The sequence below is a fragment of the Parasteatoda tepidariorum genome, unplaced genomic scaffold (assembly GCF_982258835.1).
Source record: "Parasteatoda tepidariorum strain Cologne lab strain unplaced genomic scaffold, Ptep-v5.0 scaffold_125, whole genome shotgun sequence".
Taxonomy (NCBI): domain Eukaryota; kingdom Metazoa; phylum Arthropoda; class Arachnida; order Araneae; family Theridiidae; genus Parasteatoda; species Parasteatoda tepidariorum.
The window spans coordinates 2,425-74,513 of NW_028257484.1; the positions used below are offsets into that span (position 1 = coordinate 2,425).

A 72,089-nucleotide genomic window follows, 5' to 3' on the forward strand; every position below is an offset into this window, starting at 1 on the left:
TCTCTTATGAGACACATTCTATATTCTTACAAAAAGATTATTTCTCACAGATTTCAATTATTTCACTATCTCTTACTTAACACAAAGACAGGCAGGAAGCCATGTCATACTAGTAGACAAAAACAAACTAATTATGCAAAGAAGTTGCAGGTACACTGAAACAAAAATTAATCACTGTTTCAATAAAATACAAAAATAAATAATAAATCTAAGTTAAATAAAAGACGTAGACGTGAAAACTTTACATTTCAACGAATTCGATGTAGTAGCTGTATTTAACTAATTTCACGTTAATGGATATCCCAACTTATGTATAGAAATTTTGCTCAAATTTAACACGCCATTTTGATTATAAACGATCAGCTGGAGCATCTGTGGGTATCCGTGGTATTTTTCTTCTTGATGTGCAAGTACCCAACTGTCCACTCAATTTTACAAGGAAATTCTGCTTCGTTCCCGAAACTAATTCACTAGCTACAAATAAATATTAAGACCACTATATAACTTAGGTAAATAAGAATTTTTTGTGCATGTATAAAAGTTTTTTGGATAATTCAGACTGAAGTCTTTCAAATTACTGATTTCAAAGCATTGATTCGAAAAAAAGCGCATATAAACTTCAGAAAAGATATATTGACAATCATCGTACACCGTGCAAAATAAAATTAATTTTAATAACTATTTATTTTTTATTCTTTTATTTAATGGAAGTAAAAAAAATAATTATAAACATTTTACATCAATCTAAAAAATTCATTTTTAAAACGTAAAGTAAAAAAATTGATGAAATTGGTCAAATAGTTTTTAAGAAACCTAATTTTAAACACGCACTTTTAAAAAAAAAGATAAGCAAAAACTATTGAATAGATAACACTCACTTTTTATATTTTGCTATTTAAAATTACATTCATAAAAAATTGAATACAAAAATTTTTATAACTTATAAATTCAAATTTTTCCACTCTTATTAAGTTAAATAAAAAGTAGTAGATGAGTATGAAAAATTATCAGAAATTATATTGAATTATTCTTAGATAAATAAATTTAATAATTATGAACAAAAATGTTTCAATTCGTTTAAAAATCTTTTGACATAAAGCGAAATATGCAATAATGTTAACACTTAAACTATTCGGACCATATTTTTCAAACATAGTCATCACTTTTCATCACTTCATAATTTGAGGATCAAAAATCCATATAATTCATTTTTTATCAATAGCAAAGTAATTAATAAAAATTATTTCATTCGTCTAAATTCTCCATGGAATTACATATTTATCCTTGGGACGTGGGCTTATAACTTCTTGTGAAAGAATTATTGTCGTTTAACTAAGCATGACGAGAAACGTGACACATTTGAAAAACATTAGAGTAGCAAATTTTTGATCGGTTATAAATGTTAAACTATAAGGGCAAGCTTTTCGAAAATGTTTATCCCCCACCAAAATTTGGGGGAGATAAATTAAAATTTGATAAAGAAAAAAGCATGCTTCCCCAGAAAAAGTGCGTTTTTTTGGTATAAATAACCATATTCGGATACGATAGCATGTAACTTGTTTCACTTATTTTAAAAGATTTTCTTGAGATCCTTGAGCTTTAAAAGATTTATCCAAAAGATTTTACCAAAGCACTTTAAAGAGTGAAATTCTGTACAACCACTTTGAAAATCATAAGTTTTTTTTTTTTTTTTTTTTTTTTTTTTTTTTTTTTTTTTTTTCTGATGGTACAGTGCGCAAAAAGAAGAACGGGCCACTCTGAATATCTTTTGATCTAATGATCGGATGATATATCGAGAATTGGTAAAGCGAATTAAAGCATTTTTACACTCAGTTTAAATTTCGTTCATCCAAAGATAAGTTGAAAATTTAATTTTTAATTTTTGGCCAAAGATCATGGTCTTCTGCTCAGAGTGCTCAGGTATGCCTCCCAGGCTATCAACAATACATTTGTGCTTCGTAAATAAAGTACTCTTATTACTTTGCAAATAAGCTGAATAGAAAAATAGTAATAATTTTTCTTAATTATATGTATTGCTTCCGAATTTTCTGGAGTCTATTTATTTGTTAGAGGATTTGATTGTCTTGTAGCTATAAAGCAAAAACAGAAAGTTTCTTAATCTGAATTAACTCAATATTTTCATTCGTTACTATGTCGATTAAAAGAGAAAACATGGATGAAGCTCATAAAATACAATTTTTAATACATAGTTTATACATTTTTTGTGCATCAAATGAAAATAGCGTGTGCTATTTTAATAATTACGTGTGCATAATTTTACAGTTCAAAGGGAATAATCATTAGAAAAGCATTTTTTTACAATTAGATATGAAAAAAATAAAATTCACAATCACTAATAAGTATAGCTTTCATTTCGATAATAATAAATTTTCAGGAAGAACATAGCTTGAATCAATATTAAAGTTGTTTTTGTTTTTCAAAGTAAATTTCAAGCTTTATAAGTAATTCCACATAAATGACAATTCATTTTTTACTAATTTTATAGAACTCCATTAATTTTATGTCAAGCATCTGAACATTATCATATATAATTATTTAAGCAATAAATTTTGCAAAAACTTTGTTTATAAGCAAATTCGGTACAATACTTGTAAAAAAAACTTATAGAATTGTAGAAAAAAATATTTCAAGTTAATTCATTAAAATTACTCTGCTAATTAATAGATTACGACAGAGTAACAATTACTTTGTACCAATAAACGTGAGAAGTTATGTTGCATGATTTTGGTAAAATTTGTTTTTAAATCTTCAAATGATTGACATTTTATAAACTCGAATTTTCAGAATGATACAAAAAGATTTTGTAGTCGAATTTGTTATTAAAGAAATCTGACTTTTTATTGATTTTTCTTTAATTCTGTATTTTTTTAAGTGCTTTAGTGCTTCTTTTTCTCAATTTACCGATATGTATCAGGATATTTCTCTTCTCTTTCTAAGTAGTCGTTTTCCGTCACACAAACTCCAGCACTCTAAAAGGGAACTATAACATGAAATACTTAGAAATGTAAGAACAAAATGCAATCCGATATTTTCAATAGAAAAGGTTGATTATGAAATTGTAAAATATGTTAAGTAAATTATACATTTTAAAATATGCATCTTAAATCATTGTTGATATTTCAAGTGAAATGACTAAATATTTTTCGTCTGTCTCTTATCATACATTAGCAAAAATTACTGCCAAAACATGAATGTTAGGATATTTTTTTTATTTTGCTTCATTCATTTAGTATAAGTAACCCTCTGCTTGCTATCGCTTACCAACCAGTATTACGGTAATTAGAGCCGTTTTTAATAGGTGGCAAATATTCTAACAAAGGTGCTACTCAAGGCATTATGATAATGTTTTTTTACAAAGTAGCAAAAGGGAATAAGTATGTGAGAAAGTAGATTGATTACAGGTAATTTCAACCACCCTGAGCAGGTCTCAAACAACAACATCGTGTGGAATCAATATACTTATGTTTAGTTTTTAATAATAAAGCACACTTCTAAAAAAGTCTTATGCTTAGTCTCATGATGTAAAGTCACTGGGAAGATAAATAAATAAATAAAAATATTTTAGCTTTCTTTAATTTTGTATGACTTTCATGTTCACATCAAATTTTATGGTATTGATCAGAACTGTGGAGTCAGTAGTTGAAATGTTCGAATCCAACTCCGGTCTTTCAACTTTAGCTTCGACTTCAGTAAATACTCAATTAAAACTTTAATTGCTGCGATATCATCTTTCTTTCAGTTTTTTTGTCACGCTAGTTAGTTTATTTGCTAATTTAGTAACTCAGCTAATACTAAAATACCTCAATTTTTAGTTATCTACTCTACTAATAACAGGAAAGAAAATTAGATTTGTATAACTTTTCCCCCGGTTATTCGCAATGCAAATAGATTAAAACTGAATGAAAAAAAATAAAACGTGATTTTTTAAAGATTTAATGCATGTTGAACAATAAAGTATGAAATTAAATATTTTTTAAAAAAATCATGAAACAGCAATGTTTTATGGCTTTGCACGATGATCGAGTTTATTATTTTCTAGATACATTTTACATTAAGTTTATATCAAAAAGTCTGGAAAGACTCTCTAATACAATTTTTAAGGAAAACACACGAAAAATCAGCTATTTCTTAAATAACCAGAATGACATAAAACAAACTGCTGAATTTTCATCTGCTTTCTTCAAATATGTATATATGTATATCAAATATATCAATTCAAAATGTAGAGAAAGCAAGGGAAAAATTACAGAACAATGAAAAAAAGGGGGGGAGAAGAAAAATAATAATTAAAATAACAAGAAACCAAAAAAAAAAATTTGGAAAAAAATTACAAAAAGTTTTTAAAAAATCCCAAAAATGAAAGACATAATCTTTTCATCAGCTCACACAATTATATCCACAAAAAAGAGTGCTTTCTAATATTGTATCAATATTGCCAAAGCAAAATATGTATAAGTGCAGATAGTTTATGAACTAAAAGGCATGTTTTGATTAAATGCCCTAAACGGATATTTCAGATAGATATTTTCAATTATTTATTCTTTCTATCATAATTTTCACGTGAGGAAAGGTACATTCAACATAGTACTTACCCGAAAGAATGCCAACCACGATATGAGAATTATGCCCAAGAAATTCATTTTTATGGTAACCTTTAATAATGAGTTAGACGTCTGTAATGGTACGTTATACATATTCTGCAATTGTTTCCCTTCTATGTGCCTCCGTTGAAATGTAATAATAAATATGACCTTTTTACTTATCGTCTTGTATTCCTCCATTGAAATTTTCGTAATCTTTTAGTAACGCCAAGAATAATACGCAAATAAAGTGAATATATAGTTAAGATTATGCATTCAGATAAAAAGCTAAAAGTCATGAAGTTTTCCTAAGATCTCTAAAGACCTTGGCCGGTAAATGATTTTATTAAACTTTTTGTTTCAGCTGCAGTTAGGTAACGGTCAAAAATGAATTTCATTTTTTAATCCAAATAACTAGTAATTATATGGAAGTAAGAACACGAAAAAAAGGAATTTGCACGCATTTATTAAATCACCCTGATTAAATTTGATGAGAAAATGGTTAGAGTAAATTTAATCGTAATGATTAACATTTATAGGGCAATGAAGGTTGATCCAAACAACAAATTCAGATTCTAAATCCTCGTTGGACAATTTCGAATTTTGGAATTCGGATTCTAAATCTTCAAAATATTTGGTATGTGAAAAATATGGTCACAATAGTTTATTCAGGTGAACGTTAGGATACCCTAATGTTAATTTTATTTTTAGCCTATTTCGTCGCATCACGAGAGCTTTTTTAACGATTTGAAAAATGTTTCATAGAGTGATAAAATTCATTTATTCAAAGATAATTCAACTCGAAAAATAGTTTTATTAAATATTTATAATTTTTGCGCAATTTTTCATAATTATGAACAAAAATATTTCGATTCGCTTAACAATCTTTTGACTTAAAGCGAAATATGCAATATAGTTAATTAAGTCTAAGAATCGGACTGTTTTCCTGCTTAAACTATTCGGACCATATTTTCCAGACATCAATTTCACTTTGTAATTTGAGGATCAAAAATATAAACCCATGCAATTCATTTTTTATCATTAGCAAAGTAATTAATAAAAATTAATTAATTCGTTTAAATTCTCCATGGAATTACATTTTTATCCATGGGCCGTGGGCTTGCAACTTCTTGTGAAAGAATTGTTGTCGTTTAACTAAGCATGACGAGAAGCGTGACACATTTAAATAACCTTAGAGTAGAAATTTTTTGATCGGTTATAAGGGTTAAAATATGAAGGCAAAATTTTCGAAAATTTGTATCCCCCACCGAATTTTGGAAGAGATAAATTAAAATTTGATAAAAACAAAAGCATACTTCCCCAGAAAAAGTGAGTTTTTTGGTTTTGATCTAATGATCGGATGATGTCTCGAGAATTAGTTAAGCGAATTAGGACATTTTTTCACTCAATTTAAAATTCGTTTATCCAAAGATAAGTGAATGCAAAAAATATCTTTTAGTCAATATTTATTATTTTTTCTTATTTTATTTCAGAATAGTCGAAAAATTTTGAATTGTAAGTTATACAATTTTTGCATCATTTTAAAGTATGTAATTTTGCCATGTAAAATTACATTCCTTAAAATGATACAAAAAATTGTACACCTTACGAGTCAAAATTTTTTCGACCATTCTTAAATAAATGTTAGCTCTTTTATGTTAGCGCTAAAAGTGATACTAAAAGCGCCAGCTGTGGTAATACTAACTCATCTGTATGAGAACAATAAATGCTGTGTAATCTAGACATTAATATTTGATAAATGAAATGGCCGTTACTACAGAAACAAGCACGGCAAACATATAAAAGAAAAAACTTTTTTTGAAGCTGTGTTAGATATATAGGTTGCTATCAGATAAAAACTTTTTCAGGAAATGCATCTCATTTGCTGATTCCTCACTTTTATACATAAAAAACGTAAAAATAAATAAATAAAATAACATACTCACTTGCTGAGATTGATTGTTTTAATAAAAAACATTTAGGAAAATATTAAGTAAATGAAAGAAGCCTTTTCGAGATTTGTTTTGAAAAATAAAATTCTTTTAACCCATTCCGTTGCAATGAGAAAGCTTTCAAAATTAGATAATGAACAACGCAAAAAAAAAAATAAACGGGCTACCCAAAATAACTTTTGATCTAATGATCAGATCTTCACTTTCAAGAACTTAATCGTAAGGATTTAAGAGGCTGACCTCAAAGTGCAGACGAAAAAAATAAGTGTAAGAAAGTCATACTTTTAAATTTTGACTTCTCAGGAACTATTTAACCGATTTCGTTCAAATTTTGAGATTTTCCATCTAAATTTACATTCTTTAAAATAATTTAAGAATTTTTATACCTTATAATTCCCATTTTTTGACTATTATTAAATAAAATAATCAAAAATAATTTTTTTTAATATTTTTTGCAATATTTATTTATTATTTTTATCTTTGGATAAATGAATTTGATAATTTGGTGTAAAAATTTTCTAATTTGCTTAAAAATATTTCAAGTTATAGAGAAACACAAAAATTAAAATTAACATTAAGGGATCCGAACTTCAAACCCTTCTCCATAGCCTAATTACATAAAGGACTTTAATAATTTTTCCCACTCATCAGGTTTATATGCAATTTTAAAAAAAAAAAATTTGGGGGGGGGGGATCTTGTTAATTTTATTATTACCATTTAGGACTTTTTATTTGCAAAATAAACTTTACTCAATACTTAGCCTCTTTTCTCTCAAAGGAAACTAATTACATTTATTATTCACACACTTATTACTTAGAATCATTTTTAAAAAATTCGCATTTGAGAAGCAAAGTATGCTATGTAATTTGAAATATGACCACAGAAAGGAAATGATTATCCAGGAAAATTTAAATGGTATGTCTTCGAATCATTCTTTTTTTTCTATACCCACCTGTGTAAAATATTTTGTTTATCACGTATTGCAGATATCGTCCACTCTTTTAGGAGCGCCCATATTAAGGGGGTCAATCTTGCTCCCACAGTAAAGACAGACAACATCGAGAAAGATGACCCGATGCAAGTCCAGTTCCCTGACTCCTACTGAGTCCGGTCGGCGACGGATCAGCCCTATACGGATGTTTTTCATATAGACGTCAATAACTCTAGGTTGACGAAAATAAACTACTGTTACTTTACTACTCATTTGAAAAGAAAAAATAATGGACAATGATGGATATAAAATAATAGATATAGTTACTCACCACCATGTCAGTTATTAAAAAAAACATTTTTTAAATATATTTTTTACTAATCTCTTTATACATCAACTGAAAATCCGTAAAAATTATAAGTCATATAAATAATTCCTTATAAACGACCATCTTCTTTATTTACTAATTGTAAAGATCTATTTCAAGTAAAGCAACTAAACAACTTCATATATAGTTATATAAGCTATACATTATTTCTGTACATTCAGAAACAAATTCAATGCAATATTTAAGAGAAATTTACTTGCTGAAATGCAATACAAAATACAAATATGCTTGTAGAAAAAATTTGATTTTAAATGAATCCATTAAAATTACTCTGCTTAATAATAGTTAACGACAAAATAATAATTATTTTGAGCCTTTATATTTTATAAATTATGTTGTATGATTTAGATAAAATCAATGCTTATAAATCTTCGAAAGCTCGAAATGTTTGCAACTTCAGTTTGTTTCAGAGTAATACAGAAAGATTTCGGTGCTTAACTTGCTATAAAAAATTAGATTCTCGATTTATTTTTCTTTTTTTAAGATGTCTTTTGTGAAGTGCTGTAGAGCTCTTTTTTTAAAATTCACTGAGACAGATGTTACTTCATCTCTGGTTTTCTACAAGTTCCACGACCCTGAAACATGAAAAAATAGTACTATTTAGAAACAAATATAATACCAGCATTCATTTAGTTCTTCAAAAAGAAATTATTTTAATACTGACTTTGTAACTTTTGCATCTCAAAAAGTAATGGGATTTTCAAGTGAAATCAAAACATTTTTTTTATTAGTCAGCAAAAAGTTCTTCAAGCAGAAATGTTAAGACTTTTTTTGTATTTTGCTTCATTCAATTAATATAAATAACATGTTTTATAAGATCCTTAAATCCTAGACATTATTTAAAATGTATTATGCGAAGTTTTTCTGAAAAAGATTCTAATTATGCATGAACTAACATAATAATATAAATTAAAACAGCAGATTGGTTATTTCATATTTTTTTTATTTTATAACCGCCGTTGAACAGTGAACCCAATTTAGGGTTTACGACTGCTAATGTTCAATCCGTAGCCTTTAATTTTGAACTTAATCCAGAAGACAAAGGAACTCCTGGATCAGGTATTGAGAGAAATTGGCCATCTTGGAGGAACTAACCCACATTTGTGTTACATCTAGAGGAAAACTGGTATCCTATGCTATTTAATGCAATTCATTTTGGTTTGCTACATTTTCAACTAAATCCTGCTATATTTCCGACAAACTTGCTAAACATTTTAAATAACCTGGTATGGAAAATCTGTTTAATTAATGACAACCTCAATTGGAATCTGATTAAGCTATCAAAGACGAAGAATTAAGATTTGATAAGTAAAGTTTATTTTCCTTAGTGTTTGTTACATAATTCATTGCACCTACAACTACAGTCCAATGTTGGTAATTAGAGCATATCGAGAATTGAGACATAATAAGCAATTATCTAAAACAGTAAAATTTCTTACCAGTGAAAATACATCAGAAAACTCTATACCATTTTGTTGCTTAAAACCTTGTGCTACTTATCTAGCTTTGTATTCTTAACCCTTATTTTGTTCAACTCTTTTTACTGGGTAAATTTACTGGTTTTCTGCTGCTTTAGCATTTTTTGGTTTATCTACTATTTCCCCTACCTTTCTTTCTTTTGTAATATTTTACTTTCGGTAGTGTTTGTGCATAGAAAATGTTACTCTGTACTTCTATATTACATACTTCACCTTCAAATATAACACTTATCTGATTATTTACAACATAATTAGATGGCAAATCCTCAATTTCACTATCAGTGTCACTAGGGGAATCAGGAGTCAAATTCTGGATTTTATTGCTAGATTTCCAACAAACCTGCTGAGCATTTTAAGTTACCTGAAGTATAAAATCTGTTTAAAAAAGGATAACCCCAATTAGTGCTTAAATAAAATATCAAAGAAGAATTAGTAATAAAGTTTATGTCCTTATTTATAACATGCTAAAAATATAATATAGTATTATAACATACTATAGTATTTATAATATACTAAATATATAGTATTTATAATATACTAAATATATAGTATTTATAATATACTAAATATATAGTATTTATAATATACTAAATATATAGTATTTATAACATACTAAAACTCATTACTACTGATAAGATATATGCAGCTCTCCCAACTGAACTTACAGGACTTTAACCTAAGACATACATGTGTACAGTTTTAGTCATTATGCCATAATTTATTTTAAAACTACCTCCAGTAGATTTTGTTCTTTTACCAAGCATTACATAAATCAAATTAATTATACAAATCATCTAAACAATTTAAAACATTGTTTATGTCTCTTATGAGTAAACATTGCAGTATTTAAGTGACAAAATTTTCTATGAACTAATGAACCAAATTTAACTTCTGTCTGCAAGTAACGTAATGTGAGTATCTCGATATTGATTGGTTGCTTACGTTAGCAACTATTATTTCCATTCTATTTCGAGTAAGCCAAGCCCGTCAAGTAGCATTTCTCTTAAGTGACACATTCTATATTCTTACACGAAGATTCTTATATAAAGATTCTTTCACAAAGATTCGTTCATAAGGATTGCTATTCTTTCACTATACACAAAGACAGGCATTCTTACTTAACACAAAGAAAGACATGAAGTCATATAGAACATACGAGAATTAATTATGCATCGAAGTTTCCAGGTACACAAAACAATAATGTATCATGGTTACAATAAAATATATAAACAAAAAATATATAAATAAAAAAATTATTGAAAAATGCATCTTTACTTCCATTGATCTATATATTGAAAAATATAATAGCACTTACGTCATCATTAGGATCGCAAACCAAACCTTCGACGCAACCACAATATTTGTTGCAAGTATTACCTTAAAAGAATAAATAAAATGCATAAAACTAATAATTGGAGTTATTATGCTGCTTAAATTCGAACAGCTATACATGTTTTCATAGTTCAAGGAAAATCACACACCCACACATCACTAGGGTCATTTTTAAATTTAATTGCTAAATATTTATTTCTATCACTGTATGAATTAAATTCACACTGTTTTGAACAATAAGAATTTCTTTCGATATTAAAAACTCATAGGTACAGGAGTATTTTTCAAAATTCCTATATCTCAATCTTATATCTTCAATTTCAGGCTCTTTTTTTTACGATTTTTTCTCACTGAATTTCTTTAAAAACTTTAAGTCTTAAGTTTAAAACTATGGCCAATTGTAGAGAAATATACTGGAAGTGCGACGGAGTAAAACAATTACCATTCCATGCTTAGTTCAAAAAATTTTTTAACAGTCTAACTTAGTAAAAAAGAACATAAAAGTCAGTCTACTACCCGGCTAAAATACAACTACGGTGTCAAAATTTAACATGCTTCATTTTATAACTTGGAGCAAGCTTCTTTTCTTTAACGTTTTTTTTTTTTTTTTTTTTTTTTTTTTTTTAAATTCATAACCGGACGTATAAAACCCTTCGATAGAAATTATCATCAAATAAGGAAAAAAAATTAGTTACACGAATATATATAAAATATAAAATTTTTATTTTATAAATTATAACACTTACCTGCTTTATAAATCCGGAGAATTCCAAAATGATATGTTCTTCATTTGAAAACTTTATTCTCAAATATTAAATACACAGATTATTCCTTCTTTACTTTAAGATGACATACCACGCAGTAAAATTTTATAATTGCAAGATCTCGATATGAATTTCAATATGTAACTTAAAAACAGAATAGCTGAATTCGTGGTATTTACGTACTAACACCACCGCAGCAGAAGTTGCTCTAATGAGGCCAATAAAGAGCAATCCTGCTGTTCGCACACAGTTATCTTTTGGATTCCTTGTTGCCTTGTTGTTTGCTGATTTTTGACGCCACTTTTTAGTGCTTCCTAAATGCGTCTTTGAGATTTTCCCAAAACAGACATATTGCTAAACGTACGTTTTGGAAATGTTGTTTCATTTGGAATCTTATTTACTAGAGTTCATATGTCGATAGCATCATGTGAAAGAAAAAACAGATTGTTTTGAATATATGTTAAACTCTATATTGGCCCATTTTCCACAGAAATCCGATTGACTACTTTGATTTTAAATAAAGTGTTTTATTTTATGATTGGCGGCACTTAAAAACCGCCAAATCTATAACTGCTGGGGCGATAACATTTATGCACCGAATTTTTATTCCATACTTTTCTGAATCATAATATTATTTCAAACATTAGGATATGCAAGAAGTACACATAAATACATAATGCTATACCAGTTAATTTGACGACAATTTTTATCAAAAAATTATAAATTAAAAAACTCAAAATAAAGAATTCTTAGGATAAAAAAACGATTTTAAAAATTCCTCATATTGAAATAAAAAACTTTCATATTGTCTCTTTTTTCTATTCTTATAGTTCTTAATCAGACGCAAAAAACCATTCTGTAGAGAACTATCATCAAAAAAGAAAAAGAAAATTTACAAGCAATTTTTTTATTACAAAAATCATAACACTCACCTGCTTCATAAATCCGGAGAATTCCAAATGAAATGTTCTTCGTTTGAAAATTTTATTTTCAAGTAATACATATATGCATAGATTATCCCTTCATTACTTTTAGATAGCAAATTACACAGCAAAATTTTATAATTGTAAGATCTCGATATGAAGTTTAATATGTAGCTTAAAAACAGAATAGCTGAATTCTAGTTGAAATTATTCTTCCAAAACTAAAAAACACTTACCAAGAAAACGATAAAAATTTATTAATAATCAGCACAAATGATACTGTTTCAAGTAATTCAGATAATTCCTTATTGTTGTTTTCCGAATTATATAGATACATAAATATATACTATTCTATAAAGAAGAAGAATATTCTGTAACTTTTACAGTTCTGTACGTTCTAAATTCACATTTATTCATTGGAATGAAGAAAGCAATGTTGACTTCTCTTTAATTTGTAATGAATTCAAGACAGAAAAAAAAATTACCGTAATACACACATTTGTAACGGTATGCGATCCCGAAATAGGAAGTTATCAGTTACAAGTTTGTTGATAATAGAAGTTAAAAATTATTGAGGAATTTTTCTTCAGATGTTTGGCGTGTTATGTTTCTGTAAGAATTACCAATGTTCTGGAGAGTTATTTCAAGTTCTTCAGCCTTTTCCTTAGGGAAATTTTGCTTCTTATTTACTCTGCTTTGAAAATGGGGTCTGACTCTGCCAGTGATTCTGATGGAAGTAAATTAAACTTAATAAATAAATGCCTGATACTTTCAGGCTCCCGCTAGAGGGCGTACTCAAGCGTAGCGATCGCGAATTCACTTTTATATTTTCGTATTGAGTTACGAAATCTAAATTCCTTTGATAATGTTTTTTTTTTTTCTAGAACAAATGAATATTTTTTAAATCCGCGTAATCGTTCATTTCGTTAGGATTAACAAATTGACGAAATTTTCATACATAAAACTTCAGTATTTGAATATGTTATTAATAAAGTGTTCTTTGCTTATGCTGTGGAAATAACTAGCTTTCAGAAAGAAAGAAAAAAATGATGAATGACAAATATTCATGGAGGTTTGTGGGTGAAACGAGTAGGGGGAGGAGCCTCCTGGTCCATTTATAAATTTAGATATTTTCCACGTATTTGAACGCTGCAGAAATTCTGCGCATCCTTTATTTTTGGTTTTATCTGACTGAGAAATTTGATTCATCTTAAATTCAGAGCGTAGCTGGGAATCAAAACAGCTTATTGAACTTCAGAAATAACGCTTTGCAGAGTAGGGCCAAGTGAAACATGTCCGGTGCCGCTTAGTTTCTTATTTTTTAACAAACCATTAAAATCCAAATATAAAGAGGATGATTTTGCTATCATTGTTATTTGTTTAAGTGTTTCGTCTTACAAATTTTCCTCAGAAGCGTTTATATGCACCTATCAAAAACAAAGCTAAGAAAGTTATAGAGAAATACTAAAATTTTACTCCTACAGCAAAACACCCTAAACTTTTTGTTAACATTTTCTGTAAATTTTTTCAGATATTGCTTTATAAATATGTATTTGCTGCCCATAAGTCATACAAAGTTCAGCTGAAATAGATATACACCGAAGAACCATTAAATTATGACCACCCTCCATCTATAACAATAGGCTCGCCCAGGTTTTCATGGTTTCTCGCCCAGGAACAATGTTTTCATGGGGCACATTAGGACCCCTAATCCTCATAGAACAATCCCTGACGTCTGTAAGCTACTTGAACATAGTTGCAAACCAGGTTCACCCATTCATGGCAGCAGTTTTTCCTGTGGTGGATGGTGTTTACCAACAGGATAATGCACCATGTCATAAGGGTCGAATTGTCATGGATTAGTTCGAGGAACATTCCAGTGACTTTCAAGCCACGTCTTGGCTCTTCATGACTTGGTAATAGCTCTTCGGTTAATATGTTACAGTATATTTACCTCAAGATAGATAATGTCTCATGCGAGTCTTTCTATATTAAATCATAAGCCTAAAATAGATTTCCCCTAATAATTTTAAGAAGTAGAAATCGCTCCTTCACAAAGAGCCATAAAAGTTCAAGATTCCAATTAAAAGATCATTTTCTGAAGTTAATAGGTAATAATTCTTAGAAAAATACTCATTATAAAAATCCCAAAAATTCCATATAGTTTGAATGGCATCTTATTTTGGAACATGTCAAAATCTCTAAATTTTCCCATTTGAATGACGTTTGATTAAGTAAAGGATATTCTTGAAACCTTTCAGATTCTCTTGTGAAACAGCAAAGAGCCATCGAAAATGCGTGGCTTTCCTTCATATTTTCATGCCAAATCCCTACATTCCAGCTATGGGAAACAATCATTTTCATCCATGGAAAAATCCAATGTAAGATGTTAAATAAGCTTAATATAAATTAATAAGAAGCCTATTTAGTTGAATTAACCAAAGCCTCAATGGTTATCCAGGTTTTAAAGACATTTTGTTATAAGCCGGTTGTAGAAAGTAAATTTGTTTGAGAATTTTTGACCACACAAAAAGACACTTTTACAAAAGAAAAAACTTTATTGTAATGACTCTAAAATCAGTTTAGAGATGAAAAAAAGTAAAACGTACTTATATGTTCACTGCAGCGAAAAAAGGTCTGGAGAAAAATAATTAAATCATCCTTCAAAGAGAAACCAGAGAAAGGAGACAACAACCAAAGAAAGGAATAAGTTTTACATCCAGAAAAAAATTAATTGCATCTTTTCTCTTTTGAAATTACGCTTCCTTCCTCGTCTAAGTATTGATAGATCAACGAACACTTTTGACAAATTTATGTGATGCAGCAGAAAAATGAATGATGCATCGCAGGAAAGTGAATGATTTGTTCCTGGAAGCGCTTTACGCCTCTTTCTAATTGAATTGACTGTTGACGAAATTTAGAGTTCTTCGCTCCTTGAAAAAGAAACATCTAAGATTTTTTGAAGCAGTGGGAAAGGAAAAAGTGAATAAAAATGAGAAGAAATGAACTCAAAAAACTTTGCTATAGTAATAATGATTAGATGTTTGCGATTCTTTTTTAATTTATTTATTTTTTATTTCATTTTTTTTACTTTTGGATTATTCAACAAAAACATGCAGAGTGGTAAGTCCATTACAGTATATTATTCTTGGAGATAAAGCTCCTAACAGGTTTATTAATCAAAAAATGTTTAAATGTAAATAATTCTTCCCTTTCTTTTTTTTTTCTTTATATAACAGTGCTTGATTCTGTTTTACTATAAAAAATCACAATGTCATTAAGAACATTGGAGCCGTGACCAAAATTATTTTAAAAAATTTATTCAGGAATATAATTTAACTCCCCACTCGTTACGAAATTTCCATCGTGATATTTATTAAATGACATAGTTCCATTTGAAATTCCTTTAACAGAAAATATTTATCCTCGAATCGAAGAAGCTGGGAAAATAGCTAGAAAATACGATTTAAGATTAGTAGATATAAATTTTTCACCAGTTGAAACAGTCATATATGAAGAGTTTAAATATCCTAACACTAGAAAACTTTCCCGAACTTTTAGTGGTCCTTATAGCATCCTTCAAAAGATGTGAATTATTAAATAGATAAAAAGAATAGTTATACTAAAGAAAAAACATAAATTGTACATGTTTTCAAACTCAGAAAAGATTAAGAAACAGAAAAATTAAAGTTTAATCATCAATAAAATTTATTAATTTTTATTAAAAAAAATATTAAAGAGATAAGCAAATACGGGATTTGCTTTGTACTGTATAAATTTAATTACATGAAAATGTCATATGCATGGTTCTTTCGAACATGCTGCACCTTTTCAACCGAAGATCCGACCCCTCAAAATTTTTACATCGGTTTTGTTTACCCGTATTCATAACAGATATGAGGTGAAGTTTCTCTTATGGTCTAACCATAAACAATTCATATTTTTCTTTGCCATATACTTTGAGATAGGACCTTCCGAACCAATATTGCTGAGATACAAGACTGTTTTCCTCCTTTTGGGTACCACAGCGTTTTATTCAGTAACAAGCCCTTTACTATACTACAATTCTAAATTCTAGATTAATGACACACTTGTGTCCTTTTTACTCATTTTGAAAAGATATGTGGATAATGAATTTCTAGATATGTGCTTTCAACTTTATTATTTTTATTGTATTTTCTTTATTAACTTTAAAAAAGTCTTCACTTACAGCAGTTTGTGGTGTTACTACACAGAACTTCTCAGAAAAATACTGAATAATTATCGAGACTCTAATTCTTTTTGTATATTGTATTCATAAACTTTGATAAATTACTAATAGAAGATATATTGAAGTAAACATTACTTACTGTTACAGGTAATATGTATACATGTTTTTGTGTACACATCTTTTTCCTTGCATTTGTTACTTCTGTTTTGCTTAAAAGTTATCTATTTGATAATTTGATGTGTGTTTTGTTTTAATTTTTATAAAAAATTCTGGTGGAAAGGGTTCTAAGTAATTAACCACAATTTTCTTTCTAAGTTTAATAAAAAAAAAATTTCTGGGAGGGGAGATGTAATCTAGAGTGCCTAATATGAATCTTTCTGTATTAAATCATAAGCATAAAATAGATTTCTCTTATTAATTTTAAGGCGTAGAAATAACCCATTCACATAGAGTCATAAAAAGCCAAGATGCCAATTAAAAGATTACTTTCTGAAGTTAATGGGAAGTAATTCTAAGAGAAATACACATTAAGAAAACCCCATAAATTCCCGATTGTCAGAATGGCGCCATGTTTTGGTACATATCAAAATCTTTAAATTCTCCTATTTGAATTACGTTTGATTAAGTTAAGGATATTCTTGCAACCGATTCTCTTTCTGAATCTGTGGTTAAATAGCAGGAGTCATCGAAATGCGAGGATTGTTTTATATTTTCATGACTAGACTCCCAGCATTCTCGCTATGGGAAAATATCATTATCATCCATGAAAAAAATCCAATGCAATCTGTTAAATAAACTTATTATAATTTAATAAGATGCCTATTTATTTGTTGAATTAGCCAAAACCTCTTGGATTATCTGGCCATTGAAAGCATTTTATTATTTTTTTACCACGTTTATATAAACTTGCCTTCGTGTATGTCTGTCCGGGTGGAATTTTGTAATCGATTTTAAACTAACTTCCCGACTAGCTAGAAACTTCAAATTTAGCACACAGTTCAGAATTGGATGACAATGCATGAAAATGAAGAGAAAAAAGACATGCAAAGTAAAATAAAATTAAAATTTAAAAAAAAAATATTTTCGAGATTTTCTTTCGTTGTCGATTCCATTATTTCAAATTATTACGTGTCAGGTGAAAATATTTTCGTTGTCGGAGTATTTTTATTGGCTGAAAAATCACGTGGTAGGATCCAGTTTTTCCTCATTCATTTCCAGATTGTTTTGGTTGTCATCAGCATAAAACTAATGAAAGTCGTAAAGGTATTGTTTTTCTATAAAGATTTTTGCATCCGTAATTTAAAATAAAAGTTCTATTACTTTAGTAGTGGTCTTGTATTAGTTTTGACTACTCTTGACTAGGAAAAATAATCTAAATAAAAATATATATTTTTAAAAACCACGTTTTTTGTAGTGAAGAATAATAATTAAAAAATAATAATTTTTTAAAAATATAAAATAAAAATTAAAAATTAAAAAAATCATAGCTTAAAATAAAAAAATTCAAAATAAAAAAATTCGAAATAAAAAGTCATATTTTTAAAAACCACGTTTTAGTAGTGGAGAATAATAATTAAGAAAAAAATTGAAAAACGAAAAACGTGGGGCGCATGAAATACATAACAGTACATATACACATACATATACACATTTTCTTGCTCATACACATGCACAGTCACATACACATCCACATACATATGCATATACAAAAGCATATTCCACATCCACATTTAGATACAATTACAATTACCGATATACATACACATATTCTCAAGAGCACACATACACACACTAATATAACATTACTGTTATGTATTTCATGCGCCCCACGTTTTTCGTTTTTCAATTGTTTTCTTAATTATTATTCTCCACTACTAAAACGTGGTTTTTAAAAATATTACTTTTTATTTTGAATTTTTTTATTTCCTTATTTCCCTCGTTAATCTTTCATTTCTTTTATTCTTTTTATCATTGTTGTGTTATATATATATATATATATATAAACACGAAGAAAGTTAAAAAAAACAATAAGTTTCATTTATTGCGCATAAGCTGCAAGTAAGCAGAACTCATTAGATAAGCTCAAAATGAAGATAAAACAAAGGAAAATTATAGACATATGAAAAAAAAGGGGGGGAATAATAATGAAAAAATAACAAACAACTGATTTTAAAAAAAAACGATGAAATTATTGTATCAATATAGCTAAAGCAAAATATATCAATACAATAGTGTGAGGAGCACTCAAAAAAAAAAATTTTTTACAAAAATTGCAACAAATAAAATAGAACACAATAAGTAAAAATAACACGTAAAAACAGAAAACAAAATAAAAGAAAAAACACGATAAAATAAAATCTATAAAGCGAGTAGCGAAATCAGATGTACTTACATGAGCAGGAAATTTTTCAAGAATGATTTAAAAATATTTTCGCAACAAGATTGCCAGATTACAAAATTTGAAAACAAAAGCGCAAATTGAGTGTAACTAGAGGAATTTAAAGTGTCGTTCTTACTGCACTGCTGAAGTGATTTGTTATTCTGTTTAAACTGTTGTTTGTTATTTTTTTACTTATTATTTCCCCCTTTTTCATATGTTTTTAATTTTTCTTTGTTTTATTCTTCATTTCGAACTTATCTAATGGGTTCTGTTTATTTGCAGCTTAAGCGCAATAAATGAAACTTTTTGTTTTTCTTAACTTTCTTCGTATTTTCTTGTATTTATATATACAGTCAAACCCCGCTATAGTGAACCTTCAATGGACCGAAATTTAGGTTCACTATAACCGGGAGTTCATTATATCCGTTACGCAGGCAATTTCACTAATGTTTCCCAAACTCCTCCCTTTTAATACATTATATTCATATAAATGACTGAAAAATATTATGTAGTTGCAAAAAATGTGTTATTTTTCATCACTCTTCGTCTTGCGTACAAATAAAAATTAGCTGATGAGCAATCCTCAACATCAGATATGGAAACTCTTCCCGACTCTCAGATAATTTTTCCTAAATTTCTGTTATTCCGCTTTTTAAACCTGTCTAACCTGCCATTTGAACACATAAAAGTAGTTTCTATAGATGGTTTTAAGAATCGGTATATGTATTTATTTTGAAGCAGAAATTTCAAAATTATTACAAAGAAAATGGGCGGGAAGTCAGTCGAAGACAGAAAAAAGTTCATTATATCCGACTTCCTCTCTTTTTTGTTTCACTATATCCACTAAAAATAACATTATACGAGGGTTGCTATTTATATTTCTGGCCTAATAATGAAAAGAGAAACATGTAGGATTGAAATTGGTTTTATTGTTTTTCAAAATATTTTCCATGATGATCAATACAGTTTTAAATGCGTTTGAACCAATTTTCAAAACACTTTTACCAGTCCGATTGAGGTAACTCCAAAGCATGCGTTTTGAATGCATCAACCGCTTCTTCGGGGGTCGAAAATCGTTGTCCACGTAGTTCATTTTTGATGTGTGGGAATAAGAAGAAGTCATTGGGTGCCAAATCAGGGCTGTACGGCGGATGACCCATCAGTTCGGTCTTTCGCTCAGTCAGAAATGCCTTTGTTTGAGTCGATGCGTGAGAGCTCGCATTGTCATGATGAAGAATGATTCGCCTGTTCTTCTGCTTTTTTCGAATTTCTCCGATGACTTCTGGCAAACAAATGGTCGTGTACCATTCAGAATTGAACGTCCAGCGTTGCTCTAACGCCACTGTTGCCACATGATCGTTAATGCCGAAGAAACAGGCAATCACTTGTTTCGATGTGCTTCTTCCTCGAACAACTTTTGTTGGTCTTGCCGCGACTTGGAAGACCCATACAGTTGATTGCTGTTTTGTTTCCGGCTCATATGTATAGATCCATGATTCGTCACCTGTGTAGATGTTATACACAGCCTTTGATGTACCTTGAACGTATTTTTCCAACATTTCCTTGCACCAATCGACACGAGCCTTTTCTTTGAGCGCTTGTCAGATTATGCGGGATCCAACGCGAACACATTATTTTACGCTCAAATGTTCATGCAATATTTTATTGATGCTAGTCATACTAATGTCCAAAAACGCCTCTATCTCGCGGTATGTCACATGACGATCTTGCTTTATCAGTTCACGCACAGCATCGATCTTTTCTGGCACAACAACTTTGGACGACCTGCACGGGATTCGTCCTGGATCGAACATCGACCAAGATTAAATTATGTATACCAAATTTTTAACAGTGCTGTAGGATGGCGCTTTATCGCTGAATAAAGATTTAAGTTCATCGAAGCACTCTTGTCTTGACCATCCACGTCGAAAGTTATGAAAAATAATGGCACGAGCATTTCGTTCACTATATCCGGGAGTTCACTATACTATATATATATATATATATATATATATATATATATATATATATACATTGCTGAAGTGATTTGTTATGCTGGGCATTGATTTGTTAGTTACCAAGGACAGGCCCGAAATGGATGTGCGCAAGGTAATATTATACTGGATAATTTAAAAAGTTGACCATAAATAATTCTGGAAAATAAATATTTATTTAAGAAAAAATATAAAATAGAAAAGAGAAACATAAATTGCCTGTTTCACAAATAATTTTAGCCTTGCGAAAATGATTTATTCCTTGCGATAGAGAAACATAAATTGCCTGTTTTGCAAATAATTTTAGCCACGGATTTGCCCGGACAAATCCGTGGCTAAATTTAATTAAATCAATTTAAACTTTATAACTAAATATAATAAATTGGTCTATCAGCTTGGTTTTGCTTACATTTGATCTAAGTTGTAAACAAGTATTGGTTTTGGCACGTATTCATCAGTTGTACAAAAGCAAGAAAAATTTTGGATTTCTTGTTTCGTATTCATCCCGATTTTTTTTTCTGTATTTTACTTGCGTGATTTGATTGATTCAGATATATTTCAACTATGTTCGGGAAAAATCATAATTTTTTGTTTGTGATTAGGTATTAGCGTATTGGTCATTATAATTACCTTCTAATGGTTTCTTTACACACTTTTTAAGTATTCCTTGTGCAAAACAGCATTCTCCCTCCGCACAAGATCGCATACCACACAGTGACTCAGCAGTCTTGGGAAAATACATCAGAAACAAAAAAAAAAGATCATTATTCCAGAAATCATTTTCAAGAAAAAGAAAACATTTGTTTGACAAATCACATACTAATTTTATTTAAAAAGCTTAACAAAATACATCAAATGTATGTGTGTTTGTGAGTGTCACGCAACACAAGTCTACTCACAATAATGTGTGTAATGCCCAACAAAAGTAGACAGTGCCATTTAGCGCAGTATAATTAAATATTTATTCATTTCATAAACTCAAATTATAAGATTGATTTAGTAGCGTATTAAGCTGAACTCAAGTTTTAACAGGCTTATTTTTTTTCTTTTCGTTCTTTTCTAATCAAAGCTGTTATTATTTTTTTATTAAGAAAATCGATAGAAATTCGAAAATAATTTATGTCGTCCTTATTTCAGTTCTGATAGAAAATAGTTTCATGCAAGTAATTTCTTTAAAAAATAAATACTTTTTTTTCTTTTCGTCTTTTCATTTATTTTTAAAAAAAAGCTTTTTTTTTAATAAAACTCGTATTGTAAAACCCCTATTCTACACATTAGCTTATTAAAAATGAAGTAATATTAGAGTAGGGATATTATTACGAGTTTTAACAACAGCAAAAAGTTTAAGGAAATAACACAATAACACAGGGAAATACATAAGCAGTTTTTACTCGATTTTTAAGGCATATGAAAAGTTACGACTTTTTTTCAATGCGAAGCAAAATGGCAACACTGGCTTAAACAGTTTTCACCCCTCGCTATGACAAAAAGATTAAATAACAGCTTGATTGCTGAGTTTTTAGTTTCATTTTATCAATTTTAATTAAATTTATGAAAATCGCTGCAATCGTTTAGTTATTTGTTCAATTTAGCTCTATGAAATGCTCAGATGTCGACACCAGAATTGCAGGATTTAATACAATAATAGCCGTATTTTGATCTTACCTAAAATCACCATTTAGGGTTAATTTAACCCTCATAGAAAATTGACGTCATTCCAAAGTAAATTTTTTTAAATGACGAATATTGTTAAAAATGCAATATAAAAGAGTTTTTAGAGATTAAAAAAATTATTTTAACTTATTGACAATATAGTGCATTATTGTATTACAGATTATTCTTTAGCAGGATCGTAAGTCATCTGAAATTAAACAAAAGATAAGAATGTAAAAACACGCCTTAGCACACAGCAAGTTTTATAATGTGTAAGTTCTAATATTAGTTAGACATTAGTACTAGCTAGAGTACTACAGTATCTCTGCGTGATGCAATTTTCACTGAGGTAAATTTCACTAAGGTATCTCGTAAGAGTTTCATGTTGGAAAAATTTAACTTTGGTAAACAGTATTACGTCAAATGATATACTGAATACAATTTATCTTTATTTTGATGGGATGAGCTACTAAATATTTGCTTGATTAATCTAATTATTCAAACTTTATTTATCGTGTTGGTATATACATTTTAATTCAGTGCATAAAATTGTACTGAATATGTTAATTTTTTTCACGACTTACGGACAATGGGTATGAGGCTAGTCTAATATAAGAAAATGAGTAGTTTTGTTTTTTTAGTAGGTGTCTCTCCAGAACTATTGAACAAATTCGTCTATTGTCCTAAAACTTGAACAAAGGGTAAGGGGACAATTTTATTCCACGATCCGAAAACCTCTTAAGAATTTCAATTAGATCAGGAGAGACATTTAAAAATTAAAATTCTCCTATTGGTTAAAAGTTAGCACTATTGATATAAATGAAACTGCTGACCATTCTGAGGATAGAGTCAGTGATGTTTGCTTACTTATAGCTCTCATTTATTTAAAAAAAATGAGTTTATTACATTTTCTGATATATTTAATTAGTTTAGTTTTGTCAGATGTACTTAATGATCAATGTGAGCGTGGTAGCATAAGTGGGATACGCCCCATATCAATATTTAAGTAATATGAAACAACAAATTTTTTTATGTATAATTATGCTTTTAAAACGTATTTCGATTAAACTAAAGAATTTTAATGGAGAAATGGTACTAATTCAAGTAGGAGGAAAGTAAATAACTCTAGACTATTACTGAAGCCAAATGATGCATAATTGATTTTATTAATGGGTACTAATTAAAATGAAATTATGAGCTGCCAATTATAAAGCAAAATTAATTCAAAAATAGTTCTAATTCGTTTAGGGCAAACGTAGAAAATTGTCATACTGTTATTGACACCAATGATGCTTAATTAATTTTAGTAATAGACACTATTGGTATTATGGTAAATAGTGCAATTTTAATCAATACCAAGTATACTGATGTTAGTTAAATTAGTATATTTGGCACTTATTAAAACTACATGAATACTGTGTAGTTTCATAGATTATGTGGGAAAATGCGTTTTACGAATTTTTAGAATATATAAGTACCAGAAAAAAATCATAAGATGTGGTAAATTTTGACCATTACGAGTTAGCCTCAAATATTAGCATTCCAAAAGACGCTGAATACAATGAATCGTAATTTTGATAGGATGAATTACTAAAAATATGTTTTTCTTCGTTTAATAACGTAAAGTCACCAGCGAGAGAAAGAATAATAATAAATAAATAAAAATTGGAATTATTTTAGCTTCAATACTTACGTAGGCTAATAACTTTTTCTTTTACACCTGATTTTGTTCAGAAATCATTTATTAATAGAAATATTTGTTGCATTATTGATTGATATTATTTTCCTCGTTTATTGATTGATCTACTTTTACCCTTTTAAGGAGAACGGATTGAAAAACTCGCTATTTCTGGAAGAAAATTCAGATAGTCTAAGATGAAATGAAGAGTTTGTGCGTCTATGAGTGTTAGTGTGTGTGTCTTTTTCATAATTCTAGAACTATTTGTCTACCATCCAGAAATTTAGACAGTGGTTGAAAGGGACGTTGTTAGACCTATATTCTAAAAACCGTTGATAAATTTCAATTCAGTCATTTGGGAAAGATGTTTACAAAATGGAATTTTCTGTATTGGTTAGGCATTAGCAGTTGTTATAAATTTAATTGGAGATAATTCTTATTTTTTTCAAATACTTAAAAAGTAATACCAGTAATTTTGTTTGGAATTATGGTAAATGGCGCTGATTTCGAAGGTATCCAGTTAACAAATATGAGTAGCGAGAATCCTACTCTAAATAATGTGATAATAGATTTATTAAAGCCCTCTAAAAGAATAATTACCAAAGAAAATTACTTAACTGTGGTAATTTTTTACAATCACAAGTCTGTTTCGAGCAACACCATCAGACCGCATTTTTCTCATAATTTTCTAATGGAAATAGTTACATTATTTTTAGTACTTACACAGATGAATGCCAAGCTTAATATTATCATGAAGCCAAGGAATTTCATATTTTATGGTAGCTGATAGTCGTTTTTAATGGTACGTTATATTTCTTCCACTGTTGTTTCTCTTTTATATACCTACGTTAAAATATAAAAATAGATGTGATATTTACACATATTGTCACATTTTCCTTAATTGGAATTTTTATTATGTGAACATATAATAAAGATTGTTCATTCAGATAAAAAGCTACACTTAATCGTTTAATTAAAATCGCAGTCAGGAGATCACAGGAGAACATTATTTATTTCAGCTGCTTTTAAATAACGGTGAGTACGACATTACAAGCATGAGTTTCGTTTTATGCCTCCATATAACTATTTATTATATGACATCAAGAACTAAGAATTGGAATACATCTGCATCCATTTATTATATTAACTCTATTAGATATGATGAAAAAAACACGAATAAAAAAGTAAATGGTAGTAGTTAAAATTTACAGGGTAGTACACTCTGGTTTACTTATGTTATTTTAAATATAATATAAGTCCCTGGAGTTATGTCATTCATCTCTATATAGATTAAAGCGAAATGTCTGGAAGCATGCTCGTTTACGATTTGAAAACGAGAGCGCCGATTTGGATCGTATTTTTTTTTCAGCAGTTTGCAAGTTTTTATGGACTGGTTTCTTAACAATCACCACTTTCCGGTACAGTGCCAAAAATACGAAATTTCCTTTTAGAAAAAAATTAAAACGTGTAAAATTTGTTGATGAATTTACAATTACATTTGAACAATTAAACACTTACAATTAGACAAATAAACTATCACGATAAAAACAATTAAGCAATTATAATTAATACATAAATTGAAAGCTACGTTATCGTGGACTCAGCATCTTATGTTGTGGTAATGTTAAACGTAAATTAAATGTGCTTATTCTTATCTAAGCAAATTGCATTTGAATTTTAAGGTTTTTAAATTGTCTTACTTTTTTTACATCTTCAAGTTTATTAAATTATTTTACTAAAATATTTTAATATCAACTGAGAATAATAATAGTAAAATTTTCACATCGTTTCGGATCACGAACTTTAAATTTTCGAACTAACTTTATATTTTTATCTTTTAAGTGAAAATATCACAAACTTTATAGAAATATTTAATGCTTATCGGTTGGTGATATTATGAAGACAAGCTCATCAGCAAGGGATTTGCACAAGTTTCCGGCTACAGATAATGCACATAGGTGCATCGAATATGACAATATCGCGATTATTGTACAAAGGGAGGATTGCATTTTGTTGGGGGAAAAAAATTTCTACATATGGTCATATTTGTTTTTTCCATAAGTATTCTTTAAACGATTTAACGAAATTTTTGTTCAAAATCTCTGGAGAAAATCTCCCTTTCACAAGAAGCACAAACGAACGACAAATCACCACCACTACTGCCAAAGCCTTCTATAAAACGGGAACAACAAATTTGTCCGTTAAAAAACGGGACTAAATATCTGTACAAAAACTAACAGACATGAATAGGCTTCATAAAAATACGCAAAGCTGCGAATGCTTTTTGAAAGGATTTTGGAATAAAATAGCCTCTCTTGATTCTGAAACGGTATGCGATGGTTGGTTTACTTGGATATTCGACATTCCCCTCTCCCGATCTGATCCTGTTAAAGAATAGCCTGCTTTAATTTCTTCTAAAACTTCTGGTGTTTGTGATTCATCATTAGAAGAAACTAATTATTTTCCTATCAAATCGTGTCTATTGTTTGGTGGAGTTTGGTTTTGGAGTTATCTTCATTGACTAGATTAAACTTTCATCAGTTATGCATCCTTTAAATTAATACTAAGTTTTGTAAATTTTCCTTTAATGAGTTTTAAATCGTTAAAAGGCAAAATTTTCTTATCAGAATAATAAATCTATCTTCATTTAAAATTAAATATTTCATTTCATTTACTTAACATATTTTTCTCTACATTTTTAGATGCTTAAAAATCTTGCATGGTAGATTTGCTAGACATTTTGCAGATGGTGTTTTCATCGGAAAATAAAAACTGCTTGATTGAAATATTTTCAAATTTACATAATTTTTATTATTCCATAGGATTCATAATATTTTATCTAATAATAGTGTTTTTATTGAAATTCCGGTAAGGAAGAGTAAACAATACAATTTAGTCTGGGTATATATAATTATTAAACAAAATCTATATCTATTCTATTCTATAAATCTATATGTATAGCGATTTTTAAAAAGTTAAAAAAAGCTGTAATTTGACATTTTTAACTTGGGAAAAATAGTTAAAAAGTAATGAATAAATCATGATATATTTGGGAAGCGAATAACACTCAAAAGTTTAGACATTTGTAAAAAAATTTATTCGTATTCAAATGTTATTAGTTTTTCTTTTAATACTATTGAAATACTTCCTTTTAGCACTCTTTAATTATATATCATCAAGAATACACTACATCTACACTTCTTTTAATGTTTTCAGATCATTTATTAGCCCCAAAATTTCGTTAAATTATTTTCTAAAAAAGATATTCTTTTTAGACTTCTTTTCTCAGAAAAGTTATTCAACTTGCTAGAAAACCTAATATTTTTTTTAATATTTTGACATTTCTTCTTTTTTAGTCAACAAGTCCACGTGATAGAATGGATACAGTTATAAAATACATTTATATTTTATTATGAGTACTCAATACTTAATATTTTTGCCAATGGACAGCGCTGTTTAATTGTGCAATATACAACTTTTAATAATATTTATTTAGAAGCTTAACTATTAGAAAATAAATACTATTAATTAAAAGAGGAGAAGAAAAAAATAAGATTACTTTCAAAAACATTTAAAAAATATTTTTCATGCATCTTAAAAAAAAACATTAAAATTCCAGAAAACAAAATAAAGAAAAAAAGATATAACCTCCTCATCAGTCCACACGGTTATATCCACAAAAAAGAGTGCTTTCTAATATTGTATTAATGTAGACAAAGCAAAATATATCAATAGAATAGTGTAAGGAGCACTCAAAATATTTTTTATGAAACAAAAATAGAACACATTCATTAAAAATTATATATATTTAATAAAACAAATCAATCAAAAACAGAACATAATAAGTGAAGGAAATATATAAAAAGCACGATAGGAAATCTATAAGGCTAGGAGCTAATTCAAATTAACTTACGCGTGCCGGAATCACAGCGAGTAATGATTTAAGAATGATTTAAACTATTTTTATAATACGATTGCCAGATTGCGAAATATGAAAACAGAAGCGTAAATAAAAAGATCTCTTATGGCACGTTCTTACTGCAATACTGAAGAGCGTTTAATATGTTAGATACCTAGGGTAATAGTTCATTGGAATTCGCTCCTCGTCTTATAAATTTCCTTTCGTGTTCTGTTAATATTTCCTTCACTTATTATGTTCTGTTTTTTGCTTGATTTGTTTTATTTCATATATAGTTTTTAATTAATGTGTTCTATTTTCGTTTCATAAAAAAAAAAATTAAGTGCTTCTCTCACTATTGTATTGATATATTTTGCTTTGGCTATATTAATACAATATTAGAAAGCACTCTTTTTTGTGGATATAACCGTGTGAGCTGATGAAGAGGTTATATCCTTCTTTCTTTATTTTATTTTCTGGAATTTCAATATTTTTTTTTAACATACAAAAAAAAAACATTTAAATGTTTTTTAAAAATAATTTTATTTTTAGAATTTTTCTTCTTCTTTTTTAATTAATCTTTAGTATTTTCCATATTTCCTCAATATTTAAACTTATTTTAAGAGTTCTATATACAGCTTATACACAGTTAATAAACTTATTAATTCTCTTCGTTTTTCTCTCACCTTCCTTTTTATCTTCCTTGTCTTCATTGATATATATATATATATATATATATATATATATATATATATATATATATATATATATATATATATATATATATATATATATATATATATATATATATATATATATATATATATATATATCTTACATTGTGATAAAGATAGTCCTCATTATTTTTTCACGTTGTCTGAAAATAACTTAAATATCAAGCATGTGAGCAGTCATAAGCATAAAAACGTAAACTTACCTGTTAACAAATTTCATTTCTGAATGAAAATTATTTTCTCGCATGAACAAGAAAACGCTGAAACATTTGAGGTTTATGTTGGAAAAATTTGGAAGTTTAAATAAAAAAGGTTCATTTTAACAAATAAAGTGTTATATTAGAGAAGAGTAACGGTTTCTTAAAAGCATAATTAATGTTTAGTTTCTACAAGTTTCTCTATTGCATGTCGCTTATTTCAATTTAATTTCTTTTATTTCAGTAACTTACTATTATCTAATTCTTTTTCAATGCGGATTTAGTTCTAAAATTTTATCAATTGATTTAAATTCTTAAGATTTTACGCTAGAGCACATTTTAAATAGGCTTTACTCATTAAAGAGAGAAGAAAGCATGGTTTTAAAATCAAATCACATAAAATTGCATGGGATGGGTGGAGCCCACTAATTTATATAAATTTAACTGTAGATAATTCTATTTTTTTAATAATATTTTAAGGATAATCTCGCTAATATTAGCTTGCTTGTAAAAAAAGAATTATTCCCCTCTCTTTAATATTTAAAATATTTTTCGTTATGTCAGATATATTGAATTATCGACGCAAATGTAGCATATACAGAATACGTCAGCATTTCACGAGTTTTGTTAATAGTTATACTTTAAAATCATGTTTGTATTAATGGTAATTAAAATGGAAAAAGAAATATGTACTGATAAACTAAAGGAGAAATAGTACTAAGGAAACACGCAAAAAATTGCCATACTAATATTGACGCCGATTTTGCTTAATTAATTTTGGTACATAATAAGCTCTGCAGGAATATATAATATTTTTTGCTGTATTAATAAGTTTCAAATACAGGGTGTTCATAAAGTCCCGGAGCCATTTTGATGTTTAATAACTCATAAAATAATAAAGATAGATTAAAATTAATAACATAAATGGTTAGATAGACTCAAAAAGCTTCATGACCCTTGTCAATGAACTTCCACGTGTGCCCCCTTCGTCGCTCGGAGAATATCAAGTCGATAGTCAATTTCACGCCAGGTAGCGGCAATCATGTCGGCATCCACATTGGCTATTGTGGTTGTAATTCTGGCTTTTAGGTCATCAATGTTCGACACGATCCTCCTGTAAACATTGTCTTTTATAAATCCCCAAAGAAAAAAGTCCCATGAATACCGAGAGACACAAAGGGATTCCCCAAAGGTTAATATGTGGTGTGGACTAATGCACGAACCGAGTCATTGGGCCTTTTTTTTTTTTACAGAAAAGACAGTCTCATCAGTCGTATACTTAGACATGTTGGAAAACTTCGTATTTCCACAACCAGAGGAGCTTCAGCCACAAGTCTTTTTGCAACAAGATGGTGCACCACCTCATTGGGGTATCATCTTTCGTAGTTCTTTGAATGACCATTTTCCAGGAAGATGGATTGGGCGAGGAGATTCAATTCCTTGGCCACCCAGATCATCTGATATAACGCCGCTGGACTTCTTTCTTTGGGGATTTATAAAGGACAATGTTAACAGGAAAATCGTGTCGAACATTGATGACCTAAAAGTCAGAATTACAACCGCAATAGCCTCTGGGGATGCCGACATGCCTGCCACTACCTAGTGTGAAATTGACTATCGACTTGATATTCTCCGAGCGACGAAGGGGGCACACGTAGAAGTTCATTGACAAGGGTCATGAAGCTTTTTGAGTCTATCTAACAATTTATGTTATTAATTTTAATCTATCTTTATTATTTTATGAGTTATTAAACATTAAAATGGGTCCGGGACTTTATAAACACCCTGTATAATAGATTCTAAGACTTATATTAGAATATTTGTACCTATTAAACCTGCACCATTATTGTGCAATGTCTTAATAGAACTGTCAAAATATGTTTTTTACAGTCCTTATTAGAGAGTTAAGTACTGAAGAGATAAGTACTAAAGAAAATTGTTTGATTGCTTGGTAAATTTTAACTATCACGAGTTGACTTCGAGAAACAGTATTATACCTGCTTATAGTGAATAAAGTTTATTCTTATTTTGTTGAGATGAACGCTGCTTTGATCAATCTAATTATTTTAGCATTTATAATTGCGTGGGTAAATGCCTATCAATTTCGCGCATGAATTTGTATAATTGCTCGGTACTGATTTATTGATTATTTTCTTTTTTCGTTGTTTATACAGCTAGCCTCGAACAAGTAGAAGAATTGATGCTCGTGTGTTTGCCTTTCTTAGAATTCTAGAACCATTTATGCTGTCATCCTGAACTTAAGTCAGCGGCAGAAAGGGGCAATTTCCGCCAACGATCCTAAAAACCCAATTCGGTCATTTGAGAAAGATGCTTGAAAAAAGGAATTTTCTGATTGGTTTTTAAGAAATAATACTTGTTATAAATATAACTGAGGATGATTTTTTTCCTTAAATATTTTAAAGATAATATCAGTGATGTTCACTGCTTGATCAAAAACAAAGTTAAGAACACACTCTTTAATAAATACTATATTTTATTCATTATTATCGAATGTCTTCGTAAATGAAAACGAATAGAAATATAAATAGGGATGAAAAATAAAACGTATCAATAAATCTGTGCTGAGCAACACTACAAAATTATGCACAAAATTTTAAGACAAATACCGACACAAATAATAGAGTTAATTTGAATATACTGTTTCGTTTTTCATTGAGACACCTAGCCCAAAATACTGCGCATATTCGCGTACTCAATATCTTGAAATAAGCAAGATATTGCTCATTAAATATTCATTACCTACTTCAAAATATTGCATGGTAATTATTGCTGAGACAAATTTGAAAAATTTTTAGTAGTCTATTTTGAATTTTTTTTATTTGTGTGGGATGATTCGGTACAGTCGTTGCATAATTTGATGAAAGATAGAGCATTTCAAAAGAATAATTGCCTAACAATACTTGTCTTGAAATGTCATGGTGATTAACTAGTCAAGTTCGCAATTTAATCAAACAGCTAAGCATATTTAAATGCAGTGTTTGACAATTATTACTAGAAAAAGTACATTCACCATAAAATTAGGATAATTTATTTAAATAAACATATCGTTTCGAATACACACAAACCCTCAATTACCTCTATACTGACGAATTTGTCAGAAGTTGAGAATATTTTTGTTCTTTTTCATTAAAATATTATTTTTGACCCTGAATGAATTTTCTTTATTTTACCTTTTAGCAGGATTTAAAATCAACACAAGGATTTAGGATTTAAAATCGTGCAGTAGAAAAATCCACGTAGAAGAAAATTTCTAAACTAAGAGTTTCATATATTTGTCATCTTCGTTTAATGAACTACAAGTTATAAAAGGAAATGCAAAAATCAAATTTTTTTCAGTTTTATGAAATTTTATTTTAGCTTTGATAGCATTAATATGGGAAAGAAAATATTTGTCTAGTCGCTTTTCCTTAAACCTATCGTGAAGCACTGGTGCTCTTTTTTCAATTGCTTGGGAGTATACTAAAATTTAAATCTTTTAAATGTATTGAACACGTTTGTAACACAAGGATCACCGGTTCCTTCAATTGGAATGATCTTTTGTCTTATTTTCGCTTGTAAAGCTTTTTTAAAAAAGAAAATACACTTTTCATCAGGGATCTTTATTGAAATCAAGCATGCATTGTGACAGAATGAGAGATGGAAAAATACATCTTCCTGTTACGCGATTACTGCCAAACAAATGAAGAAAATAGGAAAAGCCTGAAAAATATATTATGAATGACAAACAATAACAACATTTATAAAACACATAATTATCAATAAATGATCGGAAATAAATACAAAAAGCATAATTTTTAAAAAAATCCAAATCCATGATGCGCATGCGTTAAATAATCAGTGGAAAATGCGTAGTTGTGATCTATTTAAGCGAAAGAAATAAGTTCGCTGCCGACCGGCCTGTGTAGGGAGCAGGGAACTGTACTTGTATCAGAAAGGTCCTGGGTTCGAATACCGGGCAAGGCATGGATGTTTCTTTCTCTCTCTGTGTGTTCTATGTCCTTTCTCCTTTGTGTGTGAGTGTGTAAGAATGTGACCCGCCCTATAAACGGGTTGTGGTTGTGTGAATGGCGTGGCAGAAATCGAATTCCTGGCCATAGGTGGCGCCACTGGAAAACATGAACAATCGCACCCCCACTGCCTAAACAAGCATACGATAAAATAAAAAAATAAATAAGGTCGCTGTACAGAAAACATTGTAATATTTCACTGAATTACCGAATAAGTCGATTGGCAAAAAAGTAAGTTGAGGTTTGCAAGTCAGTTGAAGTATGGCAATCGACGATCTCATAATTCAGAAAAATAAGCATTTTTTATCGATGGTGTTCTGTTTCTTTTTTTTTTTTTTTTCAGTTGTTATGTCAGTTCAGTTATGTTCAGTTGTTCAGTTGTCTTGCTTTCTTAATGCAAAGTATATTAAGAGCAAATAATCCAGTTTAGTTTAATCGCATTTTTGGCAATTATCTAAATTCCAGCCATAAATTCAAATGAAAGTGTATCGCTAGATATTAAAATGAAATATATCTGTGTTAATATTCTATTCAATACAAAGTACATTACACTATTTTGTACACTTTTTACCGCATTAAAATGAAACCTCTATCAATAAAAAGAAATGTAAATAGGAAAAAATTGAACAAATATATCAATAAATTATTATAATCATCAATATTTTATTCATTTTTTTTGCTCATTTGTACTACTTAAAAAACTATTTTATGTTTTTTGTGTATATAAAATTAGCTAATTTTGAAATCATATAATTGGAGATACTTTTAATGTTTTCACATTTCGTGGAGATTTACAATTTTAAAAAATAAAAAAACTACTCACCAACACCTAAACCCGCATTAGTCCTGCCAAGCTTTTAACTAAATGCATGAAAACAATAATAAAATTTATCATACAGAAGTCGCAATACTGTATTGAATGTTATCATACGTTAATTTATTTAAAATAACAGCATTGAATCTATGCATCATGCAATGCTTTTATTAAACTAAATTACTATTTTCCCATAACTTTCAAAAAAATTAAAATCTTCAAACTAAATAAATAAATGAACGCAATCTCATTTGTGAATTTTTGATTCTTTAAATATACACTGGCTTTCATAAATTAAGAAAAAAAACACAAAAACAATAATAACTCAAAAAGTTACGCACGGAATTTAATGAAATAAGAATAGTGCACATAAAATTATATAGTGCATTATATAGTGCACATAAAATTAATAAAATAACATTAAAAGTATAAACTAGACAACAAAGGTGTTACAAAAATTAGCCAAAATATCAGAAAAGTACTTCTTTAACATATTACATTTCAAAAATAAAATATAAGTTTCTTGACTTAATTATAAAAATCTGTATGAAAACGGAACAGACTTCATTATAAAAATAAACAAAAATATACCTGTTGATGCTGATGTTGACAATTCTAGAAATATAAAACAGTTTTTTCTGCTCATTTCATGCAAAGCATATGTTTTAAAAAAAACCTACATAATATTTGTCTGTGGCTTTAGCAGATAAAAAAAAATCAAACCCAAATTTTAGAATCTTATACAACAATGCCGGGCGAAGGTTGATCGTTTATCTTGATTTTGAGCATGTTACTTAGTAACATGATATATGTTTTGACTTAGTTTAAACTATATTTTAAACGCGTCTTTAATGTTGAGTTAAGGTATGTTACATGTTCCGACTTTAACATCTTGTGTGCTTAATTATAGTACCGAAAAAACTGTACGATTGTTTATGTGACACTTTGTAAGCTCGTAACGTAGAAAAAACTTTTTTCTTTGTCAACAACCGATTAATTTTGAACATACCCAATATCAGATTCAAATATATTTCTAAAGTCTTAGGTGGCCATGCTAATTAGTTACGAATTATTTACCAATTGCTTACTATTAATAATATTCCTCACACAGTGCCCGTTGTCTGCTGAAATCTACGTCGTTCTAAGAACATTTAATTTTATAAGACATTTGATTTTAAAAGCTGTAATGTCTACACTTAGAGAAAAAAATTCAAGATTAAATTTCGCAATTACGCTAAAAACTATATCGATTGCTACGTTAAAATTTTATTTTTACGAAATCAATTTTTGCCATTTTAATTGAACATGAGCTACATTTATTTTTCAACTTGAAGAAGAATTTTTAAATATTGGTATATTTGATTGATTAATTGTTTGATTGATCAAAATTAAAAATTAAACAATCAGTATGGTTTGAAACTTTTTTAATGTTATTGTAAAATTTTATGTTTTGCTTTCGTTTTTCTTACTTCAAGTTCCTTTTAAAATACGAAGTGTTTTTATAACATCTATTGTAGATTGAGTGAGGAATGATCATTGAGTTTTCAAGTTAAGGTCTGAGATGTACCACTTTTCTGCTCTTATTAATTAACCTATGATCATTGACATTGAATGAGGATTAGAATTTTGAAACTTTTTTAATTCATATACAGTTTTCATTTGAATTCCTTTACATTTTCATAATTTCGCAACTCTCGCTCTTCAATTTAACAATGAAATACCATACATGCATGTAACTTAGTTAGTTTGATATGTTGGTGTGCAAAATTAAATGTGTTACTTACATGCTTTCAAGACTTCAGAAATTCAAAATAAAAAGCAGAATTTCTAATTATTTTAAACAAATTCTCGGCAAGTTTTTTTCCTATGGAAAAATATTTCAAATTACAATGTTGAGATCTGAATAATTTATAGTATATATTTGCATAACTTTTTTTAATGCAGTAAGTAAAACGTTATGCAAAATTTTTAAAAAAAATTTCTATGTCACAAAGTTACCACCGTGGTTGGGGCAAACTATAATAACAAAGTCATGGCCTTGAAATTAATTAAACAATTCTAGAATATATTGAAACTTGTTATTGAATATAGCCTCAAAAGTTTAAAAATACGTCTAAAAATTGTCAATCTCCTTTTTTTCTTCATTTTTTAAAGGGTAAAATCGAAAAAAAAATTTTGATTTTTTTTGTGTGGTTATGAATAGTTTTATAATTATTATTAATTACATCCCTATTATAAATTCTATTATTCTCACTAATTCCTTTAGTATAATGAATTCTCTTATTGCTTTTATTGATTAAATCCTTATTATCTGAAATAAAACTTTCAAATCAGCTCTAAGCAAATTGTTTGGGAAAAAAAGTTGTTTTTTTGCATTTGGGATCCTTTTTTATTAGCTTTCACCCACACCTGATAAAATCAAGATCTTTAACGCAACCCAACACATTACCCATTTTTTGTCCACTGCAAATTCTAATGAAAGTCTTTTGTTTGCTGATACGCTGAGCAACAAATTTTTGAATCATTATGTATTTATTTTATCATTGAGTGAGGATATAACATTTATCTTTACCTCTTCCACTTTGTACTGTGGCATCAATTTGCCTTCAATGTCATGGTAACTGACCTCACTGTTAATCAACACATATCCAAAAATTGTCATTACGTCTCTACCCCAAGTGCAATATTTAAAAGAAACTGGAAGGTTCCTTATTAGAAATAAAATGAGTTCATTGTACCATGTTCCGCAGTGGACTGATCGTAAAGACAGGGTTCCCAGTAGAACACCAAAGTCCAACATTACTGGCTGAGGTCAGTAAGCGAGTAGGTGACCACTTTGATTAGCTTCCGTAGGGACCGTGGGTGCGTGAAATTGGTCCTCGTTCGTGATCGAATTCGCACGCAGATCATTGGGCTACCAAAACAGGGGAGCCTTCCTTTCAGCAGAGGATCAAAATTGCGATGGCAGGTCTTCGGATCATCCTCAGAGATGTTTCCCTGACCGTCGCCAATAGCCCATTGTGCAGATCTAGTGCGATGTACATAAAGTACCTACCTATCTCATTGTACCATAAATATGAATGTTAATTTAGCTTATCAAAAATAATTTCTCAAATATGTATTTCAAGAGGAATTTAAAGTACATAACATGCAAAAGAAAACACAAATTATCAATTTTTGTAGGTCAACAAGTACGCAAATCACAGCAGTTTCACAACCCAATACTGTTGCTTAGACTGACAACAAGTTCTTTAGAAGTTATCTTTAATTTTCTGTCGCTGGAAGCCAATAAATTCCACAAAACGCGAGTGACCCGATATAACCACACCTGTTACGAATTAATCCTATTTTAGAGTAGCTCAGTATATAATTGATAATCATTAAATGTTACTCACTTTTTTCGTGGCATTACGGATGAACCGCCTAAAATAATAAACTTTTATCAACAAAATGAATCAATATCAAGACAGGAACACATACTAATCAATGATAAGGTGATGCTACGTAGCGAATTTCAAATTATTTAAGAATTCACTATCTGGGAGGGAAAAGATAATTATCACACAAGTAACAGTTCTAATGCTCATATGTATCTTGAGGTATGTTAAATTCCTGTTTGTTTCATTGGGATTAAAAAAAAAATTTCCTTTTAACCTATATTGATAAACATAAAATTAAAAAGACATAAAATTAAAAGACTTCTGAGGAAAGAAGTTTCGAAACTCGCATTTGTAATTAATCTTTCGTTAACTATTAAAGCGATTTCATATTTTTGTTAATTAAAATAATTCTGTTAAATAAAATGTATTTACTATATTTGTATTTGATTTATTTCATTTTTTTGGATTTTTTATTATGACTGAATTTAAAACAATAGCCGTCTTAAGACCAAGAAAGTTTTTTTTGTGCAATCTTTTCTTAAAGGTTTGATAAAATTGTTTACAAGGGAGAAGATATAATTTCCATTAGTAGCTATGCAGTTTAAACATTAACAATAATAACTGAACTTGAATGGCGTTGTTGTAAAGTTAATGTAAACAACTATGGTATTTTAAAAATACTACAGTAAAGTCATCCAAATAACCATATATTTGACTTGCTTTGTATATAACCTTGTATTCATCCTGAATATGGTTGGCCCTGTACATAAATAAATATAAACTGATTTTGATTAATCGATCTTGCTGGCAGTGAATAGCAGTTCTGATTATTGCTGCTAATCTATATAATAATAGGTTAGCAATATTTTGTCTCGCTAAAAACTCCCAAACTGCGCAACAGAATTAAACAAATAAGGTGTCGTTTTAAAGGTATTGTTATGTAGATGTGCAATAAGGTCTTAAATTATGAAAATTTCCCTTAATTAATTAATAAAATTAATCATTTAGTTTCAACCAATGAGAATTCAGCAAATCATTTTTCGGGTGGTTCGCATAAGCATTGTTTCCGTAAGCATCGTTTGATTTAAAGCATTTCTGAATTAATAGATTGATAAACAAAAATAAGAGTGGATAAAAAAAACGGAACTGAATTTCTTAAAAAAAGAATTCAATATCTTTAGTTCCTTTGATAAATGTTTAGTTTCATGATAAATTTTTTGTTTCGTTACAATAGAATGGCAATGGCATCGTGCGCATATTCAAACCAAAACAAACGTGCGAATATTCAAACCAAAACAAACTTTCTACAAACAATTATTTTTATTTGAGATTTAAAACGATATCTTAGTTATTTAGTTCTATTTTTATTTATTTAGTGCCTGCTGCCTAAATAAAATGCCTGCTATCAGGCGTCGAAATATCTCTAGCAGACGTCAGAGAAATGAATGGTGGAATTCTGAACGGGAAAGCATTTCTTATTGAGATATATTCTCTGCTACAGCTCCAAATTTCTCAGCTACATGAAGAAGAGATAATCAAATTGTGAAGGGGGCAGAGAAGTGTATAAATTTCATTAAGTAATTGATTTCAATATCTGGCATTTTTATTTTAAAATTTAAATTTGTTAAAATGTTTTTATAAGATTGCGAAGCAATATGCAATGGAACTGCGAAGCAGTTCTGGGGTTTGGCGAGCGTAGCGAGCAGGGGGCGGAGCCCCCTAGTCTTATTTTATTGCCACTATCGATTTTGCTTGAAAATAATGCCAGCTCTGATTATCATTGTGGTCAATTTTAACTTATTATGATTGTTTTATCCTGCTTGAAAATAATCATGATTGAAATAATTCTGGACTAACGATTTCGGGGCTATAAATATGCTGTAAAACGAATTCTGAAAATATACGGTAAAATGTGCTTGCAATCAGAATGCTAATTTATTGTAAGTTTATTATAGGCCCAAAAATTTTTAACCAGAAATTGTTTTTAAATGTTTTATGAATTTTACACGTGAGTGTATACTCGGTCTCCACTCTGGTCTGTAACCGGGAAGTTTGTTCCAAAAGTAAGCACTGCATTCTCCAGTTCAACGTTTCTCAAAAGGTATTCCGTTGAAGGGTCAAAGATATTTCAAGAGTTAAGGCAATTTTTAACCAATAATACAGAATTTCCTTTAAAAAAAAAAGAGAGATGCTAAGGTATCAATTTAATGATCAATCAATCAATTAATTTTTGCTTTACGCAACATGACTTTTAGCTATTTTATGTCATAAATTTGTATAAATGAAAGACTCTTAACAATCTTTCTCATCATTTTCATTGTTTTAAGAATATTTTTAAGAGTTTGCATTGCTATTTGCATTCAAAATTATGAATTACGCATTTTTACACCAATGTCTATATTAAGTGAACTCCCATATTTGGATCCCTTACGTTTATTCATTTCAAACATAAGGTAAAAAAATATGTTTCTCGAGTTTAGGACTGGTCATTTTTACTAGCATTATTGTTATCTCAGTTTTATAGTTAATTTATTATTTACTTTTGAACATAGAAGCTGCTTTTTTCTTATTTTCCTTAACGATGTTTCACGCATTAGTTTTTGAGAACTTTTCTCAAATACATTGAAAAGTCAAAACATTCAAACCACCTACTCAATAAAGCATTTCATCATCTTCAACCTTCAAAACAGCTATAACTCGCCCTAACATGTATGCTATTGGATCGTCCAAAAAATTCGCCTGACAGGTTTTGTCAGATACCGATAAACAAGCTTCGTTACAAAGTTCTTCTGGCAGTCTTTGCTTAGACGGATTTTATCAAATGTCTAGGCAGCGATCACACAAAATCAAGATATTCAGCTGCAGCCTTTTTAGACTCTTGACAGCTATTTTTAATGTCCCAATTGGGGTCTATCATATTAAGATCCAGCGAGTTAATAGGACATGACATTAAATTCTATTTATAGTTATACTTTACAAACCATTCCAACGCAATTCAAACCTTAGAAATTGAGGCGTTGTTCTTCTGGAAAATCCCATTTTCAATTGGGAAAACATTCGCCATGTATGGGTGCGACTGATCCACAATTAATTTCAGATAGCCCGCTGATTTTTGGGTCTGTTCTGTCACAACTATGGGTCCCAGAAACGGCCATGATAACAGCTCTCAAAATATTTTACCGTCACCACTAGCCCGTGTATGACCTATTGCGCACATGAAAAGACCTGTTCACTTGGAAGACGGCTTAAAATGACACGTTCATCAGCGTGGTGACTCAGATATCGTGATTCATTGAACCATCAGATTACGGTCTTCCACTTATTGGACCACTTAGTCCCATCCACAGTTTGATTTTGTTATACCAAGAGGAATAGTTTCCTGCATCCCCCTTTTACATGAACGTCCAACGCTTCGGCATCTATTGCTGGTTCACCGTCATTTATCCACTTTGCATTAGCACTTACAACGGCAAATACTGAAAAACTTACAAGTTGTGCAGCTACTGTCGAGCCATTTACATCTGCTCTTCATTAAATTCGCTTAAATCAGTGGCTTTTCCCAAAATTTGCAAAAGTGAAATCACGAATAATTCTTTACCTTCTCTAACAGCAGTTAAATACTATTCCAACTGAAAAACTTGATAGAACAATGAACTCGTCATCCAAATGAGTTCATTGAAAAATGTAATGGTCGTCATAATGTTTCGCCTTCTTCATAATGTTATACTTCTGTCTTTTGAACTCCACTTTCAAGAGATCCTTGTTACCATTTCTTCATAAATTATTTGTATCTATCTTTTTCATATTGGATTTTTCCTGTTACCGTTTTTGGTAAAGATAAGCTAACTTCCGATTTGGTCACTTGGTGATGCTCTCTATCTTGACTCAGTGACACAGTGTTACAAAACTGTTACAAAAAGTGTATAAGCATTTTGTTTTCTTTTTGCCTGTAGTTAAATGGTCTGTACTGGCTGCGTTCCTGGTTATATCATATTTATTTTTATTTTTAAATCAATGCAGCAGATACGTTTCTCGATATGAATTATATTAGTATATTTTATTATATTAGTATATTTATTTATTTATATTAGTTGAATGTAAAGTTAAAACTAAACTTCAAGTGTCTTAAACAAAGCATTATAAAAATAATTAAAATTTATACCTTCTTTAAAAGTTTTATGCATAAAAGAAAGATTAACTTACTAGCTGACTCTTCATCATCTATAAAATGTAGAATACACTTGTTTGTTTTATATAAATAATAAGTTTCTTAATTCATAACATCAAAACAATACTTGCAAAGTAATTTAAAAAATTCGCAATTTCATATAACCAAACTAAATAAGAAAAACAAACTAATACAAAAATCAAGAAGCAAATAAAAAGAACACGAAAAATGTAGATTTGTACTGCCATTGAATATCCTCTTATAGGCAGCTAGATAAAATTTATACTTAAACATTGAACACAAGGAAAGAAAATTATGAAGATATATGATAAAAATTTTAGCAATGATAAGCTGATGATCTTCACAGAATATTTATAATGAGCTAAAAAATAAAACTAATTAAAATTTTCTATGGTATCAATTAGAAAAATAACTTCTTTTGACTATTTCTTCTAATTTAAAATAGAGTTTTCTGATTTTATTAGCAGAGATAATTTATTGTACGATTATTTCTTAAATTTTAAAAAGTTTATATACAGAATTTATTTCTAAGCTAAAGGTATCGATAGTTTATTGGTTGTATTAAGACTGTAATAAAATACTCTTATTGAATAAATAACGGAAATTTTTTTAAAATAAATGAATGCTTTATAAACAAATAGATGTTTTAATGGAAAAATATTTAGACCGCAATAATTTTGAACAGAGGTCAAACATTTACAGTATGAAAAGCATTTTAATAAATTATCTTCGGATTTTTTGAGATTTAACAGTTAATATTATAGTAACAATCCCGTCCTCATATCTCTTAGTACTTGTTGCGAACAACACTAAAATAACTTCATATATTCCAATTCTATGGGCTGCATCTACCAGATGCGGGTGTGTTGTTAGTTTAAAAATAATTCAAGTTCATTTAACAAAAAACAACGTTTATTGAAGTAAAAACGATAACAAGAACGCGAGCAATAGACGCTCGTGACATTTCATTCGGTGATCAGAACAATAGTGACGACGTCAGTGGCTCCTTGCAGCGCCACTTACATACGCCAGTTCTCTACATACTCCCCCCTTTGAGATTCGGGGAGAGTCTCAAATCTGAAAATAGATTACAGTTCAAAAGTGTGAGTCTATCTGGAGCTTTCACTAATCTCCCAGAGGAAGTGTACTTCTTGACAATTTCTTCACTTAATACATGTTCAGGTAATGGGTATTTAGTGGAAGCTGATCCCTCCTTAAGCCCTTTATCTTTGTTAGTAGAGATTGCCTGTATCTCCAATGGAAAAATTCGTTGTACTGGTCGCAATACAGTCCCATGATGGGTTTTCAATCGAACAGTACGAATCTCTCCATCTCGACCAGGTATTAATTCCAAAATTTTTGCCATTGGCCAAAACAACCGCTTTTTGGTATCATCCCCAATTAAAACTATTTCTCCAACTCTAGGCTTACGCATTCTATTATCATTCTTATTTTGAATTAGCTCTCCTAAATATTCATTTCTGAATCTCTGTCTTAAGTCATTCAAAAGTTTAATTCGGTATTTAATTCTTTTCCTTAAATCACGCGTATTTATCTCATCAATATCCTTTGTAGAGGAGTTGCGATTTTCTATTAAAAACATAGAGGGTGTCAGAGGAATCAACTCCTGTGGATCTTCAGAAATATAAGTCAATGGTCGACTATTAATGATAGATTCGCAATCACATATAAGGGTATTTAGTTCCTCAAAGGTTAAAATTGACTTTCCGAGAGTGCGTTTTAATAATCCTTTTATGACACGGACCAGCCTCTCCCACCAGCCGCCCCACCAACTTGCTGTTGGTAAAATAAATTTCCAAACTATTTTATCGGTTGCAGTTTCTTTTGATATTTTGACCCAATCTAATTTTGAAAGTTCATTGAAGGCCCCGCGGAAATTGGTTCCGTTGTCAGAATAAATAGTTTTAGGCCGTCCCCGTCTGGCTATAAAACGCCGAAGTGCTAACAAAAAGGAATCCGTCGATAGATTATTCACTAGCTCTAGATGAAGAGCGCGATACACGGCGCAAGTGAACAATGCTATCCACACTTTTTCACCTGTTTTTAAAAAAAGAGGGCCAGCTAAATCAATGCCTACTATTTCAAATACTGCACAATCCATAACTCGGTCTGGTGGTAAAGGCGATGGCCCACTTGCAAATGATTTGGCCTTAAAACGGGCACATATAACACAATTATTCAAAATACCCTTAATTGTCTTCCTAGCTTTTATAATCCAGAACTTTTCTCTGATTAACGATTTCATTATTTGCGTTCCGGCATGACAGTTTTTTCTGTGTATAGACTCAATCAAAAGTTTAGTGAATTCACTTTTATCCGGTAACAAGACAGGATATAAAAATGAATTATCATCATTCCGTTCAACTATTTTGGTTTTAACTCTTAATATATTATCTTTATCCATAAATGTGGCAAATTTCAAAGATTCTATATTATGCAAATAACACTGTTGATTCATGCGAATCAATCGCTTCTCTGCGTTTTCGATTTCAGTATAAGTAAGTTCAGGTTTGCTACATTTATTAATTCTACAATTATTTATAAATCTGAAGATCCACCCAAAAACTCTAATCATTTTATCATAATCAGACATATTCATTTTAAGTAAGGGGGGTGCGTCGTTTGCTAGATCAACATTAACTGTCTTAATCCTCTTTCGTTCGCACTCAACTTCTTGTGGCTGACAACTAATTTCACCGACTGGCCAATAATCCGAGTGTTGCTTTAACCATGAAGGTCCCTCCCACCATTTAGAATTTTGCATTTTTTGAGGAGAACAACCACGAGACAACAGGTCTGCAATATTCATGTTTCCTGGAACGAATTTCCAAGACTGAGTGTGAGTAAGCTGTCGAATTTCTTTGACCCTGTTGGCCACAAAAACAGACCAATTTCCCTGTTCTTTGATCCACCACAGGGCTGTAGTGGAATCAGACCAAAAGGTAATTTTTGAATCTTGCATGTCAAGAGCTTTCACAACAGAGTTAGCCAGTCGAGCTCCTATGCAACAAGCCATTAGCTCTAATCGCGGTATACTCAAAGTTTTCAGAGGGGCTACTCTTGATTTAGCCCTCACGAGAATCAGACTGACTTCAGAATGATTTATTGATCGAGCAAAGACGCATCCCGAATACGCCCCCTTACTTGCATCCACAAAGACATGTAATTCGGTTAAAGCATTAATTTTCATGCAACGAGGTACATTTATATTAGTTAATATTTGAATTTCATTAAACCATTTCAAAAATTTATTTACAATATTTTGAGGAAGTTCCTCATCCCATGCAATTTTATTTTTCCATATTTCCTGCAATAGTAATTTGGGGAGCAATGTGGCGGGAGCTAACATCCCTATAGGATCGAAAACTTTCTGTATTATAGATAATATTAATCGTTTCGTTATTTTCATTTCACATGTTAAGGGTTCTACATTAGTACAACATTTCAATGTGTCATTATCTAAGTCCCAAATGATACCTAAAATAAAGGTTTCACCTGAATGCCTTTTAACGCTTTTGCTAGCCACATTGCTCTCAAAATTACGTAAGTTAAAACATCCCTTTGACAGGACAGATTTAGAACCTTCAATAAAATTCTCTATTTCTTCAACATTGAAGACACCTGATACACAATTGTCTACATAAAATGAAGATTTCAATTTATGAGCAAGTTCATTATATTCAGGATCACAATTTTCTAAAAGATAAATAATGGATGCATTCAATAAATAAGGGCTGGAAGAAACCCCGAACACTACGCGGCAGTGCCTATAAACTAATCTTTCATTGCATGGGTAAAAAAATCTGAGATAATCTCTATCTTTCGGTGCAACGGACAGCATTAAGAACGCTTTTTCAATGTCACTAACTATCCCAATAGGATAAATTCTGAAACGATCTAAAATATCAGGTATAAGTTCAATAAGGTTTATACCTTTATATAAACACTCGTTAAGAGAGGGTTTCCCCCTTTCACAGGCGGAAGCATCAAAAACCGGCCGTATCTTAGTGGTTTCACTATTTAATTTAATCACCGGTCTATGAGGCAAAAAATGACATTCATTGTTTAATTCCGCTTCCGGCACGCGTTCGACAATATTCAATTCTTCCCACTCTCTAAATACATTTTGGTAATCATTACAAAATTTACCACCATTTAATTTATTCATCATTCGCAAATGCCTCTTCCATGTTAATTCTTCATTATTCGGCAAATTCGCTGAATTATATCTCCACGGAAGTTCTACTTCAAATCTCCCTTTAGGAAGAATTTTCATTTTATCCTTAAAATTACATAAATCAAGATTTTCTTTCTTATTTTCATCAAGAGAGGGGTCAGATATTCCTAATGCATCTAGTTCCCATAATTGTTTTATATCAATGTTTCTTACATGTAACGACAATGTCGTTAAAGCAGTATCTTTTTTGTCCGAATTTAATTTTCCGATTACTGTCCAACCAAGTTTCGTTTCAATAGCTGTTAACCCAGAATCCAAATTAATTAAATTTCCAGTTAACAATTTTCCTATATTATCAGCCCCAATCAAAAGCCCTATCTCGGTTTCATCGCAAAAAGAATCCGATAAAATTATGTCTTTATTCTTTAACTCATTAAATATTCGCTCATTGTTTATCTTAGAAATGAAACCGCAAATTTTGTTTTCAGAAAGTGCCTCAAAACTGCAGGAGTAGGATCGATTTAAATTACTAATCTCAATTGTAAACACACTGTGTTGTTTAGGCTTCGTTTCTTTCCCACCGAATAATGAATGAATTATCGTTTCATTTCTCAGAGGAGTGGCCCCTAAAAGAGTAATAATTCTCTCACTGATGTAACTGTTTTCACATGCTGAGTCAATTAGAGCTCGTATTTTCCTTTCCTTGCCTTTGACCTTAACCCATACACCAAGAGTTTGAAAATAAATTCCTTCGCTTTTATTGCAATTAGATAGAGAGTTCTCCGATTTTACGAATGTTTTTTGATCAGGTTTTTTATCTAATTTCGGACACATAATTTCAAAATGAGAATAATTACAATTAGAACACTTAATATTATATTTAAGATCACAATTTTTACTTAAATGCCCTGCTTTACTTAAGCATGTAAAACAGGCTCCCTTTTTTAATAACAATTGCTGTTTTGCACTTAAAGACATTTTTTTAGCAGTATAACATTTTTCACTCGCATGATATTTACCACAAAAAATACAATTAGTAATTCTCTTACCTGCAGAATTTTCGGAGCTTACCAGGGCTGACGCAGTCATAACGTCATTCGATTTGATCCTTTCGGGAGGGGTGTCCTTCTTTCGAAAATTAGTTCCAAAACCAGACTTCGCTAGCTGAACCATCTCTTCCCCTTGCACTTCTAGGCGAATAAATGTCATTAAATCTTCTAAAGTGCGCGCTCCTTTCGCTTCTGTTTCGTTGTTCCGACGTCTCTCCCAGGCGACCATTACTTCTTCCGGTAAACAGGATTCTACCAAAGGAATAAGAAAGTCTCCGTATTTTTCCTGGGTCCTTCCAAGGCTTTCCAAAGCTCTCAGTTTTCCTTCTAATTCGTCGTATAGCGATGGTAAATCTGTTTTCGATCTTCCATGGACAGCATTTTTCATAACTAAACTTTGCAGTTCTCGTACATAAATTTGCACAAGGAGGTCTTCGCGACCGTATCTTTCCTTCAGTTGTTTGATGGCTTTAGGGTAGTTTTCCGCAGTAGCCGGGAAACTCAATACTAATCGTTCCGCTTTCGACTTGGGTTCGACAGATTGCAATAAATATTGCATTTTGTCTTCATCAGCAATGGTTTTATCATCATGTATCTTTTGGAATTGACTCCAAAAAGTCAAATAATCCTTAGCTTCTCCGCTAAATTTTTTCAGTTCAATTTTTGGTAGTTTAAACCTTCTTTTTTCAATTTCGGTAGGAACAACTGCTTCTTGTAATTTCGAATCAATACGAGAACATATTTCAAGAAAATTGTCTCTATAATTTTCAGCTTCCTTTAAATCGTTTAAAAACAAATCTTCGGTGTCACTAGATTGTAAGTATGAATTAGATACCTGTTCTTGATTCGTTTCCAGTCTCTGGAATTTATCCAATAGTTGCACTTTCAGAATCGAAAGCTGTTTCAAATCGGCTGTTTCTTTCATCAGTTCAGATTCTATCTTATTCAGGGAAAGGGAAAAGGCCGTTCTAAGACCCTTTCTTTGCGATTTCAAGGCATCTAATTCCATGTTCATAACAATAATTCGAAAGTTCGTAAATTCAAAAGTTCGTATTCGCAATCTAACACACACCGTCCCGCCGAGGGTACCAAATTATGTTGCGAACAACACTAAAATAACTTCATATATTCCAATTCTATGGGCTGCATCTACCAGATGCGGGTGTGTTGTTAGTTTAAAAATAATTCAAGTTCATTTAACAAAAAACAACGTTTATTGAAGTAAAAACGATAACAAGAACGCGAGCAATAGACGCTCGTGACATTTCATTCGGTGATCAGAACAATAGTGACGACGTCAGTGGCTCCTTGCAGCGCCACTTACATACGCCAGTTCTCTACAGTACTGTAACTGCCTACGCATAATTTTTTTTAATTTGAAATTTTAAAAAAAAAATAATTCTGTGATGAAATTTAGTTAAAATAAATCTTAATTTGTTCAGCAAACAACTAATGTGAGATTTCCAATGTAAGTTATGGTCAACTGTGATGCCTAAATATTTTATAGAATAAATTGATTCAAATGGAATGCCACCACAAGCTGTGTCAGAGCATTTTTTGAATAAAGAAATATAGAAATATTATTATTATAATGATTAAATAGCTTGAAGTCAATAAATTTGATTTTAATCGCATTAATAACTAGCTCATAGTCGATAAACCCTTTTCTAATTTTGATCAAATTTTCATATATATTTGCTTTGTTGATTAATCATGACAGGAATAACGAATAACCGTGGAGTCAGCATAAGTAATGATATTATCACGAAAATTTAGATTGCATTGCTTCGGAAATATCGAGAAAAATAGCATTATTATGAATACATTTAAAAATGAAGTTTGAACTCTTGCAAAGCATTTTCAGTACTTAGCCCAGGTAGAAAATCGAATCAATCAAAAGATATTAACTTGTTTAACTTAAAAAAATTGCATACTTTAGAATTCTTAACTGATTCTAATTTTTTGTTAAAGGTAAGATTGACATAGGACGATAATTATTTAGGAGTTGAACATTGGAATAAATTTTGCTAGTTTTGAACAGGCACGAAAAATTTCTTTATACAACGATTTATGATGTGTACGAAAATAGGATTTTAAGGTTTAAAAAGCAGTTTTAGTATTTCAACACATATATTATTATTGCCCAATGAGTTAATATATATACACCTTAAAAATGATTTTTTTTAAATTCCTAAAAATCGTCTCATGAAAATAAACAGAATAGATAAAACTATAAAAGTAATGTTTAAAGTTGTCATTGTAATTAAATTTCTTTTTCAATCCATCAGAAAAGAAAAATTGATCAAAGGAATTTGAATTGTGCACATTGCAAAAGATTGTTGGAAAGTCATTTGATTGAATTCCAGATTAAGTTATGTCCTTTGCAAAATTTCATTGCTTTTTTTCACAGAAGTACAGTCGGAAAATTTTTAATGATAAAATTTTATTTAGCAGATTTAATAGTCTCTTTGAATAGTGTTGCAGTTAATTTGTTATTTTGTTTTAATACGTTATCAAGAGGAAATCTTTTGTGTTTTCGATATAGCTTTTCTTTTGTTTTTATCAAACTTAATATTTCATCATTTCTCCAATTTTTAGTACTTTTTTTGACATTACTAGTAAATATAAAGTTATTCACATTGCTTTGAATTGAAGTTAAAAAAAATTCACCCAAATTATCAAAGTTAAAAAAATTTATTTTTAAGTGTATGAATGCGTAGGAACTTCATCATAGAGTATTCTTATCAATTTCAGAATAAAAAGAATTATTTGATACATTATTACTGAATTTAACTGATGATAGTTTACAAATTACATATTAATGATCAGTAATATCAGTTTCGAAAACAGCTGGATGAATAAGGATGTCATGCTTTTTCTAAAAAATTTATGATTAATGCGCGATTTAGAATTGGGACAGCTAACTTGGTTTAAGAGTAATAAGAATCCTTCTAAAGTTAACAAAACCAATATAATTTTTAAAAGTGAGTTACAAGAAAAAAACTGTCAATATTTAGATCTCGATTTGTTAACACTCTATCATTTTTTGAAAGTTTTATTTTCTCAGATAATACGCTAGTAAAATCATTAAATCAAATAATAAACATCTACACTGTGAATTAAAATAAAACCCGCAGTAACAGTAAAAAATTCAATTTTTCGTGAAAGATCTAAATTTTTTCTCACGAAAACTACTGCACCAAGAGATTTTTTTTCACAACAGTAAAAATAAGATTTAAAATTATAAATAGTTTATTTTGATAACCCATAATTCAGATAAAATTAAACTATATTTTTGTTTTACCCACGAATTTCAGTTTCCTACAAATTTATCAAAATTAGATTTAATACTAAAAGAACAATGCTTAAATTTCTAGAGTTTTTACTTTATTTGTGAACAAGACAAAAGGAAGATTTATAGATTTATTTAAAAACTAGGAGGCTTCGCCCCCTGCTCGCTGGCGCTCACCAACCCCCGGAACTGCTTTCGCAGTTCATTTCGGATTGCCTCGCAATCCAATGCTCGCTTTGCTCGCTCATTGTATACGTTCTTAACGTCTAGTTTTTGTATACTTTTTTGAATACTGAAGTTCCGAAAACTTTTCACTGTAGAAAATTCTAAACCTGTACATTTCAATATTAATTTGAAATTGTAAACAGTCACGTATTTTTCTTAATCACACCATTTTAAATTTCAGTTGTTGAGAAAAGTAATTGTTGTAAGTTTTGTTTTAAAGTCTTTCCCACCAGAGGGCTAAAGCCATGTGTTGTAAAACAATATGAAATAGTAGTCTGCCACTGAACGCCGGATGTAAAGCATCGGCTTTGATGAAGATAATTTTGCATTTTTAATTCTCTGAAGGGCACCACCTTAATAATATAAAGCTTGTAAAATAAATGTATATATTTTTGTTTGTTGATGAAGCCTATCATTTTGTGTTTTCATCAGTGCTCAAAAGCAGAACAACTATAAGTTTTTTATTTTATCACAAAAATATAAAATGTATAAAAAACAAAGAAAAGAGTAAGAAAATGAGTATAGTCATAGAAAAAGTTAAAATTATAATATAGTATTTGTCAGTTAAAATAAAACTTTTTGTTTAAGTCATTGCTAACAATTCAAATTTCTCCGAGGCAATTGTAAAGTATAAATTAAGGTAGTATTGTTAAGTTGAAACACAATATTTTTAGTTTTGATGTCAACAATACAATTCAATTTTTCACAAAAACGATTGTTTCTATTGTTAAGTTCAATGGCAACAATTCAAATTTTTCAGAGGCAACTCTAAACCTCTAAATATTTTTTTTTATGTACACATTTCTAAATGTTAGTATTCAACCGCAAAACAACTTTAAGTCTTCAAATTTAGCATGAAGTTGTAAAATGTAATGAAAGAGGGTCATAGCAATAATGAAAGTAGAAGTAAAGTTAGTACTGTAAAATTAAAACAATATTTTTAATCAATGAGCGAAGTTCTTCAAGAAGCAGTTGTAGAAGTAGGTTGTTTATTTAAAACTTTTTATAAAATTTCTTTAAGAACACAATTGTTAATATGGGCATTTGGCGATACAACACTTTTAGAATTGAAGGATTTGTAACGTCAAGCGCTCAGGTATCATAATTTTGATCTAGTTGCGCTTCTATGTCATTTTAATTTATGTTGCTAAGTTAACTTTCAAAAAATTCTACGGTTGGCAAGAGCATTTTTATTTTTTAAGTTGTTTATTTTTATTTCTTTTAGAATTCGTTATTTCTTTTAGCGAAATGTTTTTTAACCTAACAGAATTCTTTGCCGACTGTTTTCTCTATGGATGAAGAAAATAAAGTAAATATTTAACTGTTGTGAAAAGAATCTTATTTAGTTGCACAAAGTACTTCAACCAAAATTTGGGAGCCACGTAAGGGAATTATATATATTAGATCAGAAACACATCATTAAAAGGCAGAATGCTTTGATGTCTTCAAAACAAAGCAAACGTTGCCACCGGCGGAAAAGAAATACAGCCAAAATTTGGGAGCCACGTAAGAGAATTATATATAATAGATATACCATCTACAGGAAATTGTGTTTTGAAATGAAAAGCAAACTAAGCAATAGAGAACCTTTTTTTGGATCTGTGGATTGTTCTAATGGTCTAAATAGAGAAACCATTGGAGCAATTTACAAATCAGAAAAAAGATTAATTTCAGATGTTATAATCTCCTTCAAGTGTAGTAAGTGCGTTTTGTCAATAAAGGCTTCTTTTTTTATGTTTTTATTTTATTTATTTAGTTTTTTTTTTTTTTTGTTACTTTATTTAACGCTGGTACAAGCATTAATTTTGGAAACTTTACTCAAATATATACTTGCCTTTTGCGCTCTACATTTACGAATGCTATTCATGAGCCATTCATGAGCGGTTTGGTACATTACCGTCTTAAATTATGGATAGCGTCCTTTTTATGATGAACTTTTTCTTGTAGAGTTTTCGGTATGAATAATTTGCTGGTGCTTTATAATTTGCCTCAGTTAAATAGTCTCTTTACTGTTATAAAAAGTGTATAAGAATTATTTTTACCAGCCATTTATTTCCAGTTGTATAACATTTTTATTTACTTTTAAGCCGTCGCAGCAGATTTGTTTCTATTTACAAGTGTTTACTAAAGTTTAAAGAATGTAATAATAAAAAAAATAGTTTCTTACTATCAGTTGAAGAAAATTTAATCCTACTAGGGATCCTAAGTTATCTTTTTATTTTTACTAGGGACTGTTGAGTAAAGCGGCTTTTTTAGATGCATTTCCGGTTATAAAATATTTATCCTCACAAAAAGCAAAAATTAAATGCCAAATTTTTTGCCAGGCGAACATTCATGAGGAATGAAAAAAACGAAAACGTTCCACCATTGCACTTTTTGGAAAAGCAGGAAAACCCCGTGTACTATCTGCCAGAAAAGTGGCTGGGTGGAGCAGTTGGTTTGTCGTCGGCCTTCTGAACCCAAATCTGCGGGTTCGATCCCCGGCCCAAACACTGGATTTTCGGGATGCAGAAAATCCTCAGCGACCATGTCGTATGATAATGCGGCATGTAAAAGATCCCTGGAGTGCCTTATTGGCTCTTGTCATTTCCGGCAAAATTAATCTCCTAGTGCGCTTTAGCATCCAAATAGAGTCTCGGTGCTGCCATCTAGTGTGGCTGAAACTAGACGTCAAATTAACATGACCAACGGTATCTCACCCATTGTGGTGGTCCTGAAAGAGTGGATACCACCTCTGGAGAATGCACTAGGTCTGCTCATCGGCAAGACCGATTGTGCAGCTCATTGGAAATAAAAAAAATAATAATAATAAAAATCTGCAAGGAAAAGCTCAAGAACTAACAGTTGAACCATACCATGACTTATCCATTTAATTCCTTCTTTATTTTTTTTTTAATTTATTAAAAGCTATATAAGATGTATGTTTTGGAAATTTAATTCAAATGTATGCTCCCTGTTTATATTCTATTTTCATGAGAGTCATTTATGAAACTCCTAAATTACGAACAACATATCTTTTCATTATTGATTTTACCTGGTACAATTTCAAGTATAGGTATGCTACCTTCCAATCATTTCGCTTGATATTCCTCCGTATTTTGCCTCAATGACGCATTCTCGTTACTGTTTCAAAAAGTTTCTAAGAATTTTTTTTTCTAGTGACTATAGAGTAAAACGGAATCGCAGGATTCATTTCTGATAACATAATATTTTCTTTACTTAATAAATTGATGCAGCAGATAAATTTCCCAACAAAATGTTTAGATTAATTAAAGTGACAGTTAACACTGAAATTCTAGTTTTTAAAACAAATCATTATTATACTAAAAAGTAATTATGTATTGAAAGTATTACGCACAAAATAAATATTAACTTACTATTTATGAATAAACCAACTGTAAAATACACAATACATTAGTTTTATATATTAATTCTGAAGTATACAATGTACAAGCAATCAAAATTTAAAAGAAAAAAAAAGGAATACTGATCTCAAGAAAGAAACCAATGAAACAATTTAAAAATCCACAAATAAGCTCAAATTCAAATGTTAAGATCTTCTACAAGTGTAGCCCAATTATGAAGAACTTTTTACCCGAAAACTATTTTCTCTATTTTTTAATGCTGGTTCATGCAGTAATCTTCAAAACTTTATTTAAGTTTGTGCCGGTATTTTACACTCTACATTTAAGAGTGTTATTCATGAACCATTCATGAGTACATTGGTACATTTTCGGCATAAATTATAGCTATTTTCTTTTTTTAGGATTAACTTTTCCTTGTAGAGTTCTTAACATGGATATAATTTCTTACAATTTAGCCGCTTGCTGATGCTCTATAATTTGTATCAGTTAAATACTCTCTCTTCAGTTGCAAAAAGTGCATAAGAATTTTCTTTTCTTTTTTAGTAGCCAATGAAGAGTAAATCGAGTGTGCTGGATATATTTCCAGTTGTGAAGTTACTGTTGCGAGCTTTCAATTGTTAGCGAAGTTAAATCAAATCCATGACATGAGCAACTCTTAGCATATCAAATGCGTGGAGCGAGTCCACAAAGAGATCATCTCTAGAAAAACCAAGGCAGTCGAGGATATGGTCACGTGTAACCTCACAGGCAGTAAGTACGTTTAGAACATGCAGGGAAAACCTTTGCTTTGTTTTTGCGTGTCATAAATTTCAGATGACCACTGCGAAAACGAGAAATGTCTGCTGCTCTGGAGGAACAGGGAACTACCAGAGTGACTACTCTAATACCAATGGCTAGCAGGAGGAGCAACGGGACAGCATAGATTGATAAAGTGGGAAAACACTTCCAAAAAAGTCAGGGATGTCTGAGAAAACAAGGGCAGAGTTGCACCACTTTTAGAAAAGGAATTTGAAGACTCATTGCCAACAATGTCGACATGGGAAAGGATCTACCGCAAGTGAATCTCCCCTTTGTGATGGAAATACTTTCTAAAAAGTTTAGACATTGTCCCCCACATCATGCCAATTTGAAAGATGTTTAATGGCACTCAGGATATATTTCCAACTGTATAACATTTATATTTACTTTTGAACCGATGCAGCAGACATATTTCTCTTTACAAGTGTTTATTAAGGTTTATAAAATATAATTGTTAAAAATAGTTTCGAATTATTAGCTAAATAAAATTTAATCCTAAAATTTATGTATAATAAATATGACATTACTATAATAATAATATTTTTTATTTTCATTAAAGGTTTTGTATATAAAAAGATCACGATAACTTACTCATACTAGCTATAAAACGAACAATACATTCGTTATAAAGATTTACTTTAAAATATACAATGTACAAGCTATTTTGCTTCAAATTGAAGCAATAAATGAAATAATGAACAATAATTTTTTTTGTTCTGAAGGTCTGAATAAAGAAACTTTAGATCTGAATTTAAAAAAACTTAAATTCAAACGTTACAATCTCTGCAAGTGAAGCATAATTATAGATAACATTTCGACCAGGAAGCTACTTTTTATCATTTTGTATATTTATTTATGTTTTTATTTCATTCAATGTTTGTTCAAGCATTAATTTTAAAACTTTGTTCAAATATATGGTTTTCTTATGTTCTCTAATTTTATGACTCTTATTCAAGAACCATTCATGAGTAGTGCTATTAACCTTAAGGTTGTTAACATACTTAAATAATTTCTTAGAGTTAGTTTTATTGTTCATTGTACTGATAAAATAATTTGAAATCTTTTGTTTCGACTTAAGTTTTCGTGTTATATAATGTTTATTTTTACTTTTAAATCGATTCAGCAGATATATTTCTCTAAGAAATTTTATAAGCGTTTAAGAAAATGTATTTGTTAAGAAACAGTTTCTTTATATTAAAGTCAAAGTTAGCTTTAAAATGTAAAAAATTGAAATGAAATATTATTACAATATTAATGCTTGCAGTGAATGTTTTGTACATAAAAGAAACATTAGCTTACCCAGATCTGCAATGAAATATGCAATACATCAATTATATATATATATATATATATATATATATATATATATATATATATATATATATATATATATATATATATATATATATATATATATATATATATATATATATATATATATATATATATATATATATATATATATATATATATATATAAGTTCAAAATGAAGAATAAAACAAAGAAAAATTATAGACATATGAAAAAAAGGGGGTGGGAAATAATAAGTAAAAAAAAAAAACAAAAAAACAAACAATATTTTATTTAAAAAAAAAAAAAAAAAAAAAAAAAAAAAAAAAAAGTGAAATGTTAATTAAAAAACCGGAAAAAAAAGATATAATCTTTTCTTCAGCCCACACGATTATATCCGCAAAACAGAGTGCTTTCTGATATTGTATCAATAAAGCCAAAGCAAAATATATTAATACAATAGTGTGAGGAGCACTCAAAAAAAATTTTTTTATAAAATAACTACGTAAAAATAGATCATAAAAAGTAAATATGACATGTAAAAACAGATAATAAAATAAAATAAAAAGAAAAAATAAAATAAAAATAAAAAACATTAAAAAGGGGGGACTATAAAGCGAGTAGCAAAATCATAACAACTTACTTGGACAGTTATTTTTCAAGAATGATTTAAAAATGTTTTCGCAGAAAGATTGCCAGATTACAAAATATGAAAACAAAAGATGAAAACAAAAGCGCAAATTGAGTGTAACAAAAGGGTTCTAAAGTGTCGTTCTTACTGCACTGCTGAAGTGATTTGTTATTCTGAGTTTTGATTTGTTAGTTACCAAGGATGGGCCCGAAATGGATGTGCACAAGGTAATATTATACTGGATAATTTTAAAAATTGATCATAAATAGTTTTAGAAGATAGATGTTTATTTAAGAAAAAATATAAAATAGAAAAGAGAAACATAAATTGCCTGCTTTGTAAATAATTTTAGCCGCGGATTTGCACGATATGGATTAGTACATAGAAAAATTATTTAAATTATCAAAGAAAAAATTTTAATAGATAATTTTTAACACGGATTTGCCCGAAATGGATTTGCACATGGAAAAATTAACAAAGAAAAAATTTTAGCAGATAATTTTAACCACGGATTTGACCGAAATGGATTTGCACATGGAATTGTATAAATTAATAAAGAAATTTTTAGCAAACAATTTATCCACGGATTTGCCCGAAATGGATTTGCACATGGAAAAACTGTATAGATTAACAAGGGAAATTATTTAGCAAAGGAATTTTTAGTAAATAATTCTAACCACGGATTTGCCCGAAATGGATTTGCACATGGAAAGATTAACAAAGAAAAAATTTTAGTACATAATTATAGCCACGGATTTGCCCGAAATGGATTTGCACATGGAAAAATTACATAAATTAACAAGGAAATTATTTAGTAAATAATTTTGGCAATGAATTTTGGCCTGAAATGGATTTGCACATGGGAAAATCATAAAAATTAACAAAAAAATGTTTAGAAAATATATCCACCAAAATATACGATTAATTCAATGATTTTATATAAAATTTTATTACATTAGTTGGATATCCATTGTTTTTTATCAGATTTTGAAAGAGTTTATCGATTTGTATTTTGGATAAATAAATATTACTACATATTCTTTTAATTCTGTTCATTTCATTAAAAGTGGTATTTAAATAGATGCTCCTAGAAACATTAGAATACCAAGTAACTAGTTTATTAATATTAAAATTAAAATCATTTCTTTTATCGTATAAATCAACAAAGCAGATATTTTCAACTTTCATAATACCCAAATCCAAAAAATTGAAATTAATATTATCATCATGATTACGAAGTAAGATTAATTCCTCAGGGTATATATCACTCAATAAAACAGTAAAATCTTGGAAATTAAAGATAATTAAGTCATCAATATATCTAAAAACAAATTTAATACTCAGAGTAAAATTTTTTTCATAATAATGCAAAAATAAGTTAGCTAAGAGAGATGAATAATTAGATCCCTGTGGTATTCCATTAATTTGAAGAAAGATATCCCTTCCATTGTAAAGATAATTACTAAAAAGACAAAAATTAATCAGAATTTCCCAATAATCAAAATCGCAACAAAGGATATTTTTAAAATCATGGTAATAATTCAAAAGGACATCTTTTAGTTTAGAAAGGGGAATGCTATTGAAAAGATCCTGGAAATCAAAAGTCGCAATAGAATTAATTTTATTATGTTTAATGAAATCTAAAATCGGTTGATTATTAGTGATTATCCAAGAGAAACCTTCTTTAGTAATATAGTTAATAATCTTATTTAAGTAGTTAGAGAAAATGGTGCCAGGTTTAGTTAAATAAGTATTCGACCCACATGTGATAGTTCTAAATTTAATGTTACTATTCTAATGTTACTGTTCTAAATTTAATGTAATAATAATTAAATGTTACTTATTGTTTTTCTTAATTTTCTTAGTGTTTTCTTGTATTTATTTATTTATATATATATATATATATATATATATATATATATATATATATATATATATATATATATATATATATATATATATATATATATATATATATATATATATATATATATATATATATATATATATATATATATATATATATATATATCTGAATTTAAGAAAACTTAAATTCGAACGTTACAATCTCTGCAAGTGAAGCATAATTATAAATAACATTTCGACCAGGAAGCTACTTTTTATCATTTTGTATATTTACTTATGTTTTTATTTTATTCAATGTTTGTTCAAGCATTAATTTTAAAACTTTGTTCAAATATATGCTTTTCTTATGCTCTCTAATTTTATGACTGTTATTCAAGAACCATTCATGAGTAGTGCTATTAACCTTAAGGTTGTTAACATACTTAAATAACTTCTTAGAGTTAGTTTTATTGCTCATTGTACTGATAAAATAATTTGAAATCTTTTGTTTCGACTTAAGTTTTCGTGTTATATAATGTTCATTTTTACTTTTAAATCGATTCAGCAGATATATTTCTCTAAGAAATTTAATAAGCGTTTAAGAAAATGTATTTGTTAAGAAACAGTTTCTTTATATTAAAGTGTAAAAAATTTAAATGAAATATTATTACAATATTAATGCTTGCAGTGAATGTTTTGTACATAAAAGAAACATTAGCTTACCCAGATCTGCAATGAAATATGCAATACATCAATTATATATATATATATATATATATATATATATATATATATATATATATATATATATATATATATATATATATATATATATATATAAGTAAGTTCAAAATGAAGAATAAAACAAAGAAAAATTATAGACATATGAAAAAAAAGGGGGTGGGAAATAATAAGTAAAAAAATAACAAACAACGTTTTATTTTTAAAAAAAAATGAAATGAAATGTTAATTAAAAAACCGGAAAAAAAAGCCGAAAAAAAAAAGATATAATCTTTTCTTCAGCCCACACAATTATATCCGCAAAACAGAGTGCTTTCTGATATTGTATCAATAAAGCCAACGCAAAATATATTAATACAATAGTGTGAGGAGCACTCAAAAAATTTTTTATATAAAATAACTACAAAAAAATAGATCATAAAAAGTAAAAATAACATGTAAGAACAGATAATAAAATAAAATAAAAAGAAAAAACCTTAAAAAGCGAGTAGCAAAATCATAACAACATACTTGGACGGATATTTTTCAAGAATGATTTAAAAATGTTTTCGCAGAAAGATTGCCAGATTACAAAATATGAAAACAAAAGCGCAAATTGAGTGTAACAAGAGGGTTTTAAAGTGTCGTTCTTACTGCACTGCTGAAGTGATTTGTTATTCTGTGTTTTGATTTGTTAGTTACCAAGGATGGGCCCAAAATGGATGTGTGCATGGTAATATTATACTGGATAATTTTGAAAATTGATCATAAATAGTTTTAGAAGATAGATGTTTATTTAAGAAAAAATAGAAAAGAGAAACATAAATTACCTGCTTTGCAAATAATTTGCACGAATTATTGTTTTTCTTAACTTTCTTAGTGTTTTCTTGTATTTATTTATTTCTTATATATATATATATATATATATATATATATATATATATCTGAATTTAAAAAAACTTAAATTCAAACGTTACAATCTCTGCAAGTGAAGCATAATTATAAATAACATTTCGACCAGGAAGCTACTTTTTATCATTTTGTATATTTATTTATGTTTTTATTTTATTCAATGTTTGTTCAAGCATTAATTTTAAAACTTTGTTCAAATATATGCTTTTCTTATGCTCTCTAATTTTATGACTGTTATTCAAGAACCATTCATGAGTAGTGCTATTAACCTTAAGGTTGTTAACATACTTAAATAATTTCTTAGAGTTAGTTTTATTGCTCATTGTACTGATAAAATAATTTGAAATCTTTTGTTTCGACTTAAGTTTTCGTGTTATATAATGTTTATTTTTACTTTTAAATCGATTCAGCAGATATATTTCTCTAAGAAATTTAATAAGCGTTTAAGAAAATGTATTTGTTAAGAAACAGTTTCTTTATATTAAAGTCAAAGTTAGCTTTAAAATGTAAAAAATTTAAATGAAATATTATTACAATATTAATGCTTACAGTGAATGTTTTGTACATAAAAGAAACATTAGCTTACCCAGATCTGCAATGAAATATGCAATACATCAATTATATATATATATATATATATATATATATATATATATATATATATTTATATATATATATATATATATATATATATACAGATGGGTGACAAAATAATACGAACACCTGTGAAATATCTGAAAATCTTTATTAATAGGGAGTTGGACCACCCTTTGACTTAATTACAGATTTAATACGACGTGGGATCGATGCATAAAGGTCATGGACAACGTTTAAAGGAATATTAAGCCATTCCTCTTGCAAAGCGGTCTCTAATTCCAAAAGATTTGATAGAGGTGGGAATCGGAAACGAAGTTTTGACTCCAAATATTGCCACAAATGCTCAATAATATTTAAGTCCGGAGACTGAGGGGGCCAGGCAAGATGCTCAACTTCATTGTCATGCTCTTCAAGCCATGTTTGAACGCACCTAGTGGTGTGGATAGGGGCGTTGTCGTCTTGAAAAATCGGTCGCTCTCCAGAGAATACAGTCTGTACAAAAGGATGAACATGATCCGCTAGAACGCTTAGATAGTCATTAGATTTGATTCTCCCATGCAGACGTACTAACGGCCCAAGACCACGCCAAGTTATCACACCCCAAACCATAATGGAGCCACCTTCATGTTTCACAGTTGGCAAGAGGCATTCAGGATCAAACGCTTCTTTGGGTGATCCCCAGACATAAACGCGTCCGGTGGTCTGAAGTAAGGTGAAGGATGATTCTTCGGACCATATTACCTGCTGCCACTGCTGTGGGGACCAGCCTTTGTGACCTCTACACCACTGACGGCGCTTGATAGCATTGGTTGCTGTCACCAAGGGCTTATGAATTGCCACTCTCCCATAAATGTTCACTGCATGAAGTTCTCTTTGAACAGTTCTTGTTGAAACGGGGTCCTGAAGATGACTGTTCATGTCTGATGTTATCTCGGATAACGATTGCTTGTGTTTTCGAGATACTGCGAGCTGCAAGGCACGTTTATCCCTCTCTTCAAGCTTTGACTTTCGGCCACTGTTTTGCACTGAAGACTTCGTCTTACCTTCTTTCATGTATGCTATCATAACGGCTGATACAGTACTTCTTGCAAACCCCAAAAGGTTTGCTGTTTCTGTCGCCGATGTTCCACTTAAACGCGCCCCAACAATCATCCCTCTTTGGAATTCTGACAGGTCAGACATTTCACCTTATAAAAGCTAGTTAGATAAATTAATGCAACACAGGTGACTAATGTTGAGAGACTGATAGCTTCCTCTTTACACTTACTAGGTGGCTGACTTCTGTTACAGGTGGCGCGGCTGTACTGCAGGTGTGAAATAAGTCACACTTTTTCACAGGTGTTCGTATTATTTTGTCATCCATCTGTATTAGGGGTGCACAACCTGCCGCCCGCGGGCCAAATGCGGCCCTTCGACTACTGAAGTGCGGCCCTCGAGAGCATCTAAACACAATAAAAAATTATTTTAAAAAATGGCAATTTTTAATCGCACTTTTGAGTCATCACGTTTTGACACAATCAATTTTAACAGATTCCTTAGTAAATGTACGTTTAACGCGCTTTCTTGAAGCCGAATTTATCGTAAATACAAATGATTTTTTTTTAACAGTTATTTCCGCTTTTCTACGTGATTTTGATAATTCTGAATTTTTATTACGACGCGAGTTTCAGATCGCAAATTTAAATAATCACTTTTTGTGCACTTTATTTGTGACGATTTCATCTTAAATCTAAGTGATTTTTTTATCTTTTTTTGCAATTCTTTCTTTTTTTCAAAAATTTTTCTCGGCAGTTATTGCTATGCGTTCCCACGTATTATAAAAAATTCCAATTATTCTGTTACGACATGCAAATTTTAAATCATGCATTTGACGCGCTTTATTCGTGCTGAGTTCAGCATAAATATATTTTTTCCTAATTATTTCTATACTTTTCCTCGTGATTTTGACGATCCCGTTATTTAACTATGATGTTATTACGACACGTGTTTGTAATCACGCAATTAAATAATCACTTTTTTATACGGTATTACGGTACAGTTTTATCGTAAATCCTAGTTATTTTTCCTTCGTTTTTATTTCCGCAACGAATATGATTTGGTCGAATGCGGTAATAAATTGTGATTTGATCAAAAACCAAATATTCGGCAAAAAAAAGAAGAAAAAATCTATTGAACGCCGTATACTTGGGGCCAAATAGCAAAATCTTTTAGCAGTATAGCAACACTGAAACTAAAATTTCAATGCTCAGAATAATATTTCCTGGAAAAACGTATTCATAAATTAACTCTAAAAAATAAGGCCAATCAAGAACGTTTTTGAAACTGTCGAAAAGCGAAACAGAGAACATCTTAATTTTTAAAAATTTTTTTTAATGCTGAACATCTCAGTTTTTCAATTACCTGAAAAAGCCAAGAAAAAAGAATTAAGTCAACAGAAATGCTATTAAAAATTACTGCGTTATAATGAAAACATCTAAAAAAAGTTTTTTTTTATTTAAAGAAAAAAAAAGATAGAAAAAATGTTCTTAATTTTTTAAGTGAAAATCTTATGCCGAAAATCTCAATTTAAATTTCTCTCATTGCCATAATTTTAGAAGAGAAAAATTTGCTATAAAATAAATTTTATCTGTAACTTTATTTTTAAGGAAAATGCTGAGTCATAATAAAAATGCCGAAAAAAAGAAAAACAGAAAAAACAAATTTTTCTTAGTTCCTGAAACAAAACTTTAATACTGAAAATCACACTTTTCTATGTTAGTGGTTATTCATATTACAGTACAGGGAAAGAGTGATAATAAATTAATAGTATGAGACGTTCTGTTAAAATGATGGGTTATAATAAAAACTGCAAAAAATGGATCCTTCTCAATTCTCAAAGTATCGAAAAAATGACAAAATTGACTTGTCTGATTATAATTTTAAAAAAAAAAGTAATATGTATAAAAATTCAAAAATGAAAAAAACTTAGAAAAATACATTTCTAAAAAATATTCTGCCAAATATTTGACTGATCATTCAATCAACTGAATTTTTCACAGAAGGGCCAAATACTCGTTACATCCCTCCCTAATTTAAATGCAATGTTATTGCAACTTGAGAAATTCATAAAATGGCGGAAAACGTGAATTTTTAAACTGCTCACTGTTCGTAGTTTCGATTTAAATTTTTTGTTGCTTAAGTGATCTTTTTCGATAAAAAAGAAAGGAAAATGTTTACGATATAAAAAATTTAATAATTAATAAAATAAAATAATGAAGTACATTACACAATAAGCATTGAATTTTATTTTGAACTATCACAGTTTTGTTTTTATTTTAGGCTTTTGCTTAAAACCTATAAATTTTCTTCAATTAAAATATTTAATTTGAATTTATATTACTTAATTACGACTAAACCTTTTACTACTTTCATTCTGTGGGCATTGCAGTTTTTTCTAATTTATTGTAATTTAATTCTAAAATGAGTTTTCATATTGCATGATATGATAAAAAAAAATATTTCTTTTCTTCAATGTTTATTTATTTTGATAAATCTATTGTTCATATGATAAAAATAGCAAGATTTTTTTTCTGTAAAAGAAGGAAAAAAAATATCAAGTTTTTTTATTTTTGAATGAATTCTAATAATGGAACACTACTAAGTTATTGATATTATTAAGTTTATTGATAAAAAAAATGGAACGCTAATGTTTAAATAAACATTATTACATTTGTCATTAACATGTCTAAATACATGTGCGGCCCTTCGTTAGCCAACCTGCTGTACAAGTGGCCCTTCACTCAAAAAGGTTGCGCCCCCCTAATATATGGGTCATTCTCAAGAAAACTGTCATTTTTCAGTTCATAAAATCCCAAAAAAGTAAAGTGAATAAAAGACTCTGAAACTTTTTATATTAATAGAAATATGTAATGGCATTATAAAAAAAGTATATATCCTATAACTCATACTTACGATTTAAATTAATTAATTTTTTTAATAATTAATTTATAATTAATTAATTAATAATAATTAATAATTAATTAATTAATTTAATAAATAAATTAATTATTTTAATAAATTAATTTATAATTTTTTAATTCATTTTTCAAATTAATTAATAAGTAAATTAATTATTTTCACTATTTAAAAAGTGAGGGAATGACACTAATAGTGAGGGAATGATATTTTATTTTAATACATGTTTCTATCTAAGTTACATCTACCTAAAGTTTGAAAATGATAACATACTAAGTATATCTAATATTTATTATAATTTAGTCTTATATATTTAATAGTTTTTACAGGTTTGGGAAATAAAATTGGCTGGCACGATTGAACAAAAAATAATTTGATAATATACTCATCTTGAATCATTCCCTCACTTTAGCGTCATTCCCTCACTTTATACACTAGTGAGGGAATGACGAATTCAATAAAATTTAAAAATAACAGTTAGGCCTAATTAATTTCTGAAGTCAATCACATACAATTATATTCATGCAAGAAAGCAACATATAATTATCCACTTTCTCGATGAAATTGTATTTTATTTTACTCTAAAAAATGACATGAGGGAATGACAAATGTAAAAAAATTTACCTGGTTTGATTCATTCAAATTTATTCCACACCAAAGCTTTTTAAGTTGAAGATGGAAACATACTACAATTTTGTTCTATGATGCCAGTTGTTAACTTCTGAAGTTTTTATTAAAATATTTTTATTCTAAGAAGATTGCAGGTGATAAGAACATTGTTGTGAGTGAATGACGCGAAACACTGGGGACAAAGTTTAAAATAGTGCTGTGTTAATATTTTTATCAGAAATTAAATTTAAAATTTATTTTCTGAATTCTATATTTCAGTATTCTGAAATAAAAAACACGAATTTTTAAAAAAAAAAATTTTTTTCAGAAACAATTTTTTTCTTTTCTTAAATCAGCAGTGGGGACAAGTGAGGGAATGACATATTGGTATATTTTAATTACCTAAAATAAATAAAAAATAAAAATTGATAATTTTATTTTTATTCTTTTGTTAGGTTGCATTCTGAAGGACACTTTCCCTGAAAATTTTTTCTTCGTAAGCTGTAAAACAAACATAAAATATACTGGGGACATGAAAATGACTGTTTTTGTGAGAATGACCCATATATATCTGAATTTTAAAAAACTTAAATTCAAACGTTACAATCTCTGCAAGTGAAGCATAATTATAAATAACATTTCGACCAGGAAGCTACTTTTTATCATTTTGTATATTTATTTATGTTTTTATTTTATTCAATGTTTGTTCAAGCATTAATTTTAAAACTTTGTTCAAATATATGCTTTTCTTATGCTCTCTAATTTTATGACTGTTATTCAAGAACCATTCATGAGTAGTGCTATTAACCTTAAGGTTGTTAACATACTTAAATAATTTCTTAGAGTTAGTTTTATTGCTCATTGTACTGATAAATAATGTGAAATCTTTTGTTTCGACTTAAGTTTTCGTGTTATATAATGTTTATTTTTACTTTTAAATCGATTCAGCAGATATATTTCTCTAAGAAATTTAATAAGCGTTTAAGAAAATGTATTTGTTAAGAAACAGTTTCTTTATATTAAAGTCAAAGTTAGCTTTAAAATGTAAAAAATTTAAATGAAATATTATTACAATATTAATGCTTGCAGTGAATGTTTTGTACATAAAAGAAACATTAGCTTACCCACATCTGCAATGAAATATGCAATACATCAATTATTTATATATATATATATATATATATATATATATATATATATATATATATATATATATATATATATATATATATATACATATATATATATACATATATATATATATACATATATATATATATATATATATATATATACATATATATATATATACATATATATATATATACATATATATATACACATATATATATACATATATATATATACATATATATATACATATATATATATATATATACATATATATATATACATATATATATATACATATATATATATATATATACATATATATATATACATATATATATATACATATATATATATATATATATATATATATATATATATATATATATATATATATATATATATATATATATATATATATATATATATATATATATATATATAAGTAAGTTCAAAATGAAGAATAAAACAAAGAAAAATTATAGACATATGAAAAAAAAGGGGGTGGGAAATAATAAGTAAAAAAATAACAAACAACGTTTTATTTTTAAAAAAAAATGAAATGAAATGTTAATTAAAAAACCGGAAAAAAAAGCCGAAAAAAAAAAAGATATAATCTTTTCTTCAGCCCACACAATTATATCCGCAAAACAGAGTGCTTTCTGATATTGTATCAATAAAGCCAACGCAAAATATATTAATACAATAGTGTGAGGAGCACTCAAAAAATTTTTTATATAAAATAACTACAAAAAAATAGATCATAAAAAGTAAAAATAACATGTAAGAACAGATAATAAAATAAAATAAAAAGAAAAAACCTTAAAAAGCGAGTAGCAAAATCATAACAACATACTTGGACGGATATTTTTCAAGAATGATTTAAAAATGTTTTCGCAGAAAGATTGCCAGATTACAAAATATGAAAACAAAAGCGCAAATTGAGTGTAACAAGAGGGTTTTAAAGTGTCGTTCTTACTGCACTGCTGAAGTGATTTGTTATTCTGTGTTTTGATTTGTTAGTTACCAAGGATGGGCCCAAAATGGATGTGTGCATGGTAATATTATACTGGATAATTTTGAAAATTGATCATAAATAGTTTTAGAAGATAGATGTTTATTTAAGAAAAAATAGAAAAGAGAAACATAAATTACCTGCTTTGCAAATAATTTGCACGAATTATTGTTTTTCTTAACTTTCTTAGTGTTTTCTTGTATTTATTTATTTCTTATATATATATATATATATATATATATATATATATATATATATATATATATATATATATATATATATATATATATATATATATATATATCTGAATTTAATTAAACTTAAATTCAAACGTTACAATCTCTGCAAGTGAAGCATAATTATAAATAACATTTCGACCAGGAAGCTACTTTTTATCATTTTGTATATTTATTTATGTTTTTATTTTATTCAATGTTTGTTCAAGCATTAATTTTAAAACTTTGTTCAAATATATGCTTTTCTTATGCTCTCTAATTTTATGACTGTTATTCAAGAACCATTCATGAGTAGTGCTATTAACCTTAAGGTTGTTAACATACTTAAATAATTTCTTAGAGTTAGTTTTATTGCTCATTGTACTGATAAAATAATTTGAAATCTTTTGTTTCGACTTAAGTTTTCGTGTTATATAATGTTTATTTTTACTTTTAAATCGATTCAGCAGATATATTTCTCTAAGAAATTTAATAAGCGTTTAAGAAAATGTATTTGTTAAGAAACAGTTTCTTTATATTAAAGTCAAAGTTAGCTTTAAAATGTAAAAAATTTAAATGAAATATTATTACAATATTAATGCTTACAGTGAATGTTTTGTACATAAAAGAAACATTAGCTTACCCAGATCTGCAATGAAATATGCAATACATCAATTATATATATATATATATATATATATATATATATATATATATATATATATATATATATATATATATATATATATATATATATATATATATATATATATATATATATATATATATATATATATATATATATATACAGATGGGTGACAAAATAATACGAACACCTGTGAAATATCTGAAAATCTTTATTAATAGGGAGTTGGACCACCCTTTGACTTAATTACAGATTTAATACGACGTGGGATCGATGCATAAAGGTCATGGACAACGTTTAAAGGAATATTAAGCCATTCCTCTTGCAAAGCGGTCTCTAATTCCAAAAGATTTGATAGAGGTGGGAATCGGAAACGAAGTTTTGACTCCAAATATTGCCACAAATGCTCAATAATATTTAAGTCCGGAGACTGAGGGGGCCAGGCAAGATGCTCAACTTCATTGTCATGCTCTTCAAGCCATGTTTGAACGCACCTAGTGGTGTGGATAGGGGCGTTGTCGTCTTGAAAAATCGGTCGCTCTCCAGAGAATACAGTCTGTACAAAAGGATGAACATGATCCGCTAGAACGCTTAGATAGTCATTAGATTTGATTCTCCCATGCAGACGTACTAACGGCCCAAGACCACGCCAAGTTATCACACCCCAAACCATAATGGAGCCACCTTCATGTTTCACAGTTGGCAAGAGGCATTCAGGATCAAACGCTTCTTTGGGTGATCCCCAGACATAAACGCGTCCGGTGGTCTGAAGTAAGGTGAAGGATGATTCTTCGGACCATATTACCTGCTGCCACTGCTGTGGGGACCAGCCTTTGTGACCTCTACACCACTGACGGCGCTTGATAGCATTGGTTGCTGTCACCAAGGGCTTATGAATTGCCACTCTCCCATAAATGTTCACTGCATGAAGTTCTCTTTGAACAGTTCTTGTTGAAACGGGGTCCTGAAGATGACTGTTCATGTCTGATGTTATCTCGGATAACGATTGCTTGTGTTTTCGAGATACTGCGAGCTGCAAGGCACGTTTATCCCTCTCTTCAAGCTTTGACTTTCGGCCACTGTTTTGCACTGAAGACTTCGTCTTACCTTCTTTCATGTATGCTATCATAACGGCTGATACAGTACTTCTTGCAAACCCCAAAAGGTTTGCTGTTTCTGTCGCCGATGTTCCACTTAAACGCGCCCCAACAATCATCCCTCTTTGGAATTCTGACAGGTCAGACATTTCACCTTATAAAAGCTAGTTAGATAAATTAATGCAACACAGGTGACTAATGTTGAGAGACTGATAGCTTCCTCTTTACACTTACTAGGTGGCTGACTTCTGTTACAGGTGGCGTGGCTGTACTGCAGGTGTGAAATAAGTCACACTTTTTCACAGGTGTTCGTATTATTTTGTCATCCATCTGTATTAGGGGTGCACAACCTGCCGCCCGCGGGCCAAATGCGGCCCTTCGACTACTGAAGTGCGGCCCTCGAGAGCATCTAAACACAATAAAAAATTATTTTAAAAAATGGCAATTTTTAATCGCACTTTTGAGTCATCACGTTTTGACACAATCAATTTTAACAGATTCCTTAGTAAATGTACGTTTAACGCGCTTTCTTGAAGCCGAATTTATCGTAAATACAAATGATTTTTTTTTAACAGTTATTTCCGCTTTTCTACGTGATTTTGATAATTCTGAATTTTTATTACGACGCGAGTTTCAGATCGCAAATTTAAATAATCACTTTTTGTGCACTTTATTTGTGACGATTTCATCTTAAATCTAAGTGATTTTTTTATCTTTTTTTGCAATTCTTTCTTTTTTTCAAAAATTTTTCTCGGCAGTTATTGCTATGCGTTCCCACGTATTATAAAAAATTCCAATTATTCTGTTACGACATGCAAATTTTAAATCATGCATTTGACGCGCTTTATTCGTGCTGAGTTCAGCATAAATATATTTTTTCCTAATTATTTCTATACTTTTCCTCGTGATTTTGACGATCCCGTTATTTAACTATGATGTTATTACGACACGTGTTTGTAATCACGCAATTAAATAATCACTTTTTTATACGGTATTACGGTACAGTTTTATCGTAAATCCTAGTTATTTTTCCTTCGTTTTTATTTCCGCAACGAATATGATTTGGTCGAATGCGGTAATAAATTGTGATTTGATCAAAAACCAAATATTCGGCAAAAAAAAGAAGAAAAAATCTATTGAACGCCGTATACTTGGGGCCAAATAGCAAAATCTTTTAGCAGTATAGCAACACTGAAACTAAAATTTCAATGCTCAGAATAATATTTCCTGGAAAAACGTATTCATAAATTAACTCTAAAAAATAAGGCCAATCAAGAACGTTTTTGAAACTGTCGAAAAGCGAAACAGAGAACATCTTAATTTTTAAAAATTTTTTTTAATGCTGAACATCTCAGTTTTTCAATTACCTGAAAAAGCCAAGAAAAAAGAATTAAGTCAACAGAAATGCTATTAAAAATTACTGCGTTATAATGAAAACATCTAAAAAAAGTTTTTTTTTATTTAAAGAAAAAAAAAGATAGAAAAAATGTTCTTAATTTTTTAAGTGAAAATCTTATGCCGAAAATCTCAATTTAAATTTCTCTCATTGCCATAATTTTAGAAGAGAAAAATTTGCTATAAAATAAATTTTATCTGTAACTTTATTTTTAAGGAAAATGCTGAGTCATAATAAAAATGCCGAAAAAAAGAAAAACAGAAAAAACAAATTTTTCTTAGTTCCTGAAACAAAACTTTAATACTGAAAATCACACTTTTCTATGTTAGTGGTTATTCATATTACAGTACAGGGAAAGAGTGATAATAAATTAATAGTATGAGACGTTCTGTTAAAATGATGGGTTATAATAAAAACTGCAAAAAATGGATCCTTCTCAATTCTCAAAGTATCGAAAAAATGACAAAATTGACTTGTCTGATTATAATTTTAAAAAAAAAAGTAATATGTATAAAAATTCAAAAATGAAAAAAACTTAGAAAAATACATTTCTAAAAAATATTCTGCCAAATATTTGACTGATCATTCAATCAACTGAATTTTTCACAGAAGGGCCAAATACTCGTTACATCCCTCCCTAATTTAAATGCAATGTTATTGCAACTTGAGAAATTCATAAAATGGCGGAAAACGTGAATTTTTAAACTGCTCACTGTTCGTAGTTTCGATTTAAATTTTTTGTTGCTTAAGTGATCTTTTTCGATAAAAAAGAAAGGAAAATGTTTACGATATAAAAAATTTAATAATTAATAAAATAAAATAATGAAGTACATTACACAATAAGCATTGAATTTTATTTTGAACTATCACAGTTTTGTTTTTATTTTAGGCTTTTGCTTAAAACCTATAAATTTTCTTCAATTAAAATATTTAATTTGAATTTATATTACTTAATTACGACTAAACCTTTTACTACTTTCATTCTGTGGGCATTGCAGTTTTTTCTAATTTATTGTAATTTAATTCTAAAATGAGTTTTCATATTGCATGATATGATAAAAAAAAATATTTCTTTTCTTCAATGTTTATTTATTTTGATAAATCTATTGTTCATATGATAAAAATAGCAAGATTTTTTTTCTGTAAAAGAAGGAAAAAAAATATCAAGTTTTTTTATTTTTGAATGAATTCTAATAATGGAACACTACTAAGTTATTGATATTATTAAGTTTATTGATAAAAAAAATGGAACGCTAATGTTTAAATAAACATTATTACATTTGTCATTAACATGTCTAAATACATGTGCGGCCCTTCGTTAGCCAACCTGCTGTACAAGTGGCCCTTCACTCAAAAAGGTTGCGCCCCCCTAATATATGGGTCATTCTCAAGAAAACTGTCATTTTTCAGTTCATAAAATCCCAAAAAAGTAAAGTGAATAAAAGACTCTGAAACTTTTTATATTAATAGAAATATGTAATGGCATTATAAAAAAAGTATATATCCTATAACTCATACTTACGATTTAAATTAATTAATTTTTTTAATAATTAATTTATAATTAATTAATTAATAATAA

The 72,089-nt window shown here is 29.1% G+C and overlaps 3 protein-coding genes and 1 long non-coding RNA gene across 4 annotated transcripts; 2 read left to right on the forward strand and 2 right to left on the reverse strand.

The window, feature by feature from the left end:
• Positions 1-7,827: 7,827 nt before the first annotated feature.
• On the reverse strand, positions 7,828-25,128 carry LOC107447644 (uncharacterized). The gene is made up of 4 exons (XM_016062607.4): positions 25,009-25,128; positions 21,585-21,681; positions 10,667-10,728; positions 7,828-8,448 (listed from the first exon to the last, which is right to left on the reverse strand). Exons 1-4 carry the CDS (start codon positions 25,054-25,056, stop codon positions 8,413-8,415), a joined length of 243 nt encoding a protein of 80 aa, XP_015918093.1. The 5' UTR covers positions 25,057-25,128; the 3' UTR covers positions 7,828-8,412.
• LOC139426012 (uncharacterized) lies at positions 14,601-31,618 on the forward strand. The gene is made up of 2 exons (XR_011637259.2): positions 14,601-14,751; positions 31,289-31,618. It is a non-coding gene; the product is annotated as an uncharacterized LOC139426012 (long non-coding RNA).
• On the forward strand, positions 25,099-31,250 carry LOC147800787 (uncharacterized). Its single transcript, XM_087156459.1, has 2 exons — positions 25,099-25,320; positions 30,368-31,250. The coding sequence occupies exon 2, from the start codon at positions 30,400-30,402 to the stop codon at positions 30,715-30,717; it is 318 nt and encodes a 105-aa protein (XP_087012585.1). The 5' UTR covers positions 25,099-25,320; positions 30,368-30,399; the 3' UTR covers positions 30,718-31,250.
• A 10,943-nt stretch (positions 31,619-42,561) lies between the features above and the next one.
• Positions 42,562-44,736, reverse strand: LOC147800788 (uncharacterized). The gene has a single exon (XM_087156461.1). It carries the CDS (start codon positions 44,734-44,736, stop codon positions 42,562-42,564), a length of 2,175 nt encoding a protein of 724 aa, XP_087012587.1.
• Positions 44,737-72,089: the final 27,353 nt, after the last annotated feature.

Excerpts from the sequence above, each read along its gene's own strand:
- LOC107447644 (XM_016062607.4), bottom strand. The coding sequence starts at position 25,056 with ATGAAATTCCTTGGCTTCATGATAATATTAAGCTTGGCATTCATCTGT. Across the intron at positions 21,682-25,008 it reads TAAGCTTGGCATTCATCTGT|ACTGCTGAGTCACTGTGTGG; the intron begins GTAAGTACTAAA and ends TATTTTCCCAAG. Across the intron at positions 8,449-10,666 it reads TTTGCGATCCTAATGATGAC|GGTCGTGGAACTTGTAGAAA; the intron begins GTAAGTGCTATT and ends TTCATGTTTCAG.
- LOC147800787 (XM_087156459.1), top strand. The coding sequence starts at position 30,400 with ATGTTGGAAAACTTCGTATTTCCACAACCAGAGGAGCTTCAGCCACAA.
- LOC147800788 (XM_087156461.1), bottom strand. The coding sequence starts at position 44,736 with ATGAAAATTAATGCTTTAACCGAATTACATGTCTTTGTGGATGCAAGT.